Below are 72,089 nucleotides of genomic sequence, written 5' to 3'. Positions count from 1 at the left end.
TTATTTCAGATTTTTTAATATATTTAAGCACACTGGTTGTTCACTTTCCTCTAGTTATTCTTGAATTTGGTAACCCACTAGTCACAATTTCTATGTTTTTGTCTAAATATTTAAGCTTCTTATTCATTATTTGCAAATTTAAATAGAATGTTTAAAACAAAGTATTGGATCCCACAAATCATTCAAAATCAGTTTTTAAATTAATACTGTAATTTTTTTTTCCTACGTCCTCATTGGACAATTTGCAATTTATCTTAAAATCTTGTTCCTTGTTCTTATATGAGAATCCCAGTCAGACATAACTCTTCATTGCTACAGTGCAGGTTACCTCTAAGGTTACCTACCAAGTCACTTCTAAGTAACGATATAATTTGATTATTACAGCATTTTAGGTATGTCCTACTAACCAATAAGTGTAAATGTAGGGAAAACAGCTCATCTTTTCATTTGTTCCCTGTTCATATAGCCTGTCCTTTTATTCCTGCCAAATGGCACTCATCTATAGTTGTTCAGGGTGAGAACTTCCCATGTGCTAACTAACTACTATTTTTTACTACTTTTTGCGAGTGTCACTCGAGAAATATTGCAGTATGTCAATTTTTCTTGAACATCAGTCATGCTGTTCAAAGAATTCTGAACTTGTTTTCCTATATGAGAACTTTTTTATTGTAGGCCATCCAAAACTAACACTGAATTACACAGAATGGTTGAGATTTGTAGGGACCTCTGGAGGCCAGCTGGTCCAAACCCCGACTTAAGCAGGGCCACCCCATAAAGCAGAATGCAGGATGGGTTATGGGCTTTTTTCTGGTTTTGAAAAATTGTAATGATTATGCAAATCTATTTTAAAAATGATTTTTTTCATTTTTATAATTAATTCAGAAAATACTCTATGATAATAAAAAAACAGATAATACCAATGAATATTATTTTAAGAATGTACATAATGAGATAGACTGAACTAGTTCTCATCTGATTTGTATGCACGTAACAGCAACAGGAAGCACTCAAAAACCCCTGTACTTACTTGACATTTTGCATACCAGTTTCACAGACCCATGGAATTATGTCTGAGCTGCCAAACATAGGTTGCTCAGCCAGCCTGAGCGCTCTCAGTCTATCACCAGCTTACCTGCTGCTGCTATTCTAATACCCACACCCTTGCTATACACTTGTACTTCGTGAAGAATCACAGTTGCTGCAGCATACCCCTTTTCAGGATGCAAGCCACAGTTAAAATACACCTGGAAAAGACTGTAGCATACAATGCACCCTAATATTCACCTGAGTTTCCGCCTGTGCTTGTGATTTCCATGAGGTATTGGAATCACTAACTTTTTATGGGTATCCGTATCTCAACTGACAGCATCCACTGTAGCCTGACACTATCCCAATTGGTTTCCAACAGAATTCATGCCAGTGGGCACAGTCTGGATCTGATTTGGAGGATGGAGATGGAAATAGGGATTGTTAAAAACACTCCATTATCATATGGTCTGGTAGTTGGCTACAGTGCTGTTCTACAAACATGATTTGGTACAGATGTTTCATTTAAACTCTAGGTTTATAAAGGTACACATTTTTTTGGTTTACTCTGATTATAACCACAGTCTACTCCTCCCCAGTAATCAACTGCTAGAATTTGTCAAATGTTGTCATTTAATATGTGGGTCACTTCCAGTGCCGTGTTTGTTGCATGGAACGCTCCACTTCCATAGAAACAGATGTTTTAACTTAGCAGCAAAAAGAGCTAAACAAGTGCATGTGAAGGCACAGTGCAAATAATGTGTTTCATTTCTGTTATTTATAGCTGTCCACAGCTATCATAATTTTTTTATTTGAAAATTATTAAATCAATTACAAGAAGTTTATTTGCAGACACTGCCAAGAATGATGCATGCTAGGCAACTGCTTCTGGGGAAAAGTGTCTTCTTCTTGGCCACTTGCACTGACTCTCGGAGTATATGCAGAAAAAATAACCCTTTTTAGATCTCCCAATCCTTCTTGCAGATATGCCAGGTGGCAAGGGCAGTGGAGCTAGTCCTTAATTCCCCAGCATATTTGAATAGGCGAAGGCCAGATGAAATGATTAGAAAGAAGATGTTAGTGAGAGTGCTCTGGCTGGGAGAATGGTTTGTTCTTTCTTTTAGTTTGGTTTGACTGACTAGTAATAGTCTTACTTACAATGCAAGCAGGAAATAGGATTTTTTTTTTATTTATTTTTTTTTGAACAGAGAACTATTTACATACACCACAATGAAGTGACAAATTAGCCATCTGTGAAATTCTTTGCTTGTTTAAATCCTACCTGGCAAAATTTTGGTTACTGAAGAAGCCACTGTCTTTTATAACAAAAGGGGTGTTTGAAAATGAACCATACTACAGACTTATCAAAGCACACAGACAGAATCATTTTCAACAGTTCTGTAACGATGCACACACATGGGCTGACCACGGAAAGACCTTGTGGAACCAAGTTAAGGGCTGATAGCTGAAGCTGCCTAACATCTTTTTCCAAACAAATCTCAGAATTTCTACTCTTAACTGTGGGCAAGGCTGAAAGCACAGCCCAGGCTATTCCAAAAGTTCAGCGTGTTCCCCTTCACAGCCCACCCAAACACCCCGGACATGTACTCCACCCACCTACACCGGGCTTTCTGTGCAGAAGACAGAGCCAGGCCAGATGAGAGAAATATCTGTATTTGGAAAACCTCTGCAAATGTGGGACACAAAAGCAGTAAACAAATCAAATGGGATGCCAGACCAAATGTGTTTCACATTTGTGAAAATAACAAAGTTCAGTCAGGAAGAAAGGTTTATGTGTCTTCTCCTCATATAATCCTTCCCAAGGTACTTTCCTTCAATCCCCCCAATATTAAACCCAGCACAGACAGCAGCAGTATCTGTGAAATGAGCATGAACACACAGCATCACCAAATTTGTTGCAAAGCCACCACCGACTCCACGCAGCTTGGCACTGAACGGAGCTGGGAAGGATGAGCAGGTGTTTCCTTCTCTGGTTTTCCTCCACGCCCTGCTCTGAGCAGCATCAGCAGACCCCGCTGGTCTGCCGTGAGGGCAACACATGTGTGAACATGGTGGGGACAAAGGTTCATGCCTCACCTGCCACTTGCAGTAGCCCCGAGCTCAGCAGCCAGGCTGGCAACTTCTTCCCACAGAGCTCTCGCATCTCTCCCCATGCCTATGAATTCCTGCATCGGAAAATCTCCTCATCGTTCCCCCAGCTGTGACGAGGAGCTAGGGAAGCCTGCCTCCGTTTGTGTTAGTGCCTGAAAGCTTCTTCAAAGGTCTTTTTGAGGAACTTGTGGAGATATGGGAAACATCAGAGCTCTTCTGAACAGATCACACAGCATCAGAGAGCTCCATGGTTTGGCATCCTGCAGCTGCACTAAAACAATTCGAAGCAAGGTGCGACTGAAAGAGCATCCAGGCAGTATGGTGTAGAACTCCTGCAACATTAAATTCAGGTTAAAAATTAAATATAAAAAGCAGAAATTACTGAAAATTTTGTCCAAGTTTTCTACTAATTCATTTTTCTATGAAAATCTTGATGTAACAAAAAAAACACCTGGGGCTATCCATTAAAGATATACCATCACACATCTGTAATGAAAGATGACATTTTTGAAAGATGGGAAATCTGGAAAGCTCTTACAGCTCTCTTCAGTGTGTTTAAATTGAATATTTAATGTCCCTACAGTGAGCACAGTCCCACTGAACTATGCAATAAATAAAATTAATTTTAGTTGATATTTTAAAAGCTTATTTATTACTCAAATATAAGTCGGGATCTATACAAAGATGCCTTGAACTAATGTATTGCATATTAAGGCGTATGGGCATATTATTTATTCAATAAACTCAGTCCTTTCACTCACTGTGAGTTTTCTACAAAGTGCTATACATCTGTTTTGAACTCATTTTTGTTATAAGATTAAAAAGTCAATTTATGGTACAATTTATGTGAATGAGACTATTCATTTATTAATTTAAGTTTAGAATTTAATTGTTCACCTGAGTCAACTCTCATTATTTTTAGTCTTTGCTGAATGGACTTAACCTCTATAGAGTGGGCAGAAGGGCCTTGTTAATTTACTGGGACTTTCATTCATTTAGAGAAGTGTGGGTAAAGAAGGTATGTGTATTATACTAGCACTGGATAACAAGATTAAAGGAATACTATTAGATTACATATTTTTCTTGCTTTCTTAACTAAAAAAATCATTATTTGCTTATATATATGGTCATATATATATATTTAATGTGCGCTCTCTTCCTGACCAAATGAACCAGAGAAACACATTGCAATAAAACCCAACTGATTTAGTAGAACTCAAAATCCCGAATCCTTTTTATGCATCAGATATGCACAGCTTTTCCTGTGCACTGTAGTCACATACATCTTTCTTCTCTCGATATGGTTACTTGCCATAGAGCCAAAATCTGGAACAGATATTTGAGGACCCAACTATCAATGAGAAAAAAAAGTCTTACTCTGCAACATTAGTTGTGGCTTTTCCTTGTTTTTCCTTCTGTTATACCTATTTTCTATTACCTAGCTAACTAATCCTCAGAACAAACCTAAAAAGTAAGCAGAAAGTCATAACAAACTTCCACATTGCTTTCTGTACCTGTCAGAGCCATGTGTCTTCTACCAAGCATTTACACATTCTTCAACTCCTTTATTCTGACTTTGCAAAAGTAATGGGAGAAAGTTTTCTGCCTCAGAAATCCTGCCCTTTTTAGGGATTTGCGTGCTGAATATTCAGTCTGAGTTCAGTGGAGCCTCTTGCCATGTCTCCTTCTCCATGGGATCCCTTTCACACCTCAGAAGTCCCTGACCAGGCCTTCCAAGTGGAAGGCCCACAAGGCCCACAAGCCACCTTTGCTCACATTTTATCATTTTAACTACATTTATGTCTTTGTTCCTTGATGCGTACATATGCCTCTCTGTTCCCTCAGCAAAACCCTCTTCACACACCTACTCTCCTCCCACTTTCAGCATGCGCTTGCGCATAACATGTGGATGAGGAAACTCATCTCCTCTGGTGAGGACCAGAGTGGGTCCCTAGGACAGAAGGCAGCCAACCATGCACAGGAAGTGTCACCAGCAAGATGTCCCAGGCAAAAACCCAACTGCTGCAGTCTTTGACCCACGACTGCCATTACTGTGCCTCTTACGCAGCACTGCGTCCAAAGCATCACGCTAGAAGTGCTGACAGAAATGTTCAGAACTGAAGTGCATGAATCAGATGGATTCCTTCCATTACTTTATTTAACATGTGTTCATTAAACTGCAGAATTCAACACTCCAGGCAACTCTATCGTTCCCTTCTAGTGCTCTTCACATAAAAACGTGTGTGTGGAGGAGATGGCCCTGGGCGCCCTGCTCTGGGTGTCCCTGCTGGAGCAGGGCTTGGACCAGATGGCATCCAGGGTCCCTGCCAGGCTCAGCCATTCTGTGACACTGTGAAGTCACATATAGCCCTTGGAAACATTCAACTACATTTACTGGGAGAATGCTACAATCAGTGGATAGATATGTTTCTATACCACAAACTGAATTTTGTTAAAATCAATAGAAGATAAAAAAAAAAAAAAAGCAACAACCAACCAACCAACCAAAAAAGCCAAACTAACTAAAACAAACGAACAAACGCAACAACAAAAGCAACAAAAGAACACACAAAATGATGCAGGACAATGAAAAGTAAAGGCAGATGAAGTCCTGAATGAAAATTCTTCCAGAAATATGTTCTGGGAAAACACGTTCACTCTAGTGCTGTGTGCTGAATGCTGTAAGCCCAACATATGCCAGCCCCCAGGCACAATTCTAATAAAACCCAAACCCTCGTTGGATCTGCAGGACTGTCTAATTCAGTAGTATTGCAGTTGCTTTGATTGGAAGACCCATCAGTTATTTCACAAGAGGTAGAGATAAATTAACAATTTCTAAACTACATAAAAAGACTGAGGAAAAAGGGAATTTCAGAAATAAGTTCATCTATTAAAACTCTCATGGAACTAACTGTTGTGTTGTTGAAATGAGCATATCTGTAAAAAATTCAATTGGACAAAAAATCCACAAAAGCAGTATTGCAAACCCAATTGCTTTCATTCTAGAAAGCTGTCATCTAGAGGGTTCCAATGTAGTATTTTATGACGTTATATTTGGTATTTCATTTTACATTATTTTATTATGCCTTGTTAATAGTAAAAGAGTTCCTTTGCACCTTCAGAATCCTTTAAGATGTCATTAAGCCCATGTATAACTTTCATTGAAACATCTTTTCCTTCTTTCCTAAGCTAAAACTCCTTGTGTTTGTATGACAATGAAACAACTGGTCACTAGAAATTTGCATAATGTATATATACATATATATATGTATACGTATTTGTATAATGTATAATGCACTAGTATGTGCATAATACAAACTACCATTACTATACAAAAAGAAAAGTAATAGAATGAAAAAATATTTTAAAACTTTACAACTTTACATTAAATTTTAAAATTCTTTAAATAAACTTCTAATCAGAATAAAACTTAAAGGAAATAAAAAAAATAAATAAAATTGAAGAAAATATCTTTTTTTTTTTTTTAATACTGCACACTCTTGAGTTTCTCTGTTTCGTGAAAGATAGAGAAACATGGATAATTTTTATTATATTTCTTCTGGATAACCTGTTACCTGTTTGGGGTACAATGAGAAACTCCAAATTCCACCAGGATGCCAAAATGCTGGTTTCCACTGTTGTAAAAATAAAGCTCTAACTTCTATTCTATGGATCTTTGGTTTTCACCCCCCTGAGGAACTGTGGCCTCAGTGCAGGATCACTCATCTCCATTTCTAATTTTACAGAGGTGCAATGAAACATTGATTTTTTTATTTTTTTTTTTTCTTAAGCTAGCATTCAGGTTTTAATCTTCTTCTCATTTTCATTTCACTGGTAGCAGAGAAACATGTTATCCTTTTAAAGAAGTGCCTTAATGCTCCTCTCATCCTTCTTTTCTTATGTAGCCACTTCTGAATACATCTGTCATTTTTTAATCTCCTGCACAGTCTTTCCAGTACAGCGTGACCCAAGAGATGTCATGTTCTCGTGGTTGGACCACACGGCTGTGGTCCACAAAGCACTTCCAAATGCTTTTGAACAAAAGCAAACTTGTAAGACATGAACTGCAATCGGTGTGAATTTATCTGGGGTTACGTGGGCGGTATTTTAGATGGCATTCTAAACTCCATTTTACAGACAACTCACACAATTGTAGTGAATATGTGCTTCTTGCAGGCACTGTTCAAGATTTCCCACTGTATTCAGCCATATTACCCATGCAAGGTGCATTGTCACAGTTTCCCAGCAACAAAACCAAAATATCAGTTCAGCTGCTGCTGTCTTTCTGATATCTACCACCTCCTCGATGATAAATCACATGTTGCTCCGGCTGCGGTCAGGAAGGGCTAGGTTGTCCAGCAGACATCCAGCATCTGTTCCGTGGTCAGTCCCAGACCGCAAAAATCAAGCAAAAAGCAAATCCTTCTCGTACTGGGAGGTAAAGCTGAAACAAAGCCACATCCGGGAATGCAAATGTCTTCCCACCTTGTTTCATTTCCAATGTGCTTGTATCAACAAACTTCGTTTTTCTTCTTTGAAATCAATTCCCTGAACACACAGCTCCTATCCCATGGATCTTCTCCTATATGCTGTACTTTCCCTCCTGAGAAAAGAATTTATCTCTATCAGATGCTTTCATATTCTCTGAGCCTCCTTTGCAACTGTTCTCATGTGGTCTCTGACATTACCCGGCAAGCATTTTCTTCACAAGAAGTATGTTGTCTCCGGTGTGATACATCCAAATATTCTCTGGAATTAAATAACAGAAATGACTGACCTGAGAACTTGATAGCACTGAATTTTGGAGACTGTATTTTCTAGCTGTCTGTTCATACCATGATTCAATTTTAATTAAAATATTGCACCGTTCTCAGACTCTTTTCTTCCCCTTGGGTAATAATTTACTTAGCAATAATGCCAGTTGAAAGTAAATTTCCAGAAATTTCCAACATTTGATATCAAAAAGAGTAATTTCAATGAAGATAAATGGTTTACTATTTTATCAACATATCATCCCATGTTGATAAATACAGGATTAAATAAAAATGGATGAAAACTGAAAAGATGTGAAGTGCTCAGGGATGCAACATGCTTCATGAATCATTGTCCTGAAACAAAGCTAAAAGGAACCCAATAGGATTCTTCTAAGCTTAATAAGCTTTAGATTAGATCAAATTAGGTATGAGTCAGAAGTTCTTCATGCTCACTGAAAAGCTGAATTCTACTCTCCTTTTTCCCAGGATGAAAAACAATGGAATTGATTTATCTTTGCAGACTCATAGGATGTCTACTGGAATTGAGTCTTCTGAGTGTGAGGAGACAGTAGGTCTGCAAGACAACAGGACTGTAGCGCACCTTACAACAATGCAGATAAAAGGGACTGCTAAAAAGCTTTTCTCCAATGATGGAAACAGAAATACTTGCTACAAACTCATTTTGTTCATTATTGAAACAATGCCAGTCATCTTTTTTTATCTTTGAATAATTAAAAGATGAACCAAAATGTTACAGTTTGTTCCCACAGTTATAATGTTTTCTAAACCTGAAATTTGCCTGGACAGGCATACTGATTTCATGATTTTTCTTTATTCCTGTGCAACAATAAATTTTGCATGTTGGTTTGGAATAACTGGAATTATTTCACTGTGCAGCTGCAGAGAAAGGCAATTTTCAAGAAGTTGGTTCAAACCTCTTGTTTTTATTTTTACCTGGCTTGGGGGAGGCAGTCTGTTGGCTGTTGGCCCCTGCTCCTATGCCTTGTTTGTGCTTGCGTCGGTATTATGTGGCACACAGAGCCCTGTTACATTCCTTGGCAGCTTTGGACCTCCTTTTGAGAACTCAGCTGGGGAAAGTCATCTTTCCTGTCAGCAGGGCACTGCCTGCTGTGCGTTGCATTTAATGGCCCTTTATAAAATGCAGTAGCTGTCTTAAGAGTTTGGAAGAGAAATATGAGGATTTAGTTTAACAAAGTAATTTGATTACTTAGAAGTCAATCTCTTGCTAGCATTTTCTAACTGCAGCAAGATTTCCTAGCAAATTTTACAGAACCACTACTTAATCTTTAAGCTTGTGCTTAAGCACTTTGTTAAATTAAGACTTCAGCAGAGGAAGATTGTATCTGTGGGCTCTTCATTAGAACAATGGTATGAAATGTCTCAAACTGTGTTTGCAGCCCCTTCCATCTTTTATACTGCTCCCTAAATCAGAATGATCATCTGCAGAAAAACCATGGAAATTTCTCATACTGGCAACTGCTTCCAAGCCATATCTTTCTTGAACAATACTCTAAAGTTGTATATTACGATTACAGTTAAGTTTATATGTTTCAGGCCATAAGGACTCTAAATGTTGCCATTGTGTTTAACATGCTAATTCTGGAATGCTTTTAATCTCTAATTTGGTTATTGCAAGTGTGTTTCCTGGAGATTTTGATTTTGCTTCTTACATATTGTAATCTTGTAATCCGTGCTTTTTTTTTTCTTTTTTTTTTTCTTTTCTTAAATTCTTGTATGTTTATTAGCTCTATCTCTTCTGTAAGATATCATTATTTTGGTGGGGAAGAGGGCTATTTTAAGAATGGGAGAATGAAGATAATTTAAAAGCACAATTTCCTTTCATCAGACTCATCTCTCTTTCTTTTGCTTCTTGTTCTGAATCGAAATTAACTCTTTCCTTTCACATTTTGGAATAAATGTTTGCAAGAAAATGTTTGGATTTTCCTTATGGGCATGCAGAGCCAGCCCAAGACCTGGAATTTAATGTCGTGTGTAGATTTGATGCAGAGATGGATAGATTTCACAAGAAGTAAATGGGAAGAGCAAACCTGATTACCTCTGTATTCATATGTACACCACTGGCTTGTCTCAGTTAAGTAGATGGAAGAACACATATTTAGATTAAGACACGCAGTTCTGCAGTGGATAAAAATTTTGTAAAATGTGCCCACTGTGTAACAATTGCTTTGTCCATTTTTTCATTCATGCTAAAAAAACCCACACTTTTATAACACACTGATGATGGAAAGGCTGTATTCTCAATGAGAAATTGTATTTCTCAGTGAGACCTTGCATGCCAACAACATTTTTTTGCAGTCTAAGCATTAAATTTTAATTTCTCCTGAGAGTCAAAGGTTATCACATTCAGGCCCAGGCTCACAAGGTGAAATTCAGCAGTGCTTTCCTTGGTCTTGCCATGAAGAACGAGCTTTGCATGCAAAGACCAAGACACCAGAACATGCTGAACTACCACAGGCTTGCCATCAATGAAGAGCTGCTTGTAATACTGCTGCTGGAGAACTGATCATGTACTTTTAAGCATGGTGCATAATTATCTTGTTTTCCATAAAATTATGAACTATTAAATCTGCGTGACATGTAGACGAGAGAAGTAAAGTTCAAAATCCCACTGTAATTTATGAACATGTGGTGAACAGATGTTACGTGAGATTTTTCTTCCCTTTACATTTAAAAATTTGGATTACATTTTCTCTCCTTTTCTCTCATGTTCAAACTCTGTACTTGATGCTTTATTAGATGTCTCAGCAGGATAAATGGATGATTAATAATTGTTGATGACAGAAATTTGGTTTCTATAAGCTGTGGAGTGAAAGATAAATATGATGGGAACAGTCTTACCTATGTATATATGTTTATGACAACTAAGCCTCTTTAAGACTGTCTATGTTAGGGTTACCCATGATTTATGGAGATGTCACCACCAACCCTAGACCTGGAAAACCTCTTGCAATTTCTCTTATTGTAATCATCACTTTTTCTCCAGATACCTGGCGGGGGGGGAGAAGTGGGGGGGAATCCAAGAGAGAAAGAGAGAAAGAGAGAAGGAGAGGGGGAGAGAGAGAGAGAGAGAGAGAGAAAGAAAGGAAGGAAGGAAGGAAGGAAGGAAGGAAGGAAGGAAGGAAGGAAGGAAGGAAGGAAGGAAGGAAGGAAGGAAGGAAGGAAGGAAGGAAGGAAGGAAGGAAGGAAGGAAGGAAGGAAGGAAGGAAGGAAGGAAGAAGGAAAAGGAAGGAAGGAAGGAAGGAAGGAAGGAAGGAAGGAAGGAAGGAAGGAAGGAAGGAAGGAAGGAAGGAAGGAAGGAAGGAAGGAAGGAAGGAAGGAAGGAAGGAAGGAAGGAAGGAAGGAAGGAAGGAAGGAAGGAAGGAAGGAAGGAAGGAAGAAAAAGGAAGGAAGGAAGGAAGGAAGGAAGGAGTTATTTTGGAAAAAAAATAGCACTAATAGAAAAGAAGAAAGATAACTAATAACTAATAGAAAAAAAGAAAGAAATAGTTAGCTTTTTCAGGGTCAGGAAACATTATATAAGCTCCTCAGCTTCTGATACTATTACAGTACAAACTTTCTTCATACATACACACTGTGTGCTGCCATCTCTCAATTAACCTGTGACAACAGTCGAAACAAGACCATTGTTCAAGAGTGCTAGGATCCTGGCCTGAACTACCAGGTCACGGCAGGCTCTAGTCCTGAGTTCACTGTTATATTGTGAGGAAAATCAAGAACATTCCGAATTCCCCCTGAACAGAGGTGATCTTGATGGTGGAACACTATATACCAAGATAAGGTTTTCGTTCAAGACCATTTCTTTTCGAATGAGTAGTGGCTGGCCATAGCAAATTAAATCTAATTTCCAGTCATTTAAATTAAAGGAAAATATTTTAGTGGACTAGACACATAGATCGACAGTAATAAGTCAAAGTAGTTGACAAGCTAATACTTTCCCTCATTTGGAAGCCTATCATATTTGAAATTACGAAATTATAACTTGCAGAAATACATCATTTTTTGTTTCTTCAGACATTTGTTGGTTAAACAGCAAAAAGAACAGCAGTTTTCATGGTGGTTCTTTCTAATTTCTTTATGTTTATCCTTTAACAGTGTAGGTCTCCTGAAAAATTAGAAAGATGTTGCCATTGTGATATTGATTTGTTTTTAATACTACTGATATGTGCAGAACCCTGACAAGAAATGGAACTTCTATGTGCAAGAAATTGTATCAGCCAGGAACAGAGATGGAGGAGAAGAATGTCTGAAACATAACCAAGGGAAGTCAGCTATAACAGTTGGAAAAAAGAAATGCATCTTACAAATATATAACTTTTCGTAACTATATCAGTACATCTTGTGTGCTAAACAAAATTATAGGCCATTTGCTTCTCATTATTTCATAATATAAAACTCCTTTTTGATATATAAGCAACTAATGAAAACACTTTTCTCACTCAAAACTTTTGTTCTGCAGAAAAAGACATTTTCTAGAAACTTTCATTTCTCCTGAAGTTCAATAGTTTAAAAACGACTTCAATTAATCACACTCTTACCATTACAGTGACATCTCCCTTTATACCTATATGAGAACAGAAACCCTCTGCTTTTCTGCATTTTTCTTCTCTTATCTCCATGAAATTTTCACCAGGTAAATTTGCATGTAAAGAGAGAAATACCCTTTCTGACACCAGGTAATGAATCTGGGAAATATGTTATCTGTTTGGGGATAATACGTTATGCATGTATGTACTACAGACATAAACAAAGGGTCACCTGCTTAAGAACCATAGTTGAACTATATTTTATAAAATATTATTCCTAATTAGTAATTATGCATATTGATGGAAACATCATCTAATTTATGCCTCAAGAGAGTACACAGACTGGTGTAGGGTATTAAAATAAGATACAAAGCCCACTCTGTTTTCAAGGGAAATATCTATCATGCTAAGGTTTGGCCTTTCTACCTTCGCTTTGAGTTCCAAACTCACTTATACCTAAAACCCTAAAGCAAGACTGACTGAAACCAAGTTAATTTGAAAAGACAGGAAGGGTCTGTATGCTGCGAGAAGTTCAAATATTCTGCAGAGGCCTCCTCCTTCTGCAAGACTCCTCAGAAAAAAAATAGCAAATTTATTTGCTCCTATCTGCTGCTTTGATCTGAGATGCTGCCAATGCACTCATCATCAATAAGAATTGCCAAAATCAATGGAAGATTCCCATTAATTTCAATTGGCTCTGGAACAGCTTGTTTTAAACATTACTAAATTAGCTTTGATTCTGATCACAATTTAAAAATTTTTTTGAAAAGAAAAGAAAAGAAAAGAAAAGAAAAGAAAAGAAAAGAAAAGAAAAGAAAAGAAAAGAAAAGAAAAGAAAAGAAAAGAAAAGAAAAGAAAAGAAAAGAAAAGAAAAGAAAAGAAAAGAAAAGAAAAGAAAAGAAAAGAAAAGAAAAGAAAAGAAAAGAAAGAAAAGAAAAGAAAAGAAAAGAAAAGAAAAGAAAAGAAAAGAAAAGAAAAGAAAAGAAAAGAAAAGAAAAGAAAAGAAAAGAAAAGAAAAGAAAAAAGAAAAGAAAAGAAAAGAAAAGAAAAGAAAAGAAAAGAAAAGAAAAGAAAAGAAAAGAAAAGAAAAGAAAAGAAAAGAAAAGAAAAGAAAAGAAAAGAAAAGAAAAGAAAAGAAAAGAAAAGAAAATTGTTTATTTACATATGCATTTATTTATTTATTTTTATAGGTGAGAACGAATATGTTTTAATTCAGAGAATTTTCCCTCCAGGGCAAAGCATTCAATTAACAGTATGAGGCAGAATGTTCCTCTACATGTTTCCATACTGAAGGACTGGAGCACCCAGGTGGTCCTCCACTGGTTTCAAGCAGTTTGCTAGAGCACTTGCTTCTTGAGTTGAAAAGTCAGGGTGGGGGTGCAAACCTTGTGAGTTTCTCCAGCTTTCAAAAAAATGCTCAAATTTGCCCATTTACAGACATACAGAAGAGCCACATCATACTGTCCCAGAGCACTGAATGGACCTTTAATTATGTATTTAGTTATTTTAGGATTATCAGCAGTTTTCAAGCCAGTGAAAAAGAAAAGGTACAGACAGGTATCTCGGTTTTTCTGTAGTTCCTAAAGTTTCATGCCGCCCACAAGTCTATGATGTTGGACAATGGACATTCACGTTAACTCTAAGTTAGGGGGGTTGATGGCAATGAGTAAGTAGATTGGATAGGTTTCGAGTCTTACCAACTATGGTGGTCCCTGTGATGTTCTTGAAATCACTTACCACCTCTAAATTGCATTTAGTCCAGTCTATATGCCATAGCATAAGAAACAGGACAAGGATAGTTGGAGAAACATTCTGGAAGGACATCCCACCATGGGCGTCCAAGTTAAGCATGTAATGGACATTATATATGTACATAGGAATACATTTCTGCTGTTGCATACCTTCCTGTTGTAATGGCCATCTCCAAGAGTTCAATGATGTCAGTGCACATTTAGAACATAAAGAAAAGATCACATGCCAGAATTACAAATGTTGATAACTCACATAAAATCAAAACTAGTTTTCTTCCCTGGTCCTCTCTCTTAGCCATATCTGAGACAGTATACTTCTCTCCCAGATGGACTGAGACTATGGATAATGTAGATTTTTCCAGAGAGGCTGAAAGATAGAGACAATGACGATTAGCATAATACTATAATAGACATGAGTTTTTCTCTTTCACCCATTTTTTGATATTTAATAATGATAAAGACTACTGATTTTTCCAGATATGTCTGATCATCTCACGGTTCCCACCATCAACATATGAAAAATCATAGGAAAAAAAAATGTAAGAAAAGAGACGTTAGCAGCACTGTGGTTGTTCATAGTCCTTTTGGAAACCATTCTGCAGCACTGCTGCAGACAGATCTGTCCAGGTGCAGCATAATCCATGTCCTTATGTTCTAAGTCCTGGACTGAGATGTTCAGAAAGATCTGAAGTATCAAATTTAGGTACAAATCCCAGTCACAGCTTCTGTTTTAGGTCACCTCCAGAATCCTCATGTTACTAGCTAACCACATGGTGTAAAAAAAAGGAAAGCATGTGTTTTATAACTGTTAAGAATAAACTGAGGATTTATTTTTATCTATCTAAGGATTCGTGTATAAATCTCAAACATTCTTTCTTTGTCTGTTACATGTCAAACTTGCTATCCTGTGCTAATGAGAAGGAAAAAGAGGACAAGCTTCCTCTTTTCCCCACTCTCCAGTTGATCTGAGCTTGGTACAAAAATGAGGCTTTGAAAAGTCTAACTGGTTCCAGCTGGATGCTAGAGAGCCTATAAGGACCTAGTTCCTCTTAGGCAGATTAGAGAAATGTAAATTCTTCTTATGTCATGACAGTTGACAAGCACTCAAAGCCCCTACCATTGGGAGAAGTTGTGCAGGGCAATACAAAAAACATTACAGGTAGTAAAGGAATGCTCTTAAGCAAAAATAATAACAACAAAAAAAAAAACAAAACAATTTAAAAACACACACACACAAGAGACTATAATACCTAGGTATATACAAGAGTGGACTTCATCAGGGAAGTATAGAGAATCATATCCCATGAGTTATTGAAAACTGGACTCGGTAAAGTAATGCAAAATATATTGTATTGAACAATCTTTCATTAGGAGCAGGAAAGACACAGGGAACTATCAAGTCATTTTTCTTATTATCCATATCTTCCATTTATGCGAAAATAACCTTGCTTGCCAGACAGATCCTTGCTGCGGGACAGAAGAGCCTCACATTTATAATAACAGTACACAAAGAATGAGTCAATGGGGAGCCCTTTGCAAAATGCATCTTTGATAACACTTTGTGGGTTGAAACATATTGCTTTCTATGTTATCCTTCATAAGCAAGTACAAATCCAAACTGTAGCTTTTAGTGTCAGGCATGTTGTACATAACTGGAACAGTTCTCTTGTAAATTTGTCAACATATTTAAACAAATGATCTAAGGCAGACCTACCACAGTGAAAGATGAAAATGAAAAATCAATATAATTCTGAATAAAACTGGTGCTCTTGCAATATACACCTACTGGGACTTAGTTTAAAAGGGTTTTTTAATATTTCTCTAATATTTCTTTCTTTCCCCGCTGCTGATGGCAGATATCATATGCTTGTGTTGATGACAAAAATGGCAAATATTTGTTTCTGTGGAATGTCTCATTTTAGCTGTATGCAAAGAACCGCCATACTGCAAAGCTGAACTGGAAGCCTTTCCCTGACATGAAAATATGGAAGAAATTTAATCATTTCCATAATTCCTTATTTGAGTTAAATAAATCCACTCAGATATGTAACCCCTAAAAAAACCTCAAAAAGCTGCAGATGCTATGAAGTTAAAGTTTGTGGTTCTCTTTATAGCAAATCTTATTAAATGTGAACTGATATGGTTTAAGCAAACATACAAGATACAAAATAGTACACTCTTTTAATTTAACTCTGATAACAGCTTCCAAATATCATCTGTAAATATTTAAGCAGGAAGAAAAGGTACTCCTTTTTACAGGTTTATATACAGCATTTCATTAAAAAACAAAAACAGTGATCTAGTACATTCAATTACAATGTCATGCTGGCAATTGCTGCTCCATCCAATATTTTCTCATAATGTCTGTTATTTTCTCCAATTTTGTTATTGCTCTCAGTTTCTACTTTTATCAAAAACAGGCCTGAATAAGTTCATTTAATTTCTTTCTTCAGACCAAGAAAGAAAAGGTAGTATAATTTCCACTAAATCTTGGAATACACTTTCCTTTGTACTAGCAAGTATTTTCTTTTTCTAAAAATACAACATTTATCCATCGTCAAAGCCTGTTATAAAATAGAAACTGAACTGGCAACACTGAGTAAAACCACATATGCAAACCAATTCTTTTACATCTGCTTTTATTTTTTGGACTTCTTTAACCTTGCTCATATTTCAGCTCCATGTACCAAGTAAGCAAGAACTTTGCAAGGGATAAAACTATCAACCTGCAGGAAAAGGCAGAACTCATAAGGAAGGTCCCAAAGGTCCTGAGGGGTCAACACAGATGCTATGAGACTCTACCTGAGCATGCTAGCATGCAAGGCACTACTAGTGGGCACATACATGAAGCCACTGTGTGAAGGCAATTACAGAAAAATAATTACAAACTGATTACTTTCACTGTTGTTATTTCACTAGAACTGCTAACCTAGTAGCTAGTGTATTACTAGTAAGTCACAGTACCACAGGCTTTTGACACTGCCTCCCATACATCCCAATAGACAAGTTCAGGAAGTGTGGGCTGGATGAGTGGATGGTGAGGTGTATTGAGAACTGGCTGAACGGCAGAGCTCAGAAGGTTGCCATCAGTGGCACAGTCTAGTTGGAAGCCTGTAGCTAGTGCTGTCCCACAGGGGTCAATACTCGGTCCAGTATTGTTTAACTTAATCATCCGTGACTTGGATGAAGGGATATTGTGCAACCTCAGCAAGTTTGCTGATGATACAAGACTGGGGGGAGTGGTTTATACAGCAGAGAGCTGAGCTGACATTCAGAAGGATCACAACAGGATGGAGAGTTGGGCAGAAAGGAACTTCATGAAGTTCAGCAAAGACAAGTGCAGGGCCCTGCACCTGGGGAGGAATAACCCCTAGCACCAGTACAGGCTTATCACTTGCTGAAGAGCAGTTCTGTGGAGAAGGACTTGGAAGTCCTGGTGGACAGCAGGTTAACCATGAGACAGCAATGCGCCCCTGTGGCCAAGAAGGCCAATGGTATCCTGGGGTGCATTAGGAACTGCATTGCCAGCAAGCCAAGGGAGGTGATCCTGTCCCTTTACCCAGACCTGATGAGATCTCACCTGGAGTGCTGTGTCCAGTTCTGGGCTCCCCAGTGCAGCAGAGACCTGGAGTGAGTCCATCAACAAATACGCCACAAATACGATTAGGGGACTGGAGCACCTCACACATAAGGAAAAGCTGAGGGAGCTAGGCCTGTTCAGCCTGGAAAAGAGAAGGCTCAAAGTGGACGTGATCAATGTGTGAAAGTTTCTGAAAAGAGAGTGTCAAAAAGGTTGAGCCAGACCCAGACTCAGTGGTGCCCAGCAACAGGATGAGAGGCAAAAGGCACAAGCTGAAACACATGAAGTTCTGCCTGAACATGAGGGAAAACTTCATTAGTGTGTGGGTGACGGAGCACTGGTATAGGTTGTCCAGAGAGGTTGTGGACTCTCCTTTCCTGGAGATAATTCTAAAGCCACCTGGACACAGTCCTAGGTGCTGTGCTCTAGGGGACCCTGCCTGAGCAGGGAGGAGGGACTAGATGATCTCCAGAGGTCTCTTTCAACCTCAAGCATTCTGTGATTCTGTGATACCTGGGAGAAGGTGAATTGAACCTGAATAGGTCTGAGTTTGTCATAAGCACAGCAGACTCATTACACCAGAACTGTCATTCTGATGTAGAAGAACTAAGGAGAAAAAATTGAATAGTTGAAAGTGCTGTCATAATTTTACAACAGGCTGCTGGCATTTACAAAATTCCATGTATTCAGATTCATTATTTTCACTATGAAGATCATCACTTAATGTTAATACAGAAGCCCTGTGTAGGATAAGACCCCTCTTCCAATAAGTAATTTGCAGATACAAAGACAAGTACAATCCTTGCCCTGAGGTGCTTAGAAATAATATCCTGCCTGTATAACTTGAAATAGAAAGGTGTTTATTTTTACTGCAGTAAGTGCTTAACAAGCAATAACTAAACCAAAACTATTATTTCAAAAGGATTTAGAATAATATTTTAATTATCTCAGTGTTTATAGAATTGAAAAAGCAGGAACTTTTAGCTACTAATAATGACAGTCTCACATACTTTAATTTTTTTGAAAAATCCGGAGACTGGTATAATGACTTGCACTTGTATAAAAAGAAAACAGTTGGGCAGAGAAGCTCTTCCATTACAGAGTTTGGCCTGGAGGACTATAAGCAAACTAACATTCTCTTCAGGGCAATTTACACCTATCAGCCTTCAGAAATTTGTACTGTTAAGGAATTTTGGGGAGTTTTACTGTGCCAAGTCAGAAAACACTGGAAGTTATTTACAAGACCAGTAAAAAAAATGGTAACCATATAAAAGAGTATGTAGTACTTTATTCAGGTTATGTAGGAATACAGAATATCAAAAGAAGCAAGGAAAAAAAGGGTATGTGGACCCAGGAAGTAAAATTGTTGTGGGTACTCACATGCTCTCTTTGGATAATTCTTACCACCATGAGTGCTGGGAAGCATCCAGCCTTCATCATCAGTCAGCTTAGTCTACATCTGACTCTTGAGAAATGGTATCTTATCATCTGCTCACCTCGTTCATAGAGGTATCTGTGATACTCACATGTATTCTACCTGGCAATGAGGACCTATTGATCCTTTGAATATTGTGTATAGTTCCAGTCTCAACAACCTAAAAAGGATGTATGAAGGTACTTGAATGCATCCAGAGGATGGCAACAAAGCAGGTAAAAGGACTGGAAGGCATGTCCTATAAAAAGAGGTTGCTGTGTGTCCCAGGAGCTGTCCCCAAGCTCTCCTTTTTCCTTGTTATGGTCCTCTGCCATTGTCAGTGGTATGGGAGTCCCATGTGCATGGGAACTGTTCCCTTACGGTCTTGTCAGCCTGGGCACATACAGGATCACCAATCCCATGGAGCAGCTCCAGCGCAGACAGTATGAAAGAGCTAAAAGAAAAAGAGGAAAAATACACAGGAGAGTACAGAAAGGAGAGGAAATCCCAGCTTTAATATGCACCACATGTAAACACGGCTGAGCTACAGCCCTAGGGAGTCATAATTCTGAATGTCCTGACTTTTGTGTGTTTAAAATCTCAACTGTAGCATTACATTTTTTTTTTCATTTAATTTAATTTATTTCTTCAGGGAAAAAGAAAGTATGTTTTACCATACAAACAGACCACATGATGGACACTGAAATAAATATCATCCACACATTTATTTGCATGATTAAGCCATCAGACAGTCAAGTAAATAGAATGGAGTGCACTTATTTGAATTGCCTCCAAGGTATTTTGGGGTGCACAGAGAAAACAGGGACAGCAAGCCACTGGCCTTATCTTTCTCATTGTTTAAAATAGAGTAACTCTCAAGTAACTCCACTGAAACAAATACAAAGTCATTCTAAGAACAAGTGATAGACATCTGAAATACTCTCTGCTTTCCCCATCCTCACACTACACAAAAAGCTACTGATTTTAATTCTTTGTGATGTCCAAGTATGAATCTTGACAAAGTTCAGTGCCTTAGTGGTTAGCTAGACATCTAACACAAGATGGCATGGTGCCCACACATCCTTTCTCTATAAGGAGATAATGAAGTTAAATCAATTTCCAATGAGATAAAGAAACAAAGACTAGTGGTTCTTCTGTTGTCATGTTATTCTTTTCCTCAAAAGCACTGAGTATTGTATTGTACACTGTGGCTTCTACATCAACAGAAGACCAAGAGGACAGAACTGGTAGAGCAAAATACAGTGTGCAAGACCTGACATTTACAGTACGCACACTAACGGTCTTGGTGCGTTTTTTTTTTTGTTTTTTTTTTTTTTAAGCAAAGACTTCTGGATGGATGAGCTGTACACTGGCCCCATGGACTAAATGCCCTACTTATGGCTAGCATGCATTAAGTGTGTTCTGGGAGTGCATTCTCCCATTTAGTTTCACGCAAAGGAATCTACTCCATATGCTCCAAGACTACCCTACAATGAAAAGCAGAGCATAGTCAGGAGGGACAATTGGAAGTTTTCTTTCAAAAGTGCACTCCTAATTTGCATTACAATGTTAACATATGCATATGCTGTGAAGGAGCAGAAAAATTACTTAAGCTGATGAACTATGCCTTCTAATTTTTTCTCAAGGAAAAAGAATAAAACTTAGAAAAAGCACCTAGTTCTCACTTCTTCTATGTGTGGACAGTTTAATGAACCTACAATTGGGAAAATTTGGGAAAAAAAACTTGGGAAAACACAAAATGACTGTGTAGATGCTTCCAGGGAAGCACGTATGAATTCAGACATTAGTATAGTCCTCTGTGACTCAGACCCCAGTATGATGCTTAGTCAATAGCCCAGTGCTTTGAGTGATGACAGAAAACATTTTAGTATCCAGAAGGATCCAAATACCCAATGGATCTTATTTTCCATGATCTGAAACAACAGTTTCATTCAACAATGGTGAAAGAACTGAACTGATGTTTTTGTTTTGTTTTAATACGTATATCAATATTGCAGGCAATTCTGTACAATACTACAAAATCACAAAAGGGGATGAAGTGTGAAAATGACCTAAAATGATGATCATAAGCAAAGAGATGTTAAAAAAAAAGAAAAAAAAAAGTTGTATCAAGCTAAGGAAAATGTTTTCTAACTTTCTTGTGCTGCCTTAAGCCATGCAGTATTTTCCTTATGGTTAGGATCATGATCGAGGCTATGAAAATAGCAAAGGCTGCAAGTTCCAGACCTGTTGAAATCTGGTGATTTATAGTTGAAGCACTAGCCACTCCAGAAACTGCCCCAGGAGCTAGGTATTCTGCTTTGTATCATGCAATACCACAGTATGACATCATATCTTCCAGTAGACAAAATACATCACATGGGGACCTGTCTATGCTATGTTTAGCTCCTCGATAAACTCCGAGGTAGTGGTAAACTGACAACCCGCACTGAATAAATGATAACTTATTCTCTAAGTTTCATTTGGAAAAGATCAGTTATCTCCCTTCAAATCAAAACACAAGAGCACCTGTGTGGATAGTTCACTAGGAACTGCCACGGAGGACAGCACGGGCTAGCCAGCACTCCTTGGGTCCTGCTTCATGTAGTCCTCCACCCCTATTCCAAATAACCCCACACTGCTCTATATCACACCCCAGAGCCTGCAACCCATACGTAATATTCCCATAATGAAACAACCACTCTGCGGGACTGCAGTTCAACCTACACATTACACCTGATCACAAAAACGCACAAAAAATAGCAACTTGAAGGGCTACCAGAGCACCATATGAGGCTCAGAAGAATCAAACACTATGGACATGACCAGTCTGTTTCAGGGTGCAGTAGCCCTGAAAAACTTCTGTATCAGACAGTCTATGGACTAGGCATTACTGTGTACAGTAGATACATCTAACAGCATATATGTACTAAGTGTATCTTAGTTTCTTTATAGGAAACTCCTGATATTTAAGAAGTTATCAAAGGAGAGATAGAAGGACTAAGCCCCTTCTTGGATCTGTAATTTCAATGGAGGAAAGTGAAAAGAAATTGTACGATTGCGTCACCAGGCACACCACTTTAAAGGAGACACCTCTGAGCCAGCTCTGGAAGAATTAGCACAGCTTCTCAAAGACGCAATAGCCGAATGTCCAATGGACGGCGTATGTCAACCCTTGAATTTGAGCTACACATTCAGCACAAACTTGCAAACCTTAGAAGAGCACAGTGTCTCAAGACACAGATTGAACATCAGGAGGGGATAACAGAGTGCAAACAGCTACTCCTTCCACCACGCCACTGCCCCCATAACCCTTATTGCATGTTTACCTGCACTGCCCATGCCAGCCAACATGGATAGCTGCAGACTTCATGTAGAGGGGAGCATCAGCCACAGGGTGATGTGCCAAGTTCTAGGAAGCTAAGCTTCAAGGCAGGGCAGTGAGTCTGGTGCCAGGTAGCTATATATTGTTTTCTCTGGCAGCAGAGTACCAGCCTGAAAGCCTGTGAATACAGGATTATGAATACCAGTTTCCTTTTGCAAGTTGGAAGCGCACATCAGTCAGGTTCATTGGCACCATTTGGGTGACTGTCAGATGTTTCAACTCCAACAGAACAAATGGTTTAATAAAGAGATTTGTTCAAATATTTATCTCTGTATTCCCACTGAGGACTAACTGAGATTAAACCCCATTATTATTAACAAAAATAAAAGCTTAATCCTGAAAAGAATGGGACTTTTGCCTGAGAAAAGACGGACTCCAAGCTACACTACCATGCACTTTTACAGATAAAACCAGCAGCTGCTGTGAAAACAAGAGCGCTCTTTGGCAAGAAATGAAATTAAACCATGTTAAAAATATTTAAAGCAATATAAATTGCAATAGTAGAAAACCTTAATTATCCTATCACATTACCATGAGGGATTTCATTAACTCCCTCCAAAACAAATCATTTCAGTTATCCAATAAAAAAATTTATGAGAATCTAAAATGAAAGTGAAGCAAAGTATAACTTCTGCAGATTTCTCATAACTAGTCACAGAATATGATCTGTTAGTTATCTCTGAACTGCAAGCTTACCATATAGGTTACTACCTCAAAAATGTCTGAAACTCAGCAGACATCTATTCCAGCACAGTATTAAAAACCCCTTTCCAGCTTCTTGCTGAAAAATCAAGAAACTCCATTGCCATGATGAAAAGCCAAGGGAGGGTCAAAAGCAAAGAGAAAATTACAGAATCACAGAATAGTTTGGGTTGGAAGTGACCTTAAAGATCACCTTGTTCCAACCCCCCTGCCATGGGCAGGGACACCTCCAAATAGATCAAGTTGCTCAAAGCCCCATCTAACCTGGTCTTGAATCCCTGCAGAGATGGGGCATCCGCAGCTTCTCTGGGCAACCTGCTCCAGTGCCTCACAACTCTTTGAGTAAAGAATTTCTTTCTAATGTCTAAATCTTTTCTGCAAAAATTAAAACAAAACAAACAAAAAGAACACCAACCACCATTGTTGTTCACTCACTACAAAATTAAGGTTTGAGCTAGCCTGTACTTAAGTTTGTTTAACTTTACATTTGTGAACTTGCAGTCAGTTAAGCAGATTCCCCGTGGCAAGCTGCAACTGAACTCAGCAGGGGCACTGATTTAAGTCTCTCTCCTTTAGTATCAATTTTCATGAAATATGCAAGACCTTAATAGTTCTGAGACCTCTAATCCTCAGTCAAATTTAGTTAAAATTGACTACCAGGTTCAGAAATTACTATTGGACTGTTAGACAAGTGGATGGATGGATGGAGGAACAGAAGAGCAGTAGAATCAAATAATTTGTCTTTCTTTATAAAAACAGTTTAAAAGAAAATGGGCAGATAGAAAGTAGGCCATGAATCAGTGAAAGATCTTTCTGTTGTTCCTATTTGATTATCAAGAGTCTTCTGAAGAAAGTGGTGTTATCCCTTGAAACGTTTCAACCTTCACATCTGTGAATATATTATAATAAATTACCCTGCAGTCAAAGTATTCTTGTACTGAATAATTAAGCACTTTCAGTAGAATCAGTCAACTTTGTACAGAGGCAGTTCCTTGCCATCTTTCTCACATGACAGAGTGTATATAAATGCATATATAAAAAAGTCTTTAAAGGCATGAAATAATTTCTAAATGGAAATCTTCTTCATTAAGTGTTTTTAGGAGATGAAAAGAATGTCACTATCAGAATGGTAACCTGTAAGGCTTAAAAAAGGAAACTATATGTGTTAGACCTAAAATTTGTCCATGTTGCATTGTATATTAAGCAAAAATTTCAAAAAGCACAATGCAAATAACTGGTTTTACTTACCATTTGTATCTGAATGACTCATCCTTAAAGTCAACCTGTCTGTTTATATATCCTTTGTCAGTAATCATTCTGAAGAAAACAAAACAAAACAAAACAAAACAAAACAAAACAAAACCTTAACTATCTCCTCAGAGCACATATATAAAACACTTACAAAGCTTTATTTAAAAGAATGAATCATACCAATTAATAAAAATCTCTGCTTGTACAGCTACTAGCTGCCAATGTTCACTGTGTGTACATTAAAAAAAAAAAAGGAAATATCTTTTGCTCAGTCTTATAAAGCAAGCTAATTTCGAAGTTCATAATAGTTTCTCCTCAGTAACTATCCTTAAATATCATCTTTGCAGAAATTCCTTGTGTAACACTTGGAGTTGTATTTCATTTCATCTCGCACACCTAACTACAGCAGTCTTCACTGCTCTGAACCCCACAGCATACACAGACATACAGCGATGAGATTTGGTCATGTAAATGGAACATGCATTATGGGGTCACTGGCTAGGAGATGGTGTTAAGATTCTGGAATCACGAAAGCTAAACATATGATCCTCTAGTTCATTGCAAAAGGACTCAAAAACATTCACTGGTATGTACAGTCACAGAGCCAAAACAATATGGGTTACATCAAACAAGCATTGCCTTAAAACAAAGAAAAAAAACCTCCTGAATGCCACATTCATGCATGAATCTGATTTTCACTAAGTTCTATTTTTGTATTCAGCTTTTTATAAACAGTGAGGGCAAAGAAAGCAAGCAGGGAATAATACGTCACACAAAAGAAAGTCCCAGCTGATTGCCCACTGGCACTGGTAAGCAACAGAAAACATGCACTTCTAGGAGAGTTTTAGATGGCTATACAGTGTTGTTGGATTTCTACATGATCACCTAAAGAGTAGCTACATATTTCTAGGGTATGTTTCTCAAGCTTTCCTTACAATAATGAAGTAGCTGAAAGCTCAAATTTGAGAGTCAAAACTTGCTCTTAAATTCTCATCTAGGTTAGCAAATAAAAAAATTATCTTTTGAAATGTGAACATCCAATCCATGTCCTACAGAAGTCAACAGGCACAACAACTATGATTCAACAGGCACAACACATTTTCAGCATCTTTAAAGCAATTTGGAAATTTTTTATTATAAGCCAAGTCTAGGCCCACAAGACAAAACTAATCCCACTCAAGTCTCCGGTAACCTCCTGCCTTCAAACCTTCCCATTGATTGCGACATGGTCGAGATTTTACCAGGAGATTTTAACGGAGGTTGCACAAGTTACTGGAGCCATGCTGTTACGGGCTGAGTCAGCTCTTGAATTCAAGTGTCCCTTGAATTCCAAAGATTGATGGAAAGCTGTGTGAAAACACAGGACTGGGACCATCACTGCCATGCCCAAGCAGCCGCGCTCCCCTGCACAGGCACTCCTCTCCCACGTCTGCTCAGTGGGCCGGGCGCCAGGGCCAGTGTGCTTTTGTACCGACTGCAAGTAATTTCCTTCTCTCCTGGCAGCACCTTGTAAGAGCCAGCAACTGATGAGTGGACGACAGAAGGAATCCTGCTCGTGAACTGTGCCAGACTTCTGACAACAGTGTTTAACTACCCATGCAAAGGAAAGAAAGAGTTTAGAGGACACAGAGTTAGTTGCTGTATATAGCAATGTATCTTCCAGCCCATGATGACTACAGGACCATCAATTCTTTTTTTTCTTTTTTTTTTTTTTTTTCCTTTCAGTGCAGCTGATGGAAATTCACCAAAGTTTCCAGTTTTGCTGTGTATGTTTGGCAAGCTGCTTTATGGAATTTGCAGCCTGAACATCCAGAGACCTTCTGGACATCTCACAGCACCACCACAGTTTTTTTTCTTTCCAAACACAGTCCTGCACAGATGCACTGACACCAGGAGCTTTCCCAATAAATAATCACAAACTGTAACCCAAAGCCACAGGGGACATGGGGATGATAGCAGAATAACTGAAAAAATTAATGATGCCTCTTTGGAACATACAATGTAAAATGAAATGTAGTTTAAAACAAAGGGGAAAACGAGCTAATTTTACTAGCAAAGCAAACCAAGAGCTGCTACTTCAGCCAGCTATCCTGCACATCTGTCGTTTGTCTTTAGTTACTGAGTAATGGTTAAAATAATTTTTACCTCCATTCTCTGCACCTCAGTGAATTTTCAGTGAATTAAATTATTCAAGCTGTTTTTTACAGGAGTTTTATCATTCTCTGTGATGACCAATTCTCTCTAAGTGCAAGCTACCAAGAACTACCTCCTTCAGTTTAAAGGCAATTGTTGTTTAGATCCAGAAGGATCTACAGGACTGGGGAGCAAAGGCAGCTGACCAGAGTCACTTGATTTCTTGTTCTTCAAAACCAATTATCAATGCTACAGTTAAAGTTGTTTTACCACAAGTACTTCTGGAATTAAACTCTTCTCTTTCTGGCTCCACGGTAACACCAGATGAAGTATGCCTAAAAATCTGTCACCTAAACTTTAGGTGTCAAACTCATGACATGCAGTGGCATGTTAAACTGGGCTTCAGAGCTGGACATGACTACTTAGGTTCTTGTTGACAGGCCTTGTTGGAATTCAGAAATGTGCTGCCCTTTTACTGCTAAAAACCAATATTGTAAACAGCTAAGGTGATTAGAGCACTTAAAATCCAAAACCAATGGAGAAGATGAAACCTGATCCAGGATTGCTCCCCCATATTTCCAAGTGTAAGTTGCATCTACGTTGTACTTTAAGCATGCAAGAGCTATTTTGGAGCATGTCCAGAGTTCAAAATCACATTCCCACAGTCACTGAGGAGAGTGCAGGTATTAACACTGCTTTTAAAAAGGTTAACCTATGCTGGGATACACACTGGACTGTAGATAAGAATTAAGCCACCTCTAAATACATGTGGCAAGCACAGACAGAGCTTCCAGAACTAGAGAGAAGCAGGACCTGCAGGATGCTTCTTTCTACTATTCCACTTTGGGCAGATTGTATAAATGCCTTCCCTAATCCCTGTGCTAACAGGCTGGTACTCACTCGGGGATGAGATGTTCATCACCGTGATGCTCATAAAATGCAGTATTTTACAGAGTGTTAAATCTGCTACATTATTTCTTAGCTTTGAAGGACTGAGTGAAATACCAGCAAGTGCTTCACAGACAAATATTTCTGCTTTTCTACAAAGAGAACTTTGGATTTCTAAATCAAGGTTGGATTGTTTAAATAAATCTGCATTTGTTAAATGTACTAAACAGAAATGTTGTATGCTTTCCCTGGGAAAATGATATATAAGGAACTTTAAAGCAAATGCTGAGCAAATATAAGATAAATTCTTAAAATTTTGTTAGTTGTACTTCTGGCATGACTGGAGTTGCTTAAGCATATATGCAGTTGAAAGAAAAATATAAAGTAAGAGAGAGTTAAAAAGTATTTCTTAGAGGAAAAAATGGTTGTGCTCTCTTCTCAACCTATGAGAAAATTTCCTTTATATAATTTGAAATACATCTGGACTTTTATGATTTTTTTAAATCTTAAATTATATACCCTGAAGTTAGCTTGGTTTGGAAAGGACCTTAAGGACCATCCAGTTCCAACCTCCTGCCATAGGCAGGGACACCTCCCACCAGACCAGGGTGCCTAAAGCCCCATCCAGCCTGGCCTTGAGCACCTCCAGGGATGGGGCATCCACAGCTTCTCTGGGCAGCCTGTGCCAGTGCCTCACCACCCTCTGAGAGAAGAATTTCCTCCTTATATCTAATCTAAATCTACTTTCTTTTAGTTTAAAACCATTACCCCTCATCTTATCACACACCCTGATTTCCCTGTTTGCAACACTGCTATAAAGATCTGCAGAAATATAATGATTTTCCTTCTGTCAATGAAAATTTTCACACTTAATAAGCTCATGGATTTCTTTTAAATTCACATTAACCAGTCTTGTTCACATTTACTAGTAGTTCAGGGAGTAGCTCCATTAAAATAAATGAAAAAAGATAACATTTCAGCTATGACTTGATCCAGAGCCTGCAACTGTATCTCTTTTAATCTCAGTATAACTATCATAAAAAGGAAAATACACTGTGCTCTGAGCAGTGAAATCTGAAATACACATAAATTGAACTGCATTCCAAATTAATTTGAACTGTATATGACTAAAAACTGGAAAAGTGAGCTGAAGTGGCATGTATGCTTGTAAGGCAGCATGTTGAATCATCCCTTACCACCAAGCCTTCAGTTTCAGGAGTGGCCCAAGCATGCTTTTAATTACAATTTCTGTTAATTCAATATATGCTAATTCAATGAAATAGCTAGTAATATGCATGCAAATATGAAAATACCCTGTAAGACAGACTATTGCTGCTTTGAAGTCTTTGCAAACTGAGTTGTACTGTGAACTCTGGAGAGCTAGCATCTGCAAGACGTTCTGCTTTGGGCTATTTCATATGAGCTTCTGGTATCAAGATAAGCAGTCAGCAGTCATATTATTGGCTTTTCTACGAAAAACAGATAGTGCCTTTATTTATGTCAACATAGTTTAAATTACCTTGAACATTTTCATTAAAGGATATCATTAAACCTTGTACTTACATATATGTTTGAATGTTTTTAAAATCTACATACAATTATCCTTAGGCAGGGCCAAGCAATACATAGATGAAAAGAAATTTTAAATTCTGTAATGATAGCTAAAGCCAGTCAGTTTTCATTTGAGCTCAGAGCATACAGCTACTGAAGACATTTTCAGGATTTGTAGTAACAGCTGTGATTCCTACACGTATTTTGCCAATGGGAGGACAAGCATTTTCCTCCAAGTAACTAATTGTACCCCCAAGGGGCTACGTTAGCAAGACACGCATCCTTTTGAGGGGGGAGAGGATGTAATTTCTGCTGCGATCTCGACCTGAGCCCAGAAGGGCAAGGCCCTCAGGGTTGTGATTTCAGACAGCGCTGCACACACCTTTCCCTTCACTCACATCATTTAGTCAACATCATTTTTAAAGCATGAGTATTATATCTTTACTTCTCACTGTGGGAAAAGAAATATGAGCAAGTTCATTTCTGCTTTTGTGTTTCTCAGTATTTCAGCAGTTCTTCAAGTCTGATACATAGAAAGGCCTTGTTAGAGATTGCATGCAGGCTGGTTGCCAAAAAGATCAAATAAGATTTTAAGCTTCATCAACCATATGGATGGGCCTTTTCTTTTTTAGAGGATGTATTTTTCCCTGATGATTTCCAGCATTTTAAAGTTCTACTATATTAAGTAAAATTTAAAATAATTTCAGATAAAATAAGGATGACTGACTCAGCACAGAAGTCCACAAAACTCACAGCAACTACCCAGAAGTGCTTTGATGTTAACTTTCTTTAACTTGTGTGATTATATTTTCAACTGCAGATACACTAAGGAACAATTTATTAAAAGAGTTTAAGGTTTGTTGCACACACTGCAATCAAACATCTCTTGTTACAGCTGCGTTTCTTTGTCTTCAAGTCTCATTGCTGAACCATAACACCAACCTCCTGACCCTCAACACATACATTTTTTGCAGTTGCATCTTCAAGTTCTCCCTATTTGCTTGTATTTGTTTCCTGCTAAATACATACCTGTAAATGTTGATCTACTTGATTTTCAGCTTGCTTTCCTGGCAGCCAAGTCTCTAATAAATAGGTTCAGGGGCTGTATTTGGTCCCTGGAACTCCTATGGAAGGTTTTGTCTTCTGAGCTCTCTACCCTACTTTTAAGCTTGACTGAACCATCCTGCAGGTTGAATTGTTGCAGAGGGACTAACAGAGGTACCTGCAGCAGGACTGCAGAGCCTCACTTCCTCAGTGAACTAGGCTGAAAAACAACTCACACCTGACCTATGGGATAACTACACGTGAAGCAGTGGCTGTTAAATGCAAGAATAACCAACTATTCCTGGGAGTAGTTAAACTAAAGTTTTGCAGGATCACGCTCATGGGCAAATTGTTAATACTCCCTTTTGCCTACTATCTCACTACCTCCCAATTTCCACTGTTTCAAATCCTCTAAAACCACCAGGACCTAATGCAAAGGGTTCCACAAAGGTACGTCACTTCAAAAGTCTGAGAAAGAATAACCTTACACATTTGAAAGTCCTCCTACAAGTGCTCCCAGTCCATATCTGAAGGAAGAACAGGATGGATAGAACAGGAAGTTTATCCTTTATGTAGCATGATGGAAATTTGTAAGTTAGAAATATCTCCTAAAATAGGAAATTGCGTACTATAAATGTTCTAAATTTTACATAGAAAAGTGGCAAATTAAAAAAAAACAACAACACGTAATAATGCATTCCAAATAAGCACCCTTTATAACAAAGCCCCTAGAGATAAAGATATATTGCTTAAATGTACGATGATATTCACCAAAATTAATAATTAATTCTTCAAATTGTGTGGTTTTATGAATGTATATATATATATATATATATATTTTAAAAAAAAAGAAAGGAAAGAAAATAGAGGGTACCAGGATACCAGTGCAACAGAATCTAGAAAATAATCTCCCAAAACCATTTAATGGAAGCAGCAGTTTCTTGAGAAAGCAATATTTGCTTATGCACCATGTAAGGAAGGAATGCACATAGTACCCACAAGTGTCTTCAAATAAATGTCAGGGAAATTACAGACCTGCCGTTTCTATTGTTTCACAGCAACTTCAGTACCCCATCATCAGTGCTCTCATTAATGGTATCTTCAAAGGAGATATCAACTTCATTTCACAGAATCACAGAATTGTAGGTGTTGGAAGGGACCTCAAGAGATCATTGGGTCCAACCCCTGCCAAAGCAGGTTCCCTAGAGCAGGTTGCCCAGGCAGGCGTCCAGACAGGCCTTGAATATCTCCAGAAAAGGAGACTCCACAGCCTCCCTGGGCAGCCTGTTCCAGTGCTCCATCACCCTTGCCGTGAAGAAGTTCTTTCGCATGTTGGTGCGGAACTTCCTGTGATCCATCTTGTGGCCATTTCCCCTTGCCTTGTCCCCACAAGCCACTCAAAAGAGGTTGGCCAAATCCCTCTGTCTCCCACACTTAAGATGTTTGTAAACATTGATAAGATCCCCTCTCAGTCTTCTTAAGGATGAACAGACCCAGGTCTCTCAGCCTTTCTTCATGGGGAAGATGCTCCAGGCCCCGTATCATCTTTGTGGCCCTCTGCTGGACTCTTTCCAGGAGATCCCTGTCTTTTTGTACCAGGGAGCCCAGAACTGGACACAGTACTCCAGGTGAGGCCTGACCAGGGCAGAGTAGAGGGGGAGGATCACCTCCCTTGACCTGCTGGCCACGCTCCTTTTAATGCACGCCAGGATCCCATTGACCCTCATGGCCACCAGGGCACACTGCTGGCTCATGGCCAACCTGTCGTCCACCAGGACCCCCAAGTCCTTCCCCGCAGAGCTCCTCTCCAGCAGGTCATCCCCCAGCCCATATTGATACATGCGGTTGCTCCTTCCCAGGTGCAGGACTCTACACTTGCTCTTATTAAACCTCATTTGGTTTCTTCCTGTCCATTTCAATTCCTGAATGTCTCTTCACGACTTCCAAGAAAGCTGGACATAGTTTTATATGAATTATATTCTTCTTGCAGACTGACTTGCATATTGTGCCCAAGTTAAATACCAAGACCCCCTATCAGATTCAAAACTTCCTAGAGCCTACTTCTTGCTCTGAGTTTGTTCCTAAAAAGAAATCTTGAGTAGAGGCAAGCAAATCTAATGAACTATTTTTTGGCAAATTTTGCCCCTTAGTTAAAGAGTTATTTATTTATTTATTGAAGATAATAAAAGTACAGCAAGTATGCTCAATGAAAGCTGAATCTTGGAAAAAGAGCTTCCAAGCTAGCTACTAAAAAGTCTACTACCGAAACACCACAAAACAAAACAAACAAAAAAAAGGAATCAAGTAGGAAAGAGCAAATATCACATTAATATCCACAGTTAACATGGATAGGTCAAAACAGTTGCTATAGCATAAAACCAATATCTGTTGATTTATTGCAGACTGCAAACTTTTCTTGGAGGACCAGAGGACAAAATTTGCATGGTGGTTATGTTGTAAGAGCAGCATCAGCACAACGTAGGGTCCAGGAGCGCAGCCTTTCCTGACCAGCGCAACGTGATGCAGCACATGCACGTCAGGAGCGGCCGTACATTTGCACGGCCTCCCCCATTCCGCCTACTGCTGCGTTTGGCAGCAAGACAAAACAGAGGGTGTTGGCAGAAGCAGAAAAGTTCAAGAGGAAACCACAACCTCTCTCACGAGCACAGACAGCAGCCCCAAGAAACAAGTGCATAGGCACAGGGCAGGCAGAGCAGTAAATACACAGTATATAGCACACATGCATCCTGCAGATGCAAACCTCCTCCCACACATGAATGTGGCTTACAAAAATCTTCCTAATGCTTCCGCCACTTGTTCTGTTTTGTTCAGGGAGCTTGTCTTTCTCTTAGCAAATAAACTTCAACCCAAAGCTCTAATTTCATGTGATCAAAGAAGTTTACTGTTAAGCGTAATACTTGAATCTGAGAAAAAACAAACCCACAACTTAGATTAATCACAAGAAAACTGAGCACAATTTGCCCTCTTTTTGTGCTTATGCATAAAAAGGCCTTTAACCTACACACAGCTATGACAGTTACATTTTATTTGAATTGTATGCCATTGGTTTTCAATTTAGATGTGATCACAGTATTTGAAATATGATGTAAGTATTATTGCTGCAGTCATGCTTTGCTTGCTCACCAAATTTCCTTAAAATGTGATGCATACACTGAAAAGACTTCCCCTCACCAGCCCTGGGGATATATGAAGTATCTCGGGAAAACATTGCCCCAAGCAATGGTTCTTTTCAATATCCATAAGCAGGAACATGTTCCAGAGTTTCCACTATCCCCTGGATTTGTTCCCAGAATAATTTCAGGAAATTTCTAGGCCTTTCTGAATAATTATCATTTCTAAAATATCCTGTGGAAATAGACTCCAGAAGCAGATAGATCACAAACAGCAGACCCCAGCAGGAAACAAATTGTTAGCAAAGTCAGCAATTAAACACACACTTGTACTTCCTTAGGACTTTTCTTTTTGTTAGAAGGTAAAGAGTTATTGGTGAAAAACTAACATCACTGATTTTGGTCTTCTGAATAGTCTCAGTTAATTCTCTTGCATCTAACTATATTTGTCTGATATCTTCATCCCGCTTACATTCATGACGTTTCCCAAGTGTATGCAAGTGATTCAATGGTCTGCCTTACTTGATCAAATAATTAACTAGTTTTCCTAACATCTTCTTGTTGATGCACAAACAGCAATATACTTCTTTAAAAAGTCTCCTGACCTTTTTAAAGGAACAGCCATTAGAGATGTGATGAGTGAGTGGGCTATTCCAGAAACTAAGGTGGTAAAAGATAGAAGCCTGTTGAATGTCAATGCCTATTAATTCCAGTTCCCTTAGGAACTGTACCAGTTGTGTTTTGTTTGACATTATAATTCACACCTATTTGTCTTTTGTACTTGGTTGGAGCTGAATATGGGAATATATTAAAAGAACAGTACCACTGCAACCAGATTTCCCAGATCCTGCCCTTTTGATCAGCTTTTCTTCTATCCCACATACAATATTTACCAAAACTTTTCGACACTGAAAAGGATGAAATACATTCACTTGGGAAGAGACTAGGGAAACTGTTTGATTTTTAATATTTCTAAAAGGGTGTAACACAAAGTGATTTGTAAAAGAACTTTATGTAAAAAAGTACTTTATTTACTGCATGGGACTTCTTCTGTAAGTACAATAATTTTATATTTACATCCGATATAACTATGGATCAAAATTTACATGGAAACATTCACTTGAATATAACTGCACTTGCACGCATTCTCCCCCATTAACATTTAAACTTTTATCTCCAAGTATGCTGAGACAAACCACTGATGTATGGCTAAACAACCTGGCAGTCAGAAGAAGCGGTATTCAAACAATTCTTCAACTTATTGCCGTCTCAGCACAAAAAAAAGCCCATACTCACTTTATGGAAAACACTACCAAGTCTCTAGGGTGTGATAAATAAATTGCCTTTAATGCAGCAGTTTAGGCTCATATTAAAAGCATGTGGAGATTAATTTCTGGTTTTGAAGGTAAAAGGAGTTAACTCTGTTAACACTTCAAGATAAATTTCTGATCCTGTTAAGAACTCCATAAAAAATTATCTTTTAGTGAAAATGTATTTATTGTGTTGTATTGTATTGTATTATATTGTATTGTATTGTATTTAGTGAAAATGTATTTATGCAACATTTCAGGTGTAAACAAGAAATTTCATTCATTATTTTATTCTAAACAAGTCCTTTTAATAAACCAATGTTATTTGCAAGACACGATCATCCAGTTCGATCTGATATGAGAAGGAGATGAAGCATCAATAAATACATGCATTTTTTACTGTTTTATAAATGAATATTGAATAGAATACTGCCACCTTTTGGCTATGATCTGGACTTAAAAATATGACTTCTTTGTAAAACTTAAAAACATTTGACATAACGATTATTCTAAAGCATTCAATATGTCAATAGGCTAATGCTATGCTCATCATTAGCATATTGTTGATGTAAGCATGAAAAGTTTTATTCTAACTGCACAGTATTATCCTATTATTTCTCGATAATGAGCAAGCACTTTCACAAGAGCTTTTGTCTTTAACAGAAAAGAAGCAGGCATAGTTTTGACATCAAACTAATGGAATTACTACTTTAGAGTCATGGCAGTTCCTCAACTGCTTTGAGTAATATAACAATACCTCTGTGTAGCTAAGAACTTCATAAACACTTATTCATTGATTGATTCTCAGGAAATTCTTACTGGAGAATTCTTGAGTATAATATTAACATATAAGCACTTTAAAACACAGGTGAAAGGCACATTAAGTCTTTCAGCAACCTCCAAAAGAAAGGCTCTAAGGTCTCCTACCATGAACAAATGATGCAACTAGAAAAAGCAGTGCAGAAGAATACAGGGCCTGGGATTTAGGGTTAATCCCTAGCAAGCGTTCCAAGTCATTGCAGGAAGATTCTCCCAACTGTGAGCTAATCAGTTTTCAATTTAATTCATTTATTCTGAACAAATTAAAAAAGAGAATTTGATCCATCTTTTGGGAAGAGTTTCCTGATTAAAAAGCTTAAGAAAACAAGTACTCCCCTTTTTGTTTCAGTATTTGTTTTACTAATTGGGGTAACTGACTATAAAGCTATGTGGAAGAGCTATTGCCTAACTAAAGGCTATTTTAATTAAATCAAGCTCTGTAAGCCTACAACAAGCTTACTGTGAACTCAGCTACCTAACTCTCTGTTTATGCATTGCCAGAAAATAATAAAAAGTAACTTGATGAAAAATACAAAGAAAACCCTAAATTCCCCTAACCTACAAGAAGAAAGGGTCTTACACAACTCCTTGCAGAGTGCCAATGCTGTAACTAAGTGGAATATGCTTTTCAATAATAAGCATTTTCATATAATTATGCTTTAAAATACATGTTAAAAAGCAATAACTACAAATCCTTTTGCCACTGAAAAGGCAAAGTTTATATATCAGCCTTTTTTCCTAGTATTCCAAATAGGTTATATAACTACAATATGGTTTAATAAAGTCTTTAAGTAGGGAGAACTTGCTAGACTGGAAACTTAATTTGCATCTACAAGTATAACCGTTTGAATTGCATGCTGAGAAGGACATTTTGGAATTGCAAGTCATCATTTGCATTTAGAGAAGGACGAAATAGCAGGATACACAATTCATACAATTTAACCACCAATACATTAGGTTCCCCTCTTAAACCACTCCCACTCAAAATATCTGCATTGAGTACCGGCCATTGACATAGGGAGTTCTTACAGAGGGACCATCCTAATTTTCAAAAACAATGCAGCCTCACTGTGCTGTTTGTTTTCTGTATTTACACAGAAAATGATTTCATAATTAGGCAAATGTATAAACAATTTCAGTTTAGAAACTTTTTTCCATCTGCCCTATCCAAAACCTTGCTTTTTAAACCAAAATAATCTGAAAACAACAACTAGTAGTATTTTCAAGCTACTAATTTTAGAAACAACATTTTAAGCAGCTGACTTAACTTTGACAAATAGCCTTCACTAACCTTTACAAATTTCCCTCTAGGGTTAAAATGACAAATGACTCTCACAGTGGGACTTATTAAACTCCTAGAATATTGCTCCAACATGGCCCTTCAGGAAATACTATTTCAGATTATATCAGCACTTCCATTTTTCAGGGGCTAACAACTCAGCTTAGAAAAAAAATAAAAATAAATAATAATAATAATAAAAAAAAAACCTTCCCTGTGGGCTGAAACATAATGTGTAACATCATGAATAAAGGTTGTTTCCACAACGTAAAACAAGATTTTCACAGTTTCATAAACATCCTGTGCCTGTATGTATATTGTGCTGCCTGTATTTCTCAAATGCAATATTGTAAAAGATTAACATAAGCAACCGAAATGTTTAAAGTATTTTGGGAGGTAAAAGGAAAATTGGACCTCTTATACTTCCCTAAACATCTTAAGGTGATCTAGCACAGCATGGGAAATGCTGTGCTGCTGCAGACAATAATATTATCAGTTAGGCTAATGCTCTGGTCCAAATCACGTATCTGTTTCCAATCCTCTAAAATCCACTGAAATCAATAGATTCGTTCCACCACCTTCAACAGGCTTTGCATCAAATTCCCGAAGATTATATCGTGCCACAGGAGGCTTTTCTACATTTCCACAAATTTAGATATAGAAGCCTTATTAGGACAGTGTAGAACTATTGCAAAGACATCACCTACCACTGACTGACATGCTAATACAAGTTGTGCAGATCAGTACTGTACTATGCATACAACAGTGAGAAATGCAAGGCAACTCTCCCTTCTCCATCCTTTCTGAGGCTGCATTTAGAGCAGGGAGTCTGAGCAAGTTCGTACCAGTGGAGGCAATCACAGCCTCTTAGTCAGCAACTATTTTCCCTTTATTGTCCAAGGGGAGAGAAACCCGCAACCATGGGGTGAAGGGGATTAACCTGACAGGACTGCCCATACTGTTCCTCCTTCCACTGCTTGCTCCTACCCCAAAGCAGCCAGCCAGGTCTTCATTTCTTACAGCATCTGCTAAAAAGACAGAGTAAATTGGTGGACTTGGTAGACAGTTGTTAACAGCAAGTATCTTGACCTCATATTTCTGTTACAACAATTTTTCCTCACTGCAGGTTGTATCTTCACTTTTCTATCCACTTCTCTAATTTGTTATAAAATCCTTCAAAACGTTCTTAAAGCTAAATTCACTGAGAGTTCAAACTGCCCAGAACAACAGCGCAACTGTTTAACAGTGAGAACAGAACAGTTGGGAAATGTGAGAATACCTGGCTCCCCAAACACCTCAGCACAGAGCTGTAACTAATTTACAAAGGCTTTAAAAAAAGAAGTCTTCTGCTTGCTACTGCCTGCATCCCACACCCTTCAGGAGTATGAATGACCTCCTACCTACCTGTGCTCTGCTTCAAATGCTCTGAGTCCATCTGACGTTTGGGAAGCCGGCAGTCTCTCCACCTTTGCATCTTGCTGCCTTTTCAGCTGCATGTAGGCTGCTCTGCAAGCCCTGCTGTGTGCCTTGTGGTGCCAGCCTCCCAGAGAGCCAGACCCTGCCCGCATGCCTGGATTCCCTACCAAAGGAAGACGGCACACTCAGTCCTTGTTCTGATACGGAAAAAGAGGTGAGGTGCACAGGGAGTGCAGTAGCATTTCAGCCAAGACCATTTTCTGTCCGTGAGGTACTTACTGTATTTTTTCTTCCTTACCTGTCTGTAATACTTCAACTCGTGTCATATTACGTGATTAGTTACAGGGACTGTTGTGTTTTCTTTCTCTGACCCATTTTTAGCCCTGTTTGGATCTGCTGTAGCCTTTCCCTTATTGCACCCCACTAAAATTGTCCTTAGCATCTGAGCTGCCTTTGCATAATTTATTATCTCCATATGATTTTCTAGTAATAGTCTTACACAACTTTATCTCATGTATCAATCATCCATCCTACATATTGTCCCACAATTATCACAATGAATGTAGGCTACTGCAGCTGTGGAAGAACAATGCCTTCAAAGACAGCTCTTGAACAAAAGAAAAGGAATGAACATCTTCACCACAACCCCCCGCCCCGTGAGAAACTTTGCCTTTCCACTGTCTTAGGCTCATTACCGACTGGAGGCCCCTACAACAATTAAGTACTGCTAGAAGAGACCAAACTGGGGTCAGATCTTTCCCTCTTTCCTTGTTTCTGCCACCAATCTATTGTGTTAGCTCTGAGTAAGTCTTTATCATCCCCCTGCTTCAAATTTTCCTCCTCATCAACTGTGCCTACAATGCTATCCCTCCTGGAGAAGCTGATTTGAGATGAGTATGGGGAGAACTTTAAGGCTCGGCTGTTTTTGTCACAGTCAGCACAGTGACTCAGCCTGCTTCTCAGGGACAAAGCCCGAGAGCAGCCAGTTTCACTTTGCATTTTCTGGCATCTTTGATGCATTACCATTGTATACCAAAAAAAAAAAAAAAGAAAAAAAAAAGTTTAACTGCTAGCAGGCAGCTGATAATTGGGTCTACACCTGTGTGGGGGTGAATGTCCAGAACTGAACTTCTGAACTCTTAGAAGACTGTTCCTTCTGAGCTGCTACCACTATGGCCTGGCTGTTCATTTCCATAAAACTGGACCTGCAGAGTTGCACCTACCAAATCCTCCAATTAATAAAGATGCAGAATGCTCTCTATTCGGAGGCTGATCACTCATTGCGTTTCTGCACACTGACTGCTTAGGTTGGGAAAACGAGAGGTTAGGCACCTCACAGCAGGGTTCCCCAAAAAGAAGACGGTTTTGGAAAGAAGAAAGGGGCCTGGAAAGGCGGTGGTGAAAATCTCAGCTGGAATAAAGATCCTGGAAGTGGGAGAAGACCCCAGGGATCAGGGGGTGATGTGTGGAAACAGCTGCCAAGGTGCTCAGGGACCTTGCCCTGTAACACCTAAGGCTGGTTACTGCCAGCAGCAGCCCAGCATGACCCAGCACCACTTCGTCCCCAGCACTTCCAGGCCAGCAGTGACCTCCCTGCTGGGAAGGGAAGCCCAGACCTACTGACCGTAGCGCTGGGGAGGAGCCAGCGAGCGTGGGAGATCATCAAGGAGGATGAAAGCTTGAATCTCTGTTCTTGAATATATCCAGAAACCAGACCCCCTATGGGCTGTCGGCTACTCTGCCTCACCCATGTAAGTTACATGCTCACATCCATTTGCCTTTCTGAGCAAATGCCGCCTGTTCGGCACCAATGCACAAGGCCACGGATGTACAGACCAACCCGAACACAGCTCTCTGGTAGGATCCGCCGTGGTGACTGCAATCATGGATCGCTCTGCAGCTGTATCTCTGCTACCCCCACGAGCAGGTATAATAAAGGCACCCAAAGCTGAAGCATCCTGCCTGCATTTATACAGCACGCTCACAGCAGGTCCCCAGCCTTCTCCCACAGCAAAGGCACCTAGCACAACCTGCCACCCCCTCCTGCACTACTCGCTCCTGAGAACCTCCTGCAAGCAGGCAGGGCAAGGTTTGCCTAAGTCCTGTCTCATAAGAGCACAAGGAAGGAGCACAAGTGTGGGACTAGCATCTGAGACACCCCATCCTCTAACTTACTGGGGCCAGCCTAAGCCCCAAATAACAAGGCAAGTTGACAGAGGGGTGGTTAACGACCAATCCTGGGAAATGACAGATTATTAGAAAAGAGCAGGTAAATATGCAGCTGCCAGAAAACTACCTCTTGAAGGAGTGCCCCTGTTTTTAATGCCCCAAAACTCTTCCTAAAATGCCCCAAACCAATGTCCAGACCATCTGCTTACTGTAACATTTATGGTTTGGATAGAGGAACTTTCTCACCTTATCCACCACACCTGCCTTCTCCATCTGCCCAGCAGGTGGACACCACCCCAAGTCCCTGTTCTCCTTGAATTTTTTCTTGCTGCAAGAGAATGCTACCCCATCCTTCCCAGAGGCAACAGAGCAGGTTTTTTATGAAAAAAAAAAAAAAAAAAAGGATGTGTGGAAGTGAGAAGTGGAAGAGTCACAGCTCCCTTCCATCCAGTACTGACCCTGCACTGCTCTTCTGATGTTGTTCCAAGTTTCTGACTGGGCCTACCATCACTGATTACAAAGCTATGGATTTTAAACCTAAAAAAGATGGAATATGTATCAAGCATTATACATATTTCCCCCCAAGCTTTCCCCTTAAACTCACAGGGCAGATTACTTGACCATTAATGTATTGCGGGATTGATCTGTCTACTTGTGCGCCAGTTAGCAGGACTTTTAAGGAGGTAGTGCAGTGTTCACATGGAGCTTCAGACATCTGGATCAGAGCTTACTGGGTCCTAGTGAACCTAGAGAGCAAGCAGGGCAAGTACAGCATTTAGATCTCGGTACCACTTCTGTTCAGAGATTTAAAAATCTTAAATTTAGAAGTCAAAGGTAGGGTTGTGAGTGTTACTCAATTGCAGCCCTTATTGGAGCAATATGGCATCCACAATGCGCCACAATTACTGAAAGAAAGATGACCAGTTTTGTGAAAAATTTATTTAAATAATGCAGTAACTAAAAAACTGATGCAGTACTAAATAAAGCAGCAACAAAGCATTTACCCTATACTAAGATAAGAAAACAAAAATGAATTAATCACAAACTGGTAAACTTCTTCAGGGCTGCAAAGAGGTTTATATCCAACTCAGATATTTTTCAAGTAAGGTTAAAAAGATCCATACAGATTTCCATGTACCGACATTCTACTTTTTTATGATTTTTTTTTAACTCAATCTAAAACTGAGACAAAAGACAAGGGCAGAAAGAAGGTAAAATAAGAGCTGTTTTCTGTCCATCAGCATGAAGAGTTAGGCCTTCTTCCCATATATAAACTTATAAAAGAGTATTTACTACAAGTTTTTGTACAAGCATTATATTAGAACTTTTCCCATAATAATCTGTTATGCTTTCCCAAATACTTCCAGAAGAAAAAACATGTCACAAATAATTCCTTACTGGGAATTTTTTTCTCCCTATCCTCCCCCCCCCCCCCAAAAAAAAAAAAATCCTAATAAATTTAAAGTTACTTACACAATAGTCATTTATAATTTATATTTAATTATAACCTTAACTTACAATCTTACAATGCTGTTTTGAAAAATAACTTTAGAATATGCAGATTCTGAAAAAGCTCATTTGCTCCACTGATCCTGAGTAGAAGTATTCTTGAACTCAGGTTTTTCTCCAGATCTCTTACCTGCTAACAACTTGGCATTGGAAAGCAAAGCTGGTTTCTTTCATGCTCATCCGTCATCACCAATAATAAAGATTTGAGATTGAATTATGCCCTTCTGCACTGATTCCAATACTCTGGGATAAAAAGCTTTACTTACAATTTCCTTTGCCTTGTTTTGTATATTTAAAGTATACTATGTCATACTTACAGACCCAAATTCATTAATTCCTAAGCAATCCAACTAAGCTCACTCAAGTCTTCTGTAAATCCCAGTTCTAGTTCTGCCTTCTAACAGGCCTTCCAAATCTCTCTTGAAAGCAGAGGATTGGACAAACCAGAAACACTGAAGATGAATTTATTATTTTCTTGTTAGCTTCACAAGCAAAATCAGAATTGTGGCAAAAGGGTGGAAAAGATAGGGACACCTTCGTGCAAATGGTTCTTCCCACCCTGCCATTCCTGTGACTTATTACATTCCCTGAACAAAGCAAAGCAACAGACTATGAAGAGGCTCAATGCTACAAGTCATACAAGTTTCCTTGCAATTATAATTCATCTGCCAGTGTATTATGATACATGGTGTATCCTTTAACAGGATGTCAGTCACTAGAGACATCTACATATATTAGAGATTCAACCCATAAGCCTTTTTTCCTGACAGGCATCCTATATTTGCAAGCATAGGAGAAAAAGAACATTTTTCCCTGCAAGTGGAATGTACATATAAATGTCCTCCTGCTTCCTCTGTTCTTCATTACCTTTGTGGAAGAAGAAAACCCAACAGAATAAGCATTCCATCTGCCTGTTTCAGAAAAACTCAAGTCCAGCTGAAACCCAGAGAGAGAATGTCTCAGAACTGACTGGCTTCTATTCAAATATTCACTTGATTCACATTATTAGGTGAATTTTGCAGCACAACAGAGTTCCGTAATTTATTTACTTATTTTTTTTTAATAAGAGAAATACTTCAAAAATATAGAAAACATTACTTGAAAGTTGTGGACAGAACCTAGCACCGCCCATTGGTAAAGCCAAATTAGGTAAGCGTTGCTGCCCTCAGCTTTTTAAGGCGGCCTCCCTACAAAGAGAAAAAAACCCTGCAGTACCAGTTCCACCAGTATGAATGCAGAGTAACTCCACTGAGTTAGTTATCATTCCTGTCTTGGTCCTGCATCTTCAGTCAGCTTCCTTACTAACATTCTTGCACCAGCAGAAGTGTATTGAATAACTACAAATTTTTCACACAGTATTCTATTTTGGTCTCTTGTGTTCCCTTAGTTGTTTTATTTCCAAATACTTTCAATAGCAAGTCAACGTATTTGTCTTCTGTTTCATGATGACTCCACAGAATTATGATACAGCTGTTCAGAAATAGTTGACAATAGAGAATTCTTATGTCACATTCTTGACTTTAGAAATATTTTCATTTTAACAAACATAAAATAAATAGTTATGGAGAACAGTTCAATAAACAAGTTAAATAAGATTTGAATAATATGCTCTATCCCTGCTGTCAAAAGATGTGCAAGAAGTTAATAGGTTCAATATCCTCTTGATAATAAAAGAGGAAAAATATTTTGCTATGATTACTTAATTCTAGCAATTCAAAGAATGTTGGATTTCACTGTTGTAGTAACAATAAGTTAAATGAGAACCAATTACAAAATTGGAATCTTTTAGACAAAAATTGCTCACTAAGATTTAAGGAATCAAAATAGACAGCCTGAACAAGATACACCCTGGTTAATTTTCTTAAGATATTCTTCTAGGTAATTCTAGCCAAATGGCTTTTATTTCATCACGAAAAACAGAGATTTTAAGCACACTGGTACATTAAGTATCTTAAGTACATTGAGATGAATTTCCGGAAGAGAAATGGTCCACTAGGTCAAAGCACTCTGACTTCAAGTCCGGTCTATGCCAAATACGAAAGCCTGCCTAGCTGTTACCATGCCTCACACTGTTCCTCAGTCAGGTGTTTGTACGAGAATTCAAAACAAATCCAAATTTCCAGATCTACAGTTAAAATTAGCTAAAACTGCTTTGCCATGAAAGTGTATTTTAGAATAATTTTCACCAAGGGGGATTTAGCTATTTCACTAGGTGATATGTCTTAAGAACTCAGACTTTTCTTAGAGCAATAGTCCTCACCACAGCGTGTTCCACTTTGTGGTTTTACAACAAACAGTTGTCCTGACAGCTCCTCCTGCACAGCATTGTCCCATCTGCTGAAAGGCCCTCCTCAGCCTAATCTTTCCACTGCTTCACTCATGACTGTACTTATTTCTGGCAGACAGTCATCGATAAACTAGGTGCCAGTGCTGCACAGCGCCTTGAATGCAGAGGCTTCTGCATGGCTACAGGCCTTCCATCCGTACCTCCAGGGCCAGTTTTCCACAGGCAGCTCTGCAGCCTTTTTCCTCAGCTGCCGTGCCAGTATTTTCCCGTAATTGTTCTAATGCTGTTGTTCGCTGTTATTCTTGTTACTGCTGCTACTGCAATGGCCTTTCCCTGAAAACCCAGATTCTGCTAGCTGGGCAGGTCCTCACAGCAGGAGACCACCACCAGTGTCACAACCCTTCCTATTACCCGTCGTCCTAACCCCTGGCTGCCCTTTTTGGTTTGCATTAGAGCGTAGGCCCGAACATCACTTAGCAACCTACGAGCCCACAGCACCTGCCCCAAAGCATGCTCCAACCATCACTTATCAGTTGCATAAGCAGGAACAACCAGCAGAGAGTTAGATCAGGTCCTAATGATCACCACATGAAAAATACTACAGGGGGACAGCTTTCACCACTAGCATTGGTGCATGTCATCAGTGATATCATCTAGATATCATTTAAAGGAAATGGTGTCTACAATTACTATGAAAAATATAGGCTTGTATTGTAGATAAAAAGCCATTTCCACAGCTGATGTTCTCGGAAGAGTGTTACTGTATGCAAAACTACCTATACCATAGATTTATATAAAAGTGTCAAAACAGGATCCTGTAAAGAATTGACTTCATTCATCCTGCATAAACACTCTTATCTTACAGGACACCTTCTACTATTGTAATCTTTGAGCTGCTCCAAAGACCGACCTCTAAAAACCAGCCTGTCATAACCTTAAATTGTGCTGCCTTTACATCTCTCCACCAAGACAGGGAGTATGCCACTAACAGTCTGAAGAATGGCTTCCTAAGTGTACCACCTCCTTATTTCTTATTTCTCAGTGACTTTTAAAACAAAACAAGCTGTAAAACTAGCCTGTAATACAACTATATTAACTCTCTGTTCCAACATAAACAGCAACTGTAGCTGTCACAGACATAATCTGTAGTTATATGATTCACTAAGCAAATGATTTATGCCTCTTCCCATAGGAGGGAAAGGTCTTGTATCCTTTTGACAAACCGTGGAGTCATGCTTTACGTGAAGAGATGAGACTTGACTCGCTTGAATGAGCTCAGCTGTGTCCTGATAAAAATCAGTGGAGTGTTCTCATGCAGCAACTTCTCGCATTTATTATGCACAATTTAGAAAAGTTAATTCATGCAGCTTGTTCACAAGTTCAGAATGAGACTGAGCTTTAAAGACGAATCCTATTAACACATTCTTGTTCAATCTTAACAGTTAGATCTCCTTGTCTTTTTTCAACCTCCAGATAGCAACACACAGACTCTTCCTGACAATACATGGAAAACATGACTGATATTTTAAAGGAAAAACAAAAATCAACTCTACAAAAGGCAAAGCTGTAACGTTTTGCACAGCTGAAATTAAATGTATTATTAATCTACCATAACTAAGAAATTAGTGACACATTTCCAGCCTTCAAACAAAAATATACATCTTCAAGATGTCACATTTCAGTTTGAGAAAGTCCTATTAGACTACTGTTAGACTATTAGACTACTATTAGACTTTGTATGCTGCTTACTGGTGGGTGATTCTTCCACCCAACCCCTTTTAAAATAAGAAAACTAAAAAAATGTGGATTAATGTCAGTCGCCAACCAAAAGTAAAAAAAATGAAAGATCTGAAAATCAGATGATCTTCTCAAGTTGTCCATCTTGTTTTTCAAAGCCATCTTCCCATCCCTAAAAGCTGAATTGGGTACAACTCAGTAAAGTACTTTCCAGCATTAAAAACAATCTAGGAAGTCTGTCTTGTGAATGCTAAGAATTCTTTTTGAGGTAGTTTGGCTAACAAAAAATCTGTTCCACTATATAGGAAAGGCACTAGTGACACACTGAATACCAACATCTGTTCCAACGATGCCAATGAAGATCATGGATTTTGGATCCCAAACGTGCACTGTCCACCCCAACTTCCTAGTGGACTCTAGGAGAAGTACTTATGAGATCCATCCAGCATGACAAGATAGTGTTAGATGGACAATATCTTTCTAGCATTATGCCAAAACCTGATTCAGAAAAAAAAAAATAAGTTTTTCTTTTAAAACACAATGCATAGACCTTTATAAACAAATTCAACATACAGCCCCTGCTCTGAATAAGATCACATCAATTCACAAAATTGAATGTTGGGGAGGAAAAAAAAAATAAATAAAAAAGAAAACAAACCATCAGAACTTACAATCCCTGCTTCATATGACAGCCACAAAGATACAGTTATGTGCCATACTTCAGATACCCTCTCCCCAATTTATTGGGTAATTTGAGTGCAGAACTCCAACAACCTGAATCTCCGGCCACTGGGAAATATGACCATATTTTTTTTTTTCAGTGACATTCCCTACAGAGATGCTTTATTCACTACATTTATTTCCTTCCTTTAACTGCATTTCTTCATTTTATTACTGTAAAAAGGAGAATTCACTATCATTGTACCTGATACTTCGATAAAGCCTACATTGTGGAAAACAAAGAGGAGCAACAAAACATGGGCTCTCCAGCTACGACATTTTAACAAATATGTTACAAATCCGCATGGATTTTTCTCAACATAAAAAGTTATGACAAGAGGCATGTCACACAATGCTTTTAGAGTAAGAGACAGTTCACAAGAAACTACACTTCAGAAGAAAATTCTTAATTTTTAAGTCCTATGAGGAGTGGCTGAGGGAACTGGGGGTGTTCAGTCTGGAGAAGAGAAGGCTCAGGGCAGACCTTATTGCTCTCTACGACTACTTGAAAAGAAGCTGCGGGGAGCTGGGGGTCAGCCTCTTCTCGCAGGTAGCTAGTGATAGGACTAGAGGGCATGGCCTCAAGTCGCACCAGGGGAGGTTCAGGTTGGAAATGAGGAGACATTTCTGCTCAGAAAGAGCAGTCAGGCACTGGGACGGGTTGCCCAGGGAGGTGGTGGAGTCACCGTCCCTGGGGGTGTTCAAGGTAAGGCTGGATGTGGTGCTTAGGGACATGGTTTAGTGGGTGATGTTGGTGGTATGGGGATGGTTGGACCAAATGATCTTGGAGGTCTCCTCCAAGCCATGACCCTACGAACACCCAACACCCACTACCCAAGAACCAGTCCCCTCCGCGCATGCGCCCCTGCCACACCGGTCGGGCAATGCCGCGCATGCGCCGGGCGCGCGCAGGCGCTCCGCACGGTAAAAGCCGCGGCCCTTCCTTTTCCCCGCCTCCCGCGCCAAGATGGCGGAGTACGACCTGACTACCCGCATCGCGCACTTCTTGGACCGGCACCTCGTCTTCCCGCTGCTCGAGTTCCTCTCCGTCAAGGAGGTGCGTGCCCGGCGGGGTGGGGGTGGGGCCGGGCCCGGCACCGGGGGGCTGTCGGCGCCTTGCTCGGGCCCGGGGCCGGCTCCCTGCGAGGGGGGGGCGCGGCGCCATGTGGGGAGCGGCGGGCAGGGGCCGCCCCGGGGGGAGGCGGGTGGAAGGGGGCAGGGGGATGCTCGGAGCTGCTCGGGGCTTCCTTGGCTTCGCCGTTTTGGGGAGGAGAGGACCCTCGCTGACGCGGCTTTTCCTGTCGGCCCGGGGCTGTCACCCTTCGGGGGGGCGGTGTAAGGACGCAGCTGGCCTTCCGAGCCGCCCTCGCTGGTTTTCTTCTGGTGTGTAGGGCAGGGGCAGGTCCTGTGTGCCGCAAATCCCCGTTGGTTGGTTATATTTATGTCAAACTAGGTCACTGGGGGAATCCCGGTGAGGTCAGAAGTGTTCGAGGCTCAGCTCTTGCCAACGAAAATTACCTAAGGTACTCAGCTGGTCTATTTTAAAATTTAAAAACATGCCAGGTTTCATAAATTTTAAGTTTTGAAGTTGAAATTTTGTGTTAGAAACAAGCCAGTGAAGTGTGTGTACGTTGCAACAGCTTGACATAACAAGCTTTCATATCTACTGTGTGGATTTTGTTTGACGTCACTCATCTTGAGTGCATTAGTTGTATTTTGGCATTTGTAAACCAGCTCAAGGTAATTAAACAGTTACTTTTTTGCAGTGTGTTATCTTGAATAACATAGTGTTCAGAGCTGAATTAAGCTTCTGCAGGTTTTATATATGAGAGACCTGCATGTGATGTGGTGAACTGTAATGCACCCTTCGTGCAAATGTGTTTTTGAGGTGTGTGCTAGTTTACACCCCCACCTGCATCTTGATGATCTAGCAGCAGTTTCCAACTGAAGGCTAAACTATTAGGACCTTTAAGAAATAATTAAACAAGCTTAAAGACAGTGAACTAATTACAGAAGCTCAACTAAATTTACTTATTCTGCTATAGACTTAATAATGTCTTAGATTAAGATGTGTTATGGTTACATGCTAAGTTTGATCTTGAATGTCTCTTCTGAGATCCAATTTAAAGTATTTGATGAGTCTGCATGGTTCAGGATGCTATTTTGTGGAAACTATTCTCTGAACTTCCCCTCTGTGTTGCATCTCTAAGTTCTGGGTTCAAAACTCTTTTTAAATTTTAGTCAAATTTCCTGTTTTATACCCCACCCCCTTTCACTAAGTGAATTGTTACTTACTTTGGCCTACTACGTAACTAATTTACCTTCATTAGAAATAATCACCTAAAAATGTTACTTGTCTTGTGACTATTCTTAAGTTCAAGTGTTCATGGATAGTAGGGAATTGGCATTATCTTGCTTAGACTAGAAATAGGAAGACTGTATGGTAATCACACTGAGTGACAGAGCTGTGTGATGCATTGTAGAGGTGGGAGATCTGATGTTTAAAGCAACTTAATGGATGAAATTCATAAAACAAACTTTACCATAAAGTTAACTGTGTAATATTAATTGGAAACTATTCAGTGGTATTCAGAGAAATCTGTTGATAATTCCTGTTTCAGATATACAATGAAAAAGAACTGCTTCAAGGAAAGCTGGATCTCCTTAGTGATACCAACATGGTGGATTTTGCTATGGATGTGTACAAAAACCTTTATTCCGATGAAATTCCACATGGTAAGCTGCTCAGTTAAAACAAAGTTTTGAAACAAATTTTATGTATTTGTTTTGCAACCTATGTGAAATAATAAATAGCAGATAGTAATTTGCATATTGCCCTCAGACTACAAAACTGTTTAGTTTTGGTCTTATGGACAGGATGTGCGACACTGAAATGAGTACCCTAATCCTGGGACATTGGGGTTTGCTGGTCAGTCAGGAACCTCATCTTTGAATGTGGCACGTATTTCAGTGCTAACTTGGTTATTCCAAGCACTTCAGTGGTATAGCCTGAAAGTGGCACCTATTTTTCATCTGTCAAATTACATATTATTGCAAAATGCTTCAGGGTTAGTATAACTTTTTCTTTAAAGCATCCAGTATATTAAGGCTAGATCTCCCTTATAAGTAATTCCATTGATAAGTAGTTGATTTTCAGATCTTGAGGCAATAGTCATTTTTGGAAATATAAGTTTTGCCTGCTTGTGTGAATGGATAAATTGCTGCTTCTTTAGAAGGAGAAGCTCCAAATGAAATAATTGAAGATATATGAAAATCAGCATTGATCAATATTATTGATGAATATTGAACTTAGTCTCTTATTGTCTCTGTGATTTTTGGAAGCTTTCTTGAAACTTTTCAACTTTTACTTTCCTGCATAACACCTGGGGAGGGGAGAAAAATAGGATATCTTCCCTTATATAACTTTTATCCTTTGTGGCTTTTTTCCTTTTGTCATTTCTTTATTTTGTTTGTGTTTTTTTCCTTCCTGACCTTAGTCTCTGAATATTTGCTTTCTCCCCATTTCCACATCTTACTGAATTTTATGGAATTAATCACCTTTTCCTGAACTGTAGAGGGACTACCGTTTGCCTTGCCTGTGCAGCTTAGGAGAAAGACTCAGTGCTTGTGCTTAGTCAGGTGCAAGATCCAGCTGTTCTTCTGCCTCTGGGTCTTGCTCTTTGAACTGTACAGTTGCATTTAGTCCTTTTTGAATGCATAGAGCTGAGTTGTAGGTGTTGTATTCAACTTTTTAGACAAACTCTTTATATGCCAGCATTAGATACTGTTTACGGGTGCATATGCAATGATGCATGGGACTGATAATACCATTCAGGAGAACTAGAAGCTTTCACCTCCTCATCTAAAAAACAGTTGTATTGATAGCTTTACCTTTAAGTACTAACAGCACTTTTGGTGCTGTTGGTTGCAAAAGTTAGTCTCAGGGCTGTAAAAATCTTAAAGGTCCATGTTTTTCTTTTTCTTTTCTTGCTCCAGACTTTCTAAACTACTGAAGGATATTACAATATCAATAGTAAATGCATAGTAAAATGTTAGCACAAGAAGTAGCAATCCTTGTTACACCTTCACAAAATAACTAGTCCAGTGTTTTTAATCTGATTACAGCCAGTTATTTAAGCAGATTGCCAAACTGCATAAATTTAAAAATTCTCACTTGTGTGTAAGTTGAATGAACTTGGCCACTGGGGAAGCTCTGCCTTCATACAGTCCAGCAGCTCCCACCCTTCTAATGTTTTGCTTTGTGTACTTCATAAACTATTCTTTAATTTTTAAGTTGTTATTTTGGCAGTGTGAAACTTTTTTTTAATACAATGACTTCATACTGTTTGATCTTTGGCTTTCATTTAACAGTATAACATTAAATTAACAGAGGTAGTACTTTCACCTGAGAGTTGTTCAGATTTCTTTTGTCTTAACTTACTGTGAGATTTTTCTGGTACGTCACCTTCGTGAAGCAATACTACCAAAATGTAGGCACAGACTGGGTCCTTTTGCTTGCAAAATTGCAGGTTTCATTAAATTTTATACTAACTTTTTGTTAAGGCCTTACTGGTTTAAGTTGTCAAAGCTAAGTTCACTTAAACTATTATACTTAGTAAACTATTATATTTAGAAATGTCTGTGCACTATTTATAGTTCCTTTTGCCTTGTCTTCTGTGATCATCTCACAATTCCATAGCCAGAAGATGTCATAGAATAAAAAAATCCTGTACTCCTAATAACTTACCAATAGTTTCTTACATCTGTTTCCCCTTCTGTTATAACTTCAAGATTCATCTGAAGTTGGAGATAGTTGCTCCTTATTGGAGTACTTCCTGTCAGGCAAGTCGTTTGTAGATCTAGGTTGGGTCACTATTATGGTGTTTTCCCCTTTGGACCTCTTCTGCCAACGAAATCACAAACTCAAGTCTAATGGGCTCACTGTAGTGTTGAATGCCCTGGTGTGTGGCCCTCTGTCATGTCTTCCTGGATTCTGTGCTCTCCTGGTATTTGTTCTTGGGTTCTCTGATCCCATATTTTTTTGTTCATATTGCTAGTCTCAAGCTGCTGTTTTTTATGTATTCTTAAAGCACAAGGGCTGCAATTTAGGTATTGATTTTTGTTGCACATGGTAGCACTGGGTGGAAAAGCTTATAAGTCTGTAAAACCATTATCCTGAAGCTGTTCTGTTTCTTACCAATTTTTCATAAAACAGAAACATAAAAGGGTTAATATTCTGAATAAACATGAATAATATTTCAGATTGTAGTCTCACAGATTGAATTGCTTTGAAGTCTTTTTTTGTGAATTTTCAGCTAAATATTCTAAAAGTGTGCTTTTAGAACCTGGTCAGTTAGAGGAAAATTAATCTGATCGGTGTAATAGCACTGTTTACTTTTTCCAAGTTTGTTTTGGAATATATGAAGTTACTTAAAGCTTTTCTTCCACAGTGGAAGCCTGGAGATACCTTGCCTAGTACAGCCTTGGCTTGAGCTAGCTGCTCTTTAGATGGCTTGATGAGACATTAACTTAATAAAAAGCCTCTGTCATTTGGTTCCTTTCCTACTGTGTGGAAGTAATGAGTTGTTAGATACCCCTGTTTTTGTGACTTGACTGAGAGGACAAGCTAGGTAGGGATTAGAAGAACGTGTTTACATGTGCTGTCAGCACCATGTAATTACAGCTTGCTTTCTGCAAAAAATTAAAGCATTACATGGATTTGCTTGTGTTTAGCTCTGCGTGAGAAGAGAACAACTGTTGTTGCACAGCTGAAACAACTTCAAGCTGAAACTGAACCTATTGTCAAGATGTTTGAGGATCCAGAGACTACGAGGCAAATGCAGTCCACTAGGTAATTTTTAACATAACTTTCTCAGGAAGGCTTGTTGGTACCTCTTAAGTGTTGATAATAGGAATGCTGTCTGTAGCAACTGCAAGAAAGGCATTTTATATTTCTAACCAGTATTTAAGTTGTGTGAACAGTTGATTACAATTGCTATACCCAATTTACTCTTTGGTGATTTTTACCTGTTGTAGACAAGTATTTCTGTTCTTAATGCTCAGCTAAATCAACTGCAGACAAGTGACTCCTGTTATTCAGTACATTGTTTTTTGGGGACGGGAAATTGAAATAACTTGGATTCCTCTTTTGTAGATGTCTACCTTCTCTCCCTGTATCTTTCACAGAGGATTATTGAATGTTGTCTGTCATATTCTGGGAAGCCTGGTGGATAAACAACCTTTCAGCCTCATAGCAATTATTTCTTTCAGGCATATAATGTCCTTCCACCATCTGCTTCCCACCATGGACTGACCATGTTGTTGATGTGAGATAGTGCTAGTAATCATCTTTTTGCAGACGTGTCCAATTTTCGCTTGAATTGAAGTAATTCAAGTAGAATGAGTCTGTCAGTTCTTAGATGCAGTGTTTAGACAGTTTTCTTATGATTAAGCCTGAGTTAAAAGGATTCAGCTGTAGTGGTTGAGGAAGTAACAGTGTGACTTCAACAGAGGGGGGTGGGTGTAAGTTACTGCTTGATGTCTTTGTTAGCAACATTGTTATTACTATTGTGAAAGTGTCTTACCTTTTGGTAAAAAACTAATTAGATCCCTTATTCAGCCTTACTTGCTTTAAGATTTCAAATAGTGTACCTCTATGTAAGGAATAGGAATATTGAAATTAGTTAGCTTTCCAGTGAATCAGAAAAAGGTTTTATTTTCTGTTCAGAAAGTACTTAAGCTTCCCCTGTAAAAAGCATTGTCATGGTAAATAAAGTACCTTTATATCTGATTTCTGCATGGATATGCATATAAGTCCATTCTAATAAGAGAAGGAATTATGTTTGCCTATGGTTTGAGTGGTTATGGGAAGAAGGGAGCCATTCAAGAGCATTTGGAAATACAACTTTGAAAATAAAAAGTCCAATTGCAATTAACTGTCTTGTAGTTGTTGATGGAGACTATATTAATCCTAAACAAGGTACTGGATGGTATCACAACTTTTCAAATCTGAAAGTGAACTTCTGATCTATATGTAGGGACTTCATTCAGTCCTTGCTTTGCCTTTAGCCAGTTCTTTTAAGTCAATTTTTTTGACTGGAAACCTTGTTGCAATTCGAATACCTAGCATCCCATGGGAAATTTATTCTGTTACTTGATCCTTGGTCCGAGGGAGCTGATTGGTAGTACTGATTCCAGGTCGTAGACACTGTTTAGAAGCAAGAGTATCAGAAAACCACACAAAATAATTTGCCCGATGCTAAGAAATGCTATCCCTGCTCCTCATGTGCAGCAAGTTTTATTTCAGGACCGGTGCATTTTTTTTATTTTTGAAATTTCTGAAAACTTTGCCACTCAGAAATAGTGGTTTAGGTTATTGGCTCAATGGGAATCCTGATTAGGATTGTTGTTATCCTACAGTAACAGGGTGAATTGGGCTGAAAGGTATAAATCAGCCTAGAACGGAGTAGTGGTCTTTAGATAAGTAGATAGCAATCTTTGTTTCCTTGGCCTCTATGAATTTCTGCTGGTGACTTGTAACCTGTATCAAACTTAGAGCTATGTATCATTAGGGCTCTAGATCAGTTATTGAACCATGACAGTGCTGTTTAGAACATCAAAGTCTGGGAAATGGTGGAAGATGTGTGAAAGACTTTGCAACTGGCAGCTCTTTCAAGAGTAAGCCAAAATATTTCTTTTTTTTTTCCATGCAGCTGTTGGAGAAAGGCCATAAGGCTTTAAAAATTATAGAGAAATAGTCAGTATGCCTCCTCCTTGCAGTATCTTCCACTGGAAGAAACCCATGAGCCTTTCAGAACTTTGACAGGTATTACTGGGGTCTGTCACTGTTGGCTGCCTTGGCAGTGTGCTGTTTCCCTGTATGATCTTGACTCAGATACTAAGTTGTAGTTACAGTCTTACAGCTTCGTGGTCAGTTGATTTCGGAATGACTGTGGAAGTCGCCTCCTGTGTGGTTTTCACTGTATCTTTGTCTGCAGAGTAATTTGTAGCTTGGTGCTTACATCTTGGGTATGTTAGAGTATGGAAATGGATTTACATATGGATTTACTTATGTAATATATGAAATTCAACTTGTTTGCCATCGTTCTCTTTGAATTACCGAATAGCAAAAATGCAGTCAGTCTCATGAAGAACAGCTAACATGCAAGTTTCCTAAAATAGGATGCAGTTGAACAGAGTTCATTAAACACTAAGTTATTTTTCTGGAGAATTACATTTGAGTCCTTGTGTCTATCCCACATGATTGAATGAAATCTGAATTCTCAGAAGAAGTAGAGGGTAGTCAAGGGTATAGGAAGTGGGAGGCATTAGAATAGGAAGTAAGTAATGTTCTTTCAGTATTGTAGAAAGGTGGTTCCTGTAATCAAAGTGCCAAACTGATATTCTTTTCAGTAATGTTTTCCAATTCAGCTGTGTTTATGAATTCAGTGTTCGTGCTTGTTGCCAGATGGTGGTTGCATATGAGTTTGAATGGAACTCTTATCTCATTAAAAAGCCGGTATGGTAGAACTTCACTCCAAGAGCTGATCAGAAACTATTGCAAATCCTGGATAAAAAAAATCATTCACAAAATCAGCTATTGTTTAAAAATACATCAGGTGTATAAAATCCTGTGGTCAGTAGTGTGACACTGGTGGTAGGTCATCTTGTGTTTGCCTGCTGGAGGCTTGAACTTTTCTTTGATCACGATAATGGTGGTTGGTCTTTTATTATGTATATTGAATCCAAAAAGCTTCATAAATGTGTTCATGTGTAAATTAAACATTTACAACCTACTAAGTATGATTATTTCTAGTTGTGTACTTTTCAGGTACTTCTGTTATAGAGGTATCCCTACTAACCACTGTGTCCCAGTGCTGAGTGTGATAAGTTTCCTTTCTAGTGGTTTGAGTCATTGCAATTTTTTTCTTATCTCCTATTAAATTCAAACTTCTTGGGTAGAGTAATTGCTGTGAATTAGAACATGAGTGAGAAGAGCTGTTAGAATTTAATTTTCATATCGAACACTGGGGATGCTGTCAAATTTAAAACAATTTCCCACCCTTTCTTGATTCTATCTGTTGTTGCAGGTGGCATTCATTATTTTAAATTACATTAATTTTACTTAGGGAATAATTGGCTTGCTATTTCTGCAGTTACTATTGCACAACAGCTGGAGAAGTATCATTCTAAATTCATGCACTATTTGGATACTTTACTTTTAACAGCTAAAGATTGTGTTTGTGTAGTGTTGCATGGTGACAATCATTATGTTTTGTGAAAACAGCAGTTTTTATCTTTTCATTATAGGGATGGTCGAATGCTGTTTGACTACTTAGCTGAGAAGCATGGTGTAAGTGTTTTAATTGCTCTATCTGTTGGAACTCAGGTCTAAACATTTCCATCCCACCTCTCCCACAGCCAATAGCTCTGAACCATTACGCTCAAACCAGGCGTTTTGGCCTGTCTCACTTGACTGTAGCTTATAGATGGAATTCCTAGTACTGAAGCATTTTATTGGAATGCTTTTGTGCTCATACAATAATACAAACAAAAACTAAAGCTGGAGCTTAATATTAGCTACGCCCTTGTAACTAAGTTGTGCTTTACTTTGCAATGCAGAACTTTTTTCCACAGTATTAATTTAATCACTAATTCAGTGATGTAAATTAAGAGTAGCTTTTGCATTGTCTATGGAGTCTACAATATCTTTCAAATAATTTTTGACAAGTTATTCAGCTTTTCAAAAAGGGCTTTTAAGGGTTACTATTGAAATGGATTTCTAACAACATTTTGTTTTGCTAGTGAAGAAAACACTTTTTTTGTATTTCTTTTCAGTTTAGGCAGGAGTACCTAGATACGCTCTACAGGTATGCAAAATTCCAGTACGAATGTGGCAATTACTCTGGAGCTGCAGAATATCTATACTTCTTTAGGGTTCTGGTAAGTTTTAGATGTGTTTTTTAATGAAATATTTAGACATTTATAGTCTGTGTTAATTGTGAAAATACAGTACTTGCGAGCTTTTTTTGAGACAGTTACTGTGCACCAAGGAAAAATTGAAAAGACTTGTCAGACTCATAATAGTCTTAGTGACTGTTGTCCAGAAGCTCTTTTCATGCTAAACTTCAGATTTGTTCTTTACGTTTGTAGGTCTTGTGATAAGATTGAGTTTTGTGCTATTTCTTGTTCCATGTTTCTTGTTTCCCCTCTGTAAGTGTATCCTAGAGAAAAACTTAAACAGCAAAACGGATAGCTGTTTTTGTGCACAGGCACTAAAAGTGGTAAAAAGCTAGCAGGTAGGTTGAAGATAATCACTGGAAATAGTGAACTGCCAACTTATCTGGACTCTTAAACTGTCTTTTTGTGATTTTTATGACAGATTTAAGAATAAGTCACGTACCTAGGAAGTGTAGGCAGTAAATGAGATTTGTAGAAGCAGATCTATCGTCCCTTAAGCAACTCTTCTCATGTTATTGTAATTCATGTCATTTGTTAATTGTGGGAATGAATTTTGAGAGAGACAAGTGTCTTGTGAGAATCTCGATACAGTCAATTTATTGTTGTACACTGAGTGTGCCATTTTATTAATAAATGGAATTTTAAAGTAACTATAGCTAGAGCAGTTGCAGTGTCTGAAGGCAGTTAATGTGAATAGCTAACTAATTACATGATTTGGAACCAGCACAGTACTTGTGGATACTTTTAGTCAAGGTGGTTCACTAAATTGTCACCTTGGTTTTCCGGAAGATAGACTTTAAACCATGCATCACTCAAGAATATGCGAAATGACTGCTGAAAACAGTATGTAGTGATTGACTTGACTGAAGTCAGTTGTCTTCAAGTTCAATTCTTGCTATCTGCTTTCTAGTCCCATCTAAAAAGGCCCTAAACTTTCTGAAATGCTGCTAGGTTAGATAGCAACAATTTTTGTAGTTGACTGTAGTTCAAAAGGCAACTCTGTGAAATGGATCCTTAATGAAAATAGGGTTGAGAGTAAGAATGAGTTGAATTTGTAGTCAAATGTTGATAAGGTGGAATTCTTCTGTATTACTTTTCCGTACTGAGAGTTTAATGTTCTGAGAGAGGAAATACCTAACTTGTATAGGTTTGTGGGCAGCTGTCCTTAATTGCACTGTAACTCTGGGCTTAACATTATATTCCTAGGTCAGTGAATTTAAAAACATGAAATATTGTTTTGGTGCTGGTAATAGCTTGGTGTAGGACTTGCTACTAACTCTGGGAGATTTTATTTTTTTGATGAACCATAACCTGTGAAAGAAATCTGGTAACTAATTTGAGAATAAGATTTAACACTGAATGATCTAGTGTAACTCATTCCTTTATCAAACTAACACAGCTTGACCTTAGAACTATTCTTGTAGGAAATGGACTCACTACTGCAAAGCTGTAGTTTTACTGAACACTTGTGTAAGAAGTATTTTTTCTCTACAGTGTTAGCAGAAAGAATTCTTGGGTCTTAGATTTGGTGATGTGGTTATCTGCTGTCCCAAGTTTTTGGGGAATCTGCTTTGAAAGAGGCATTTGTTCTAGTAGCTGAGAAGCATTCTTACATAGTATCATAGATTTGGAGCTAGTGTCATCTCCTGATCAGCCATATAATTTTTTTCTTTTGTGTAAGTTAAAACTGGAGCAGCAAGGAACTTTGTCTTACAGGATTTTCTAGTTTCTACTTTAGAAGTTTCACTGCTCTTTCACCTTCTGAACCTAAATTGCTTTAAAAACATAAGTATTTAAAGTGTGTGTAAGTATGTACATATAATTCAGAAAGATAGGACTGAGTTTGACATCCTGTAAGTTAAAAATATAACCAGAAAATGTCTTCTCTTTAGAAGTTAAAATCTTTTTTAAAAAAAGATGACTTTTATTGCTGTTGTTGAAATAGGTTCCAGCTACAGACAGAAATGCTCTGAGTTCTCTGTGGGGGAAACTTGCATCTGAAATTCTGATGCAGAATTGGGATGCAGCCATGGAAGATCTCACAAGACTGAAGGAGACAATAGATAATAATGTAAGTAAAATCTTGGTCGTGTTAGTAAGGTGAGGAGTTGTTGTTCAAGTTTTGCTAATAATTACTTCATAGGTCATTAAGAGCAGTTTATCATGCTTTTGCTAGAGATGTGTATTTGTTAAATGTTGACAGGAGAGTAGAAGGATGCTCAAGAAGAAAAGTTGAAGAGCTATCCAGGCTTTCTTTTTTCAAATGATTTGCTTTTGTTTTAGAAATGAAGCTGAGAACTTTCAAGGTATTTCCAAAACAAACAAAAAAAAATACCCACCTGGCTCAAAGATGAGTTTGAAAGCAAGGTAGCATTCTGAGAAACTGTTTGCTACTTAAATTTCAGATAGTTGTACTTTTCCTTTTCTGTGAAGAATTAAATGCGTGTATCTGAACTATATTCTTGTTGCATGAAAACACTTTTAACAGAAAATGCAAGAAAGTTTGTTAGTGGAAACAAGTTTCAGTCAATTCAGTTTCCTTACCAGCTACGTGTGAATTCAGATGACTACCAGAAACATGAAGGGAAAGAATGGGGCTGCAGTACTTATTCAAAGCACCTCAAGTGATTAAGGATCTCTGTCTTAGTCCTAACTACTTATTTGTAAGGCTTCAGTGTCTGTATCTGAAATACTTCCCTCCCCTCTGCCCCCCATTGTTCTTTATCTTACATGGCAGATAATAAATGTTAATTTTTCTTGTCAAATTTTCTAATCTCTATGAACCTATATGCTTATAATAGACTATTAAATTTGGTTTAGTCATGAGACTACATGTTTTTTGGGAGGGTAGAATCATAATAGTTGTCCTGATCCTGTGAGTGATTATTACTTGCTGTATACATTAGTTTTCAATATGTTGCTTTGCAACCTCTTTGAAGCGCTGTTAAATTTGGAGCGAATCCAGGTAAGCTTAGAACTGAAGCCCTATTTGTGCTGTATCAATTAGTTTAAATGAAGATAGTTAGGTTTGTATTTTTTCATTGGAAATGTTTGTGGCATTTCATCATTGTCTGAGAGCGTACAGCAAAAATATTCTTATGATGCTTAGAAGAGAAACTGAAAAGCTGGAGAAGCCAAGTAGTTCATCAGATTGTATGTGAAGACACAAGAACTGAAATTCAGGATTAAAAAGGGAAGTGATTACTGTGTTAGTATGGTGATCTTTTGAGAACTGAAGTCTATGCTCTTGTGGTAACAGAATATGAATTTTGGCAAACAATTCGGAATGTAATGCTGGAAAAAATGTTATCTTGGTCATAGCTTTCAGCACATCTGTATTTTCCAGATAAGTTAAAAAGCTGGAGGTTAAACTCTGCCTTAGAATGATAACTAAAAGGAGTCAGTGGAACATTAGTTACAGTTACACATTTCCATATATTTTCCGTGTATTGGTATTCATGTGAGCTCTGTATGTCTTGTTTTGTTACTTTGGTTTAACCTAGTGTTTTCTTTTAGTCAGTAAGCTCTCCACTGCAGTCCCTTCAGCAAAGAACATGGCTCATCCACTGGTCTCTGTTTGTGTTTTTTAATCATCCTAAAGGGAGGGACAATATCATCGATCTCTTTCTCTATCAACCACAGTAAGTTGCTTTGTGCTCTATTTTTTTCTTGGGTTAGTGAAGACAGAAGATAAATATGCAAGCTTGTTCAGTGTTTTTGGTCCACTGTTTTAGGAGTTCCAGTGATACTAGCACTTCATTTTCCAAATTTTTGTTTATACTTTGCTTTTCTTTGTGGCTATACTTCCCCTTCAAGGAGGCAGATGGTAAAACAGGAAGAACTGGCCCTTTTTTCCCATGTTGAAGTGTATGGAATAACTGTTTATGTATTGACTCCTACAACATCTTTTAGGGTGGTGGGGAAGGTTCCTGGTTTGATCTTGTAAAATCTGGTTTGATTTTACAAGATCAATTTGAGAAGAATTTCTGAAGAAAACCTGAGAAGAATAAAAATGTGAATTGAGATGTAGAACTATGACATCTGGAACAGCTTAACACCAGAAATTAATTGAGTATTACATGGACTGTTCTTCTGCAGTGCAAACTCCCTTCTCTCCTAGTGCACTGCTGCCTTTTCTCCTTCCTCACCAGAGGTCATTATTAACAAATACAAATAATTGTTCTGTATTTGAATAAATGTACTATGGTATTGCATAAAAGATGAGCTATTATAACTATTGTTTTGATGCAAAAGTACATTTTCTGAGCTCTATCTGCACTTTTTAGGTATCTCAATGCAATTCAGACAATGTGCCCACATATCCTCCGATACCTCACTACTGCAGTCATAACAAATAAGGATGTTCGAAAACGTAGACAGGTGCTGAAAGATCTAGTCAAGGTTATTCAACAGGTAAGGACTGAAATCTGATGTTTCCTGTTTTTTTTTTTTACTGAGACTGTAGAACTTTAATCTAATGTGCCTGTTCTGGGACTTCTTACATATTTCATTCCTACCTCTCTCACTGAATTCATTATTCATTGTGAAGTAAATATATATTGTTTGCTGGAGGGACAGAACAATGAGTGAAGTACAATGTGCTGTCAATTTTGCCTTTTTTTCCCTGTATGATCAAGTGCAGAAAATTTCAGCAGGATCCTTGGAATTATTCTGGATCTGATTCTTTTTCAGCCATCCCTACAAGGAATTGTTGTACAAGTAAAATCTTGCTTGCATTTCAGGACAACTGAGCAGTGTACCCTGTTTTATGTTCAAATTCACGTGCATTTCTTAAATGTTTGTTTTCTCAGTTATGAGAGGACGTAGCCATTGATAGGAGTTATAAAAGAATCAAGGTGCTTGATAATAGCAGTTAAGTGCTTGATCACAAAGATTCTTAGCTGAAATTGGTATGCGACTTGTTATAAAAGCCATCAGCCTTTAAACATGGAATAATACCATACATAGTGAATAATAAACTATGGTATATATGTGATGGTGCATTTATTAAAGGTTAGCAATCTTGTCCACTTTAAGCAGCGATACAACTACCTGTGCTGAGTACAATCAATGCAAAACTCAAGTTTTAAGCATCTCAGTCTTTCTAAGTGTTAGTCTTCACAGCAGAAGTAGCATAAGCAACTGTAAAGAAGTTCAAGTGTCAAGACCTATCTTGAAGAAAAACCTTATTTTAGGATTGAATTGTAATACACATTTCTAGTATTTGAAAAAAAAACTAACATTTCTACAGCGTTTTTTGCTTTTATTTTATTTTACACATTCAATATAAAAAAGGATCAGTAGCATATTCCTTTTGAAACTAACAATTCTGTTGGTTTTGAAATGCCCATTAAAAGGTTTTTCTTAGTACTCTTCTCCTCTGTATGGTTCATTATATCATTGTTGCATGGTAGAGGCTTTATATATATATATACATATATATATATATTTGGAAGTGTTTCACACAGGATAAATAGCAATTGTGCAGTGTTGCATGGTAGACTAGTAATAAGAGGCAAGTTAGTCCATTCTCTAAACACTAACACACTAATGTTCTGCAAGTATTGAACTAATAGGTGAGCAGTTCTATGCTCATCTCTATTACACTGAAAATGTTATCCAGGGCTGTTTCACATGAGTGTTAATTTCTTGCTTAGTAAGTGCAATTTTGATGTGTAAAATGGCCCATAAAACTGAATTTTAAACATAAATAATGAGATTCCAAGGAAATGAGACTGAAAAATGATTTTGACAAAGAGAGCCTTCTTAGTAATTTTCCTTCATCTGCTCTTTGGATGCTGAAGCTGATAATGACAGCTATTGAATTAAACTATCCTAAAATATACATTAGGAACATACCAATTGTATTATGTATTAATTTACACAGATGTATATAAATCTGTTGTTGTTCTTGCCTTTTAATTAGAGTATTTTCTGTAATGTCAAAGTTAAGTATTTTTGTATAAGGGAAGTAGCATTATTTGTCATGACTTGTTTATGTATATTGAGTGCTGATTCAGTTGAAAGCATTGACTATTCCATTTACAAAAACTAATCCAAATTGAGGAAGAATGTGTTCTAACATTTTAAGAAAATAGCACGTTTGACACACAATCAGTTCTATTCAGTAACACTTCTCTAACCTGAAGATTGCCATGCTGAAAGTGAACTGCACTCCTGATTATTTCATGAGACTATTAAAAATAGGTGTTTGTGGCTCTTATGATACTGTATAGACTTTTTTCAAGTATTAAATTTTGTGATCTTGTGGCCTTGGTTTCCAATATTATTGCCTGATTTTACTTATTTTTGACAGGAGTCCTACACGTACAGGGACCCCATCACAGAATTTGTGGAATGCCTGTATGTTAATTTTGATTTTGATGGTGCACAGAAGAAGCTGAGAGAGTGTGAAACAGTAAGCTTTAGAACACTTCTTTTTTTCCTTTTAAGTACGGATCTCTAAAATCAGCAATGGTCAGCTAATTTGTTTGAAGTGGTATTTGATTTCATTGCAGATGTCTTCTGATAAGCGTTAATTCATGTTTTTTGATCAACTCATTGTGTAACACTTAAACAAAACTTACTGTGAGTATAGCTTTAAAATTATATTTAATCAGATCCTAGAGCAAAAAGGGAATAAGTGATCATTAATCTGTCTGAGCTTCAGCTTTTCCATTTGTTTGAGAAGTGTCTGAAGAAAAGCTTGTATTTACCTCTTGTTCTGAAAGATGTTGCACCCTTGAATTGTGATGTTGAAAAACAATATGAAATAAGGATAGCCGAGTGCATATTCTTGAAATAAATAGACATAAGTTACCTAGCACTTGGGCTGACTAGTGTAACGGTTAATACTTCTTATAGCTGAAAGCTAGTGCCAGTTCTTACAGCTTCTGTTTTGGCTCTTTTCATTGGTATTGGTCACCTAATTGGGTAAATCTGGTTAGTTATTCTGTTAGCTTCATAGGGCTGATGGTCCTGTAGTCTAAACTTACTCAGTAGTGCAAATGCATCTATTAAGCTGGTTTGTATGCTGAGGAGAATGCTGATAAGTGCCCAATGAGAGAATGAGTGCAGTACTTTTTAGATGGACTGCTCCTTGATCATACTTACTGAAGGTATGTACATATCTGCTCTTTCCAGGTTTGTTTTAAGTGCTGCCTTTCTCCTTACACTTGCAGGTGCTTGTGAATGATTTCTTCTTAGTGGCATGTCTTGAAGACTTCATTGAGAATGCCCGTCTCTTTATATTTGAGACTTTCTGTCGCATCCATCAATGTATCAGCATTGGGTAAGGTAACTTTTTAATACTGCAGTTCAGAAAAATCAGTTGCAGATGAGTTTGACAAACAGCATAAACTAAGTGATGTATTTCAGTTATGCTATACTCCTGTTCCCCATAGTTCCACATTACTTAAGTCTCTAGAGAACATTGCAGAGATCTGGGACAGCAGGTACTGAAGCTGGTAAATTGATCAAATTCAGTGGAATCTTGTTAACAGCTTTGCATCCAGAGCAAATGTGAGTCTCTGGCCCTCTGAAGATGCTTTTTAATGCTATTTGATTTCAAAACAAAAAGATTTGACAGAAAATTGTCTTAGGAGTTTTGGAAGCTTATTGAAAGGATTACTTTTTTGCATGAATACTTATAATAGGAGAAAGGCGAAAGAAACTATTACTTCCTGTTCAGTGTGACAGTTATCTTCAAATGCATCTGCAAAATAATAGGGTTTTTTATTTACATCAGCTGAAAATAGTCATTAACAAGTTCAATACTGAAGTTGGTAGAAGACAACGGATTTTGGAGGGAATCTTCATTAGCTGTGGTATGTTTTAAGCATACTCATTTGTAACCTGAACTAAATGTGATGAACAAAATTTTTCTATACTTTCACTTTTGTGAGTAGGCTAATATTTTTACCTAAAAATCACCTTAAGTAAAGTACTGCACATTTGGGGATAAAACGATTTTGGTTAAGTATTTAGAAAAAAAATATTAAGTGAAGTTCTCTTAAGGATGAGTTTTTAAGGAATATAAAGCTACATAGCATCTTGCTGTTTTGCTGTAAAAAATCCTTTTATGTTTTGAAGGCACAAGTTTTTATAAAGATGTTTAAGCTTTCTTTAACTGAAGACTAAATATCTTTGAGAAATTTGTTGGATTATAGAAGCTATATGAGTAGGGAGCCTGGAAGATGCATTTTGAGTATGCTTGAAGTCTCTGGAAGATACTGATAGACAGGACAACAAATGATTCGTTAGGCAAAAGTAGCAAACTTTATTTAACAAATCAAGGTCTGTGGTAGGTGGTTGTCCTTTATTTCGTATTTGCTACTTGTTTCATGGTTCATACTGCTTTGTGCTGTATATGATATTTTAGTTTCCAGTATGACTGAAAATATTGTGGCTTGCTGTACTTGTTCTGTGTGGTCGTAAATGTATGTAGCAGTGTCTTTATAAGCATTATGGTATGTTCTGAGGCAAGGGGTAAACTGAGTTGAGTTGGACATGGATATTCCTAGCATATACTGCTTCAGGTAATTGCATGTGGAATCAATCATCAGTAATAAGATTTTTCACTAGGTCATAGTGCTTTAAATGATGGGTACATTTCTGCGCAAGCTGTAACAATCATTAAATTTAGGCTTAAGTGTGGTGCATAAGTATTCCTTAGTGCATTCTGGCCTTGTTTTGAAGGAATTGTCCAGTCAAAATGTTCTGAAGTTTAAGGCATAGTTCTTGTATTTCTCAGTCCACAAGTGACTTCCACTGCTATTCCTGGAGTTGATAACTAGTTGGCTGTACCACAGTGCTTGTTGATAAGTACTGTTTAAGCATTCAGAACAAATTTGAAAATGATTATGAGAACTTCTATTCCTTATGTTAAATAGAAAATAAAGGGATAGTTTAATTTTTTAACTACTTACATCTGTTAGGCAGCTGATGTTTTTCTGAAGGACACAGTTCACTTATCAATTGTAATTTTAAATTTATATATGCTATATCATCCTACAATAGTTCACTATTTGTAATGTTTAATGGGGAATAATAGATTAAATGAGTTCAGAATACGATTTGGTTAGTGTGGTTAGATATGCCTATATTTAGTTGAAGAGCTCTTCTCTTTTCCTTCTGTGCACAGTACACAATAGATTTGTTTATATATGAAGATGTGTGGAATTTGGTAAACTTTCCTTAGCAAACAGAGGGATGGAAATAATCAAGAAAACTCTTTCTGAAACAAATTTTGAAACCACCTGTAACCTGAATTGGGAGATAGGAGTATTAGATACATATATCAACAGTGCAATAGGAGAATACTGTTGGAACATAATTATAATCAGGATGAGTATTCAGTGTAATCAGTTTGGAAAGATCGAATGCTTTTTGGCTGTGTTGCTTTACCAGGGAAGTACTTAGTGTCTGCAAGGGGACTTTAAGGTGGAAGCCAATAACTGCAAATGCTGAAATTAGATCATCTTTTGCTTTAGAAGTTTGATAAAATTGTAGATCTTTTCTTAATACTGGTGTGTATGTGTATATATTTCACTAAAAGTTTTGTTACTTGGTAACTTCAGCTATTTTATATTAAAATTAAATCCATGTACATTTCAAAGTTAAACTGAGAATTGTTTTTATATCCCTCTTTGCCATCTGTCACTTTCATTCTGTAATATGGAAATTTTCTAAATGCATATGCAAGAAGAAAAAACCTGTCCAGAAGCTGTACAGAGGTGTGACTTCTGTCATGTGTGCCGTATAACTTTTTAGCTAACAGAGGAGCCTACCTCTGAAGAAGCTGAGCTACTAAATTATAGACATGAATAAAGCAATTTATAGCGCTTATCCCCTGTTTGAGAGTGATAGTATGTAGGTGTAGAGAATGTATTCCTTCTCAAAAGCTGTCGTCAGGGTTGGAAAACTTCCTAGGGGGTGTGAGAGGAGTGGATCTACAGAGAAAGTTGTTGCTGCGGATCCTGGCATCCACACTCCTCCATGTTCTGATTTGACTAAATATAGATTTGACCCCCTGTTAGTAGTTAGAGCACTCTATACTTAAGTGTCTTCTAGTTTACTGTCTAATCATAAGAATCTAGTTTTCAGGCTGTTTTTGATCATAGTTTTCATTGCACTGGGACACAAGTTCAGTGTATGGTAAGTCAGCTTGATTGAGAGATTTGAATTTCTTGTCCAAACTTAAATGCTAATGTAGATGCTTGTAGTTTATCCAGTTGATGAAGTGCATCTTCATTGGCTCTTGATAACAGGAAAAGGTACAATTATCTATTAAATGATGTAAGACACAATATTTTCTAGTTTGGAATAACTCTTCCCTCAAAGTCTGTGTGCTCCCCTCAGTTCCTGAAGTACAGTGGGACTGTAAGATAAGGAAAAACCAAAATCTAGGTGCTGAGGGTTGGAAAGAACTTCTGGAAGCCATCTGGTTCAATCCTGTGCACCCAATTACAACTCTGAGCAGGGGCTACCTCAGTGTCACATTGTGCTACTCAAAGCCTTACCTAGCTGATTGTTGATTGCCTCCAAGGATAGAGAGTCAATATTTAAATCACAAGGTAGATAACTTAATCCACAAAGTAGTGGCAAAAGCCAACTTTGGGGTCATCTGGAGGAGTTGTTACTTTATCAGAATCCAACTGATACCTCCAAAAGAGAAATACGAGAACTCCCCTCCTACCCCATGTTCTTTCAATTTGGAATTTTCATAGTGTTTAGCATCATCGATTCAGAGATGATAAAGCAATTTGTAGCTTCTTCCTATTTAAATATCTATTTCATACTGTCAAGATACTGCTAATTCCATAATGTTTACATCTGATATTTTCTATTCTCTTGCTTTGTCTGTCTTAAGTCTCTACAACCTTAAAGTGAACTGCTGATTAAAGATCTGATGGAATAGGAGCAACTGTGGTTGGGTCTTAACTTTCACTTTCTTTGTCAAGCTCCATGTACCTTGTCTGTTTGTTGTCATTTCTCTGAAGTGAGTTCAGTATATAAATTACTGGATTTTTTTTTGTTTATTCCACTTCACAGTCATCAGTGGTGGTGGTGGGGAGAATTGAGTTTATCTTTATAGCTGGAAGAAGGATGAGACATCAAGAGCGTGTAGGAGAGAAGATTGTATAAAGAAGACTCTGTACCTAGCCTAGCTAGGTAGACTAGTTAATAATTGGTAGATTATCAAGTATTAACTTGTCAGTAATTAGTATCAAAATAAAAATGACTTTCAGGTACAGAAAAATATGTAAGCAAGATCCTGTGAACTGGTGAGAAATTGACCTCTTGTGCAACTCCAGCATAGCCAGCTGGGTTTTTGGTGATGTCTGCAGCCCTTACCTCATGTTTGTCACGTCAGTCTGAAAGCTGATGGAAGAATGAGCATTACAAATAACCTGCAGGAGCCAAATGCCAGTAGGAAACTAGAGGAGTTGGCTGGAAAGCCACAGGAAACACCATCAGAGGGAATTATTCCTGGACAAGAGTGCCTGCTTCATAAAACACTTTCCTTTCAGTTTTCCCCTCCTTCCTCATTCCTCTTTGAAACTGCGAGAAGTTTGAGTGTTGTGTATCATCTTTAGCTGCATAATGTATTTGTCACATCTTCTATACCAAGCTGTGTAGTCTCATGGCATTTGTTCCTGGAACTTCGGAGGTGCTAATGGAGTTGTCAAACACTTTCCTGGAGTAATTGCTCTAAACTTTCTTGACTACTGTCTGTGTTTAAATAGGACTATAAGCAATTCATTTTTTTTGCTTTATGGTGATGGTTGCTGTTTCATGTGGGCAAGGTTTAATAGGAACATATTATATAACACTATACAGGCCAAGATTTAAGTGCAAAATAACAGGTTCATAGCAAGTAGGTGTATACTTCAAAAAGTTAATTTCCTTATTCAGAATGTCCCAAGCAGTGATAGGAATTTTATAAATCTTTTTATGAAAGGGAAAAATAAAAGGGGAGGAAGGGGAAAATGTGAAAGGGTGTATGTATGTAAGCTTTAGGGTTATTTCAATCGAAGGAAAGTATGCTTCCCAAGTAGTGATATCTGCTGAAGACAAGCTTTGTGCTCTGCTAAATTTGGTGTTGCTTTAGTGCATATTCTGTAGGCCTGGAGTATATTTACCAACATGAGAGGGATTGTATTTCAGTTTCTGATAAGTCTGTTATCTCTTAGTATGTTGGCAGATAAACTAAACATGACTCCTGAGGAAGCAGAAAGATGGATTGTTAATCTAATCCGAAATGCAAGATTAGATGCCAAATTGGATTCAAAGCTGGTATGTGAGTCTGTTGAATTTTCATCAAATTTATTTCTCTTTATTTAGAAGCAACAAGTTCTTTTTTTCTTTGTCCATAAAATGTAGTGGACTTCACTTACTGTGTTTTGATTTAGTGTGAGAGATGACTTGTGAAAGCTTTGAAAGCAGAGCATTAAATTAAAGGCTTGTGCATTCTGAGCGGCTGTTAAATTTCCTGTATCTTGTGTTCTAGGGCCATGTAGTTATGGGCAACAACGCAGTGTCACCTTATCAACAAGTGATTGAAAAAACCAAAAGCCTGTCTTTTCGTAGTCAAATGTTGGCTATGAACATTGAGAAGAAATTGAATCAGAGTGGTAGATCTGAGGTTGGTATAAGTTGTATTTTTCTGAATTCCTGCTATCTTTTTTGTGAGTAACATTAAAGTATAATTCTAAAATTTTCTTTAGTTCAAGTTCACCAGAAGTACCTAATTCTAGTTCTGGCTCCAGAAGCTAAATATGAAGATATGTATTTCTTATAGTGAGCATTAGATAGTGATTGTTGTTTTCTTCTTGCCTCTCTTCACATTACAAAACAAGAAGAAAAAAGGAATGCCAGATTAGTTGTTTGTCATCATTTGACTTTATACTTCCTTGCAATGGTCTCCTTCACTACCTTAAAAGGCTGTTACTGAAGGGGAACATGTATGAAAGTAGTTGCATTATTTTTCCAAGTGGATTGTACTTGAACCATTCTGAATGTTGAACACCGAGATAAATGGCCCTCTCCCTCACACTTCAGTGTTCTTTGACATTACTGGGTTTTGTGCAAGTATTCCTTCTGTGGTGTCATTTGTAATCAAAGTATTTTTAGGTAAGTACTACTGGGAGAAGAATTAACAATGCTTAAGACTGGGATGTGGAATTGTGCAAAACCCTGATGTTTTGACCTATATCATTGAGGGCTAGAGAATATGAGGTTGGCCACTAGTGAAAATAAAGTTGGCAAAATCATCTGGTTTTTTGCCTTTGTCCATCTTACAAAATGGGAAATTTTGCAAAGAAAAAGAGTAGTGTAGCATGGATGACTGAGGTCCACTAAGGATCTGGTGAGAAATTTTTCAAAAAAAAAAAACAACACTAGTAACTTAAACTTTATTGGGGTTCCTTACTACTTGACGAATGTGTTAAGGTAAGTTGAACAAGCAATGGTATATCAGTCTATTAGAAGTTTTGTAAAATTTATGTGAATTTACTTTTTAGTGAATATAGCTACCGATTTTTTATATTTTTATTTTGGAATGCTCTAGAACTTCATTTTCTGAAGCTACTAGGTTGGGAGACTGGCTGTATGACTTAATTATGTTGCATACTTCTGCTATATCAACACTAGTTTGAAACTTGAGGAGTTCCTTTGCTAATTAATAATGTCCACTTCTGTCGTATATCAGTCCTAGAAGAATTTTAAATCGTTTCTCATAAATTTTAGTAACTTACTGATAGGGATAGTAAGTTCTCTCCTACTGATCCTTATTTTATTCTAGGCACCTAACTGGGCTACTCAAGACTCTGGCTTCTACTGAGATAATTCTGCGGAGGGGAAGAAATCAGTTTTCATTTGACTAAAAAGCATATGATAAATATGAAATATGTAACCTTTTTGAGAAAAGCTAATTGTGTATTCTCTTAAAAATTATTTGAATAAAATTGGCTGCTTTTAACAGTCTGTGTCATCTGTAATCTGATTAGTTTTGTACTTAATTATGTTGTAAAGGGGCTTTTTAGTATGATATTCTGGAGCATTTTGGATCACACTTAAGTGGATTTCCTTGGAACCTTTGTTCTGCAGAATACTGCATAGCACCTCAAGCCAGAAAGTCCAGGTCCCTTTTTAGGGATTTGTGAACTGTAGCGACTGATCAGTGAAGTCAACGCAAATATCAGAAAGGAAGAGATACTGGCTGCGCACACACTTCAGCTTTTAGGGTTGAAGGAAAAACTGACTCCCTTTCACCTTACCCCCAATCGTATACTTTCTTCGCTCTTTTCGTAAAGTTCTGGAACCTATTTACATGTAGCAAGTTATTCCAACTTCCCAACCTTCCTCCTATAATACTTTCCCGGCTAGAATATTTTGTATTTTTGGCTACATTAAGACTTACTGGACAGCTAGTATGATGCCAGAGCTGGCAAAAGCTGATTTTTAGAATTTTTCATGTAAAGAGAAGGAAGACCTTTCTACCTTTATGGCCTGATCAAAATTTTTAGAAGTTATTTGGTAGGAGTTCCAGCTTGAAGTGTTTCTACTCTTCCTGCTCGTCTATTGTAACATGCTCATCTTGCATATACCAGAATGTTGTGGCCACGCTGAAGTTCAGCAAGGCAAAGTGTGAAGTCCTGCGTCTTGGATGGAATAACATCAAGGATCATGGACTGAAGGGAATGAAACTTTCCTGAAAAGGAAGGACCTGGGGGATGGTGTATAGCAAGGTGAACCCAAGTCAGCAGGTGCTTTGTGGTCCTGCCATAGGCATGTGTCTTTCTACAATGTCCTGTCTGAGCTTTATTAGCAAAGACTGGAACTTACAGGCTTATAGAAGTGATTATTCTCCTTCGGAGAACACAGCTGGAATATGGTGCCCAAGTTCAGCGCTCCCTAATACAAAGCAGAGACTGATCTTCTGGGGAGGGCCACTGAAATGGTAAGGAGGAAAGGAGGAAGAGCCCATGATATAAAACAATCATGCTAGCATGGTGGAGATAAGCAGTTAAAGGTGAATTGTTGCTGGACTGTATATAGCAGCACAGAAAGCTGCTCTGCTGCACAAGTAGTCACTTCACTGATGAATGTTTGGTTTCTAGGAAGGGGCTGAAGGATCAGAGCTGCAGTTAGCAAGGTGCATTTGGAGCATAGTTTCTTAGGACTGAGTGTGCTCTTTATGCTGGGTTTTCTTGCTGTTTCTCAAGTTTTTTCTTGAGAGAGTGACTGAATTGCAAACTGTAGGTTCATTCTATATTGCTACAGCCCCGAACTACTAGCTTTAGAACAGTCCAGATTGTGTAATAGCCACGTTCCCTGTTTGATAACACAATCACAGAAGAACTGTTATGTAATAATTAAAGAATTTTAAAATGAGATAAAATTGGAATGTTTTTTTGTAAACAGCAGGAAAATGGCCCACATACAGCCTTCCTTTTGATGGGAAGAATTTATTTAAGAGTAGTTGCTGAGTTTTAAAATCATCTTGTTTTGTGGGCACAGAATTGTTAGTTTTCAGTTCTGTTATTTTCAACCCTTCAACTCTCAGGTGCACATGCATTAAAAAGGTGTGTGCA

The 72,089-nt window shown here is 38.0% G+C and overlaps 1 protein-coding gene and 2 long non-coding RNA genes across 4 annotated transcripts; 2 read left to right on the top strand and 1 right to left on the bottom strand.

Moving 5' to 3' along the window:
- Positions 1–19,315: 19,315 nt before the first annotated feature.
- Positions 19,316–25,008, bottom strand: LOC136789789 (uncharacterized). Its single transcript, XR_010828765.1, has 3 exons — positions 24,937–25,008; positions 24,538–24,606; positions 19,316–19,656 (listed from the first exon to the last, which is right to left on the bottom strand). It is a non-coding gene; the product is annotated as an uncharacterized lncRNA (long non-coding RNA).
- A 57-nt stretch (positions 25,009–25,065) lies between these two features.
- LOC125183331 (uncharacterized) lies at positions 25,066–26,597 on the top strand. The gene is made up of 4 exons (XR_007165158.2): positions 25,066–25,126; positions 25,262–25,349; positions 26,044–26,170; positions 26,266–26,597. It is a non-coding gene; the product is annotated as an uncharacterized lncRNA (long non-coding RNA).
- Positions 26,598–47,431: 20,834 nt separating this feature from the next.
- EIF3E (eukaryotic translation initiation factor 3 subunit E) lies at positions 47,432–70,474 on the top strand. Of its 2 annotated transcripts, XM_066990662.1 has the most exons (14): positions 47,432–47,590; positions 49,155–49,269; positions 51,325–51,375; positions 52,267–52,384; positions 55,843–55,885; positions 56,371–56,475; positions 58,439–58,564; positions 60,010–60,134; positions 60,780–60,906; positions 62,810–62,911; positions 63,675–63,784; positions 68,688–68,790; positions 69,005–69,139; positions 70,298–70,474. In XM_066990662.1, exons 1-14 carry the CDS (start codon positions 47,501–47,503, stop codon positions 70,334–70,336), a joined length of 1,389 nt encoding a protein of 462 aa, XP_066846763.1. In that variant the 5' UTR covers positions 47,432–47,500; the 3' UTR covers positions 70,337–70,474. The 2 variants fall into 2 exon arrangements, with proteins under 2 accessions (XP_066846763.1, XP_047924712.1); XM_048068755.2 differs by lacking the exon at positions 51,325–51,375.
- The last annotated feature ends 1,615 nt before the right edge of the window (positions 70,475–72,089 follow it).

This window comes from Anser cygnoides, chromosome 2 (genome assembly GCF_040182565.1).
Source record: "Anser cygnoides isolate HZ-2024a breed goose chromosome 2, Taihu_goose_T2T_genome, whole genome shotgun sequence".
Lineage (NCBI taxonomy): Eukaryota > Metazoa > Chordata > Aves > Anseriformes > Anatidae > Anser > Anser cygnoides.
This window is presented reverse-complemented; position numbering and strand designations above follow the sequence as displayed.

Excerpts from the sequence above, each read along its gene's own strand:
- EIF3E (XM_066990662.1), top strand. The coding sequence starts at position 47,501 with ATGGCGGAGTACGACCTGACTACCCGCATCGCGCACTTCTTGGACCGG. Across the intron at positions 60,135-60,779 it reads CTCTTTCTCTATCAACCACA|GTATCTCAATGCAATTCAGA; the intron begins GTAAGTTGCTTT and ends TGCACTTTTTAG. Across the intron at positions 69,140-70,297 it reads ATCAGAGTGGTAGATCTGAG|GCACCTAACTGGGCTACTCA; the intron begins GTTGGTATAAGT and ends ATTTTATTCTAG.